Raw genomic sequence first — 70,141 nt, 5'->3', positions numbered from 1 at the left:
TCTTTATATTTGAATAGCTTTCCTTTCGGTTTCTTTTGTTTTATGCTAAATTTGCTAACATAGAATTTGTTTCAATAAATGTAATAGAGACGGTAATTTCAGTAGGGCCTACTTTTTTTTTTTTTTTGGTACAAAGGGGCTTTATTAAGCCGGGGGATGGGGATATTAATATGCCTCAGCAAAGTCGAACCCACGACCTCTTCACTAAGAGGTGTTGGTTTCAACCACTAGAACAGCTCTGCGTTGGCTCAGTAGGGCCTACTTTGAGAAGAAATCATAGGAGCTTTATTTTATTTCTAGGCGTTTCTCTTCCAATTAAATGGAGCCTTTACAATTCTTCCTGAATTAGGATGTGGCTCAAACGATTTTCTTTAGGTGTCCATTCTACGGAATGGTTTCTCTTGCAACTTTTGAGTTTTCTCCTTCAACTTTGTCAAAATCACGATCTGAAACCAGTACCTGAAAAGTAGAAATGTGAAGGGAGAAGGATGGGAAAAAAGAATCGTACCATGATCGAGAAGAGAACTGCTTTTTTACCATGGTCCATGGGCTATGTAACCATTATTTATAATGCTAGATGGTTAGCCAACAGCAATAGACTCATACTAGGACTCCTACTTAAGAGTACTAATCTAAATATTAACAAGGAAAGAAACATAAGCCTTTAACGATAGGGACAGTCCTCCTGTTGGGATCAACAATTAATCCTGGTAGAAATAGAGTACGGAAGGGCATTTGACAACCACAGCCTTGCAGTACATATATGCAACTCAACAACCTTCTACTTTGGTGTATGATTTATGCAAGAGCCCGATCCTACGGGTGATGGATCTGGCCTGTCTTCAGAAGATGCATCAGGTTTCTTCAAATGTAATGAGTTGGACAACTTTCTCTTCTTTAGTTATCTGTCTTTGTGTTGTTTCTTTATAAACCGGTTCTGTATATCAGTTTTCGAAGGAAAGGACATCAGCATTGATCTGCATTACTGCTATTACCAATTTATTCCATTGTTCTTGTTAATAATGCTTGGGTTAGTTGCTTGGCTAACCCTTTTAACATTTTATATTTCCATACCAATTATTATAACCTGTAAATTTGAGAACAGGCATTATTCTTTGGTTGTGAAGTAACTTGAACTGGCATGGGATTGCCCTTATTGTCTTCAATGGTGTTGCAGGTGGTCATTGTTGGAAAAGTACAGCTGCAAAGCATCTAAACTTCACTTGAAACCTAGAAGATTTAAGATATTCATAGAGGCATTGGTTAGTTGAATGATTGAATCACTACATTCCTTGCATACTTGTCCATAAATCTGATCAATTTTGGGTTTGCTGGATTAACGAATTTCCATTGCTATAAAGGAACACCAACTTTTGAAAGATCGGAAAAAGAATATCAGGAGACGAGCTGTGCAAGGCGAAAACTGTCAACCTGGATCCCCAATGACTGTTCAACTTCAGAGTAAAGCTGCAGGACAGGATACACGCTCAGCTAAAGTTGTTGTTGATAGCCAAAACATTCAAAGAGTTGGATCAGGAAAGGGGTCTTCCACGAAACGCAGTATGAGTACTGGAGTTAACCGGATCAACAACAAATGTGATTCCTTGGGACTGAGAACAGCAAGGCAGCGTAGAAAAACAGGTTACTGTTTTACAAAATTGTATTTTATCACTTTCCTTTTTATTTTTTAAGTATTTTTATTATTAGCTTTCTTGAAGTGCTAGATAGTCTGATGGTCTTCTCAAAACCTTCTTTTCTGCTCAACACATTTTTGAAAATCAACGGTAATCTCTTTCGAGAAAGGGACTTTTCTTCCCAATAAGTAAGCTTTATGTATAAATAAGAAAATAGTTTACAGATAGGGGCATAGGCCAACCTCAGAGGATCCTATTTAACCATGTCTAGATGAAGGCGATGAGGTCCCTGAAACTATCAGGACATGCCATGGAAACATCTGAAAACCAACATCAAATAAAACCAATAAATCTGGATCACACCATATAGTAGATCTCTTATTCCTGTCTGACTGCACCAATGCCTGAATGGCTGAATCAAACTCACTCAGAAGCATTGTAATGTCTGAAACAATATAATCTATGGTGGCCATACAGTCTGCTGGCTGATTTTGTTCTTGTTAGTAAGGGACTGTTTAGTGATTTCTGATCACTATTGCCATGAAAATGGTATTTCCTCCTCCAGGAACTAAAAAAAGGTTGCATGGTATGGAATAATAATAATTGAAGCTGTGGCCTTCTACCTTGGGGAGATACCGTGGACCGCATTGTCCTGCTTGCTTATGAAATGGAAGAGTTGATGTTTCTGAAAATGTATTGAAAATCATAAATGGAGCTAGAACAGGAACAAGACATTACTCTTACGTACGCCGATCCATAAGGTTGCATTCTTTGACAAAAATCATACAAAGTTAGCCTCAGATTCATATTTAGACGAAGTGGAAGCATATTATTAACAAAACAAGTTCATGTAATAATCTAGATATTGACATGCATTTCATACCATACCTTTAGATATCAATGTACTTCATATCATAAACTGAAGGTGATGTGCTTCTAGTACTTGGCATTTTAGGATCTCATATGTGCATCATTACATACTCATACATGATGAAGCATTTACTATAATCATCACAATTATCCAAATCAGTTCTACTTAAAACATTATTTGTTTCATACATAACAGAGTTTTTGTGTATGTGGATACCTCAACCATTCAGTTAATACACATACCCTGTAATTAGATACATAACCATGGCCCCTCACCTAGCTTTATATAATCGACTAACTGGATCTATGTGTATCTTCCGATGGTTTCAGCATCTAAGTGAACACCTGTGGCCTTAGCTTGTCTTTGTCTTCCCTAATCCTTTTCTGCTTCACCTCTACCTTTGAATTTCAATCCTTAAAACCAGCATTTAATTGGTGGATTGGACCTCCTTAGATGTATTCAATTCCTTATCTACATTCAAGTGTTTCTAAACTTAAAATTTTGTTTTTGTACATACATTTGTGTGTTCTGCAACTACCCAGTTCAGTCTGATTTCAGGAGCAAAATTCTCCATTCTTCCTTTCAACAAATTCTTTTGGATCCCAGAATTCTTGGCAACTCCAGCAGCACCTTGGAAATTTTGCTTCTACTTTGTGTTTCTCATCTCAATTGGACTAGTAAACCTTCAATCAATAACAAAAGCAATCAATTACATATTCGTCTCCTTAAATCCTACCCATAAAATCAAGCAATAGTCTGAGTGATGTAAGCAGGCGTACCCCCCCTTTCCTGAACCAGCAAAATGGGCCCAAGCATCAAGCCCATTGGTGCACCAAGTGGGCTGGCCAAACCCTACTAGGAGAGTTTGGTCTTTTTCCCACTTCTTTTGGACACTAAAGTAGTTCAGTAATTTTCTTTATATTTTTGTCAGTCCATATCTACTTTTGTTTTTTTAATTGAGTTAGTATTCAGAGTCTTAGGCTGAGATAGAGTCCCAACTGGAATAAATTTTAAAGTGAGAAACCTTTTGGATAATTAGTTGTTAATTTTGCAAGTTGTTTTCTTGAAGATTCCTTTTTAGTGGTTCTTTATTTATAGAGTTGTAAAGGGGAACCTGAACAATAAAGGATTCGCTGGTGGAGTCCAATTTATTTTCCTTGTTTAAGTCCAAGTCTTTTCTCTCCTAGTGTACGGCTATTTAAAGCCTCCACCTCCTTGTAAAGAACTCAACTTGAAGATTAAAAGAATCCAAGACTTGCAGCAAGGCCACGACCTGGGTTGAGGAATCAAGTGAGTTATTCTGCAGTTTCAGCATGGTTCTTCATCTTTGCAAGCTTACTCGAATTCAGAAGTCAGTCTGCCCCCAACAAATAAGTCCTATCCCAGCCCCTTCCCCCACCCAAATCCCCTTCCTTAACCATTGCAGACTCCTTCCCCTTCATCTGAAACTTGTGGCAGCAAGGCCCCACCCCCTCCCCTTTCTCCTAGCCCTTGCAGTAGCAAGCTCCCTTCTCCCACACCTCTCCCTACCCTTGTGTCAGCACACCCCCACTGTCCTCCCCTCTTCTTTCCCTAACTTGATCTTGTGGCAATAGCAAAATTAAAAAAAAAACCCAAATATTTCAAGAACCCAATCAAGATCAACCGAGAACCTCAAAACAGTCCCATATCTTCATCCATTCATCCCTACACCCTCCCTGGACCCAACCACAGGCTTCCCTTTCCCACACAAGGTGAGTTTGGTTAACCCAAAGTCAATTCTCCCAAAACCTATCCCATATTTTATTTTGTCAAAAACCTAATTTCCAATCCCTTCCTATCTTAATTAACCCAACCCATTTAGATTTTGTTAACCAAACCTTCCCCAAATATTTCCCCGATACCTAATCAACCCAAAAATCTATCCCATCTTAAAGATTGTAGGACCCTAGTTTTCCCTGACCTTTCCCATATTAGTTCTTTGTTTATTGGTTCTAGGTGAGGATCTTGTTGTAATCCTTCAAGGGATTTAATTTCACGTCTCAAAACTCTAGAATTTGGGTTACATCACTGAGTTTGTTCTAATCTCTAGAACTCAATTCTAAATTTGGTTCCAGTTCTTGATCATCTTCTGTTAATTTCTTAAATGCCACTGAAGCACTGTTTTCTTGCACAATTTTTTTCACTAGAATTCAGCACCTCCAAATTCTGACCTCTTACTTACTTTCAACCTTTTGCAGCTGCTTTTCAAGAATTCTACCCTCTCCTTGTTTTCCTCTTCTATGCTCCACCTTTCTTGTTTAGTACTGGTTCTGCCCCCTGATGTTTCCGAAACCTTAATCCAATTTGTCTTACGTTACCTATATTTTAATAGTGGTTACCTTTCCTAATGAATCTATACACCCAAAAGTATTATATCTTCAATTAGTTGTTAAATTTATTTATGAAGTGAATTTTACCCCAATCAAGGGGGAGTGGAATCCTATGGAGGAGAGCATTCCCTCCTAGACAGTGCCCCAAATAGGAAAACATGCCCAATTACATTCTGCAATAAACATTTGCTTTTGCATCCTTCTGAATTAGGTTCTCAAGATCTAGGGGGGACTCTATAGGTCCCACAGCAGCTGAATTTGTCCAGCTGTATCCCAGCTGTGTAATCTGCTGGCTGGTTCTGTTCTCTCCACACATATGAGTTCCTTATCGTGGAGGAAAGCTGCGAGCTGCAAGATCCTTATAGCTTGCACTTTCCAAGGTCCTTGATTAATCCCATTGAGAATATCAATTGCCAATAGAGTCCGATCTAATAGATATATTCATGAATCCTTTTTGGGTAAAGATCTGCAGCCCTCTTATAATAGCAAGCATTTTCATTGAGATCACTGACTATCCTCTCCTTTTCCTGCATAAACTAGAACAAGCCTTCCTGTAGCAAGTCTTGTCACTCCTCCACAGGTGGCAGCCAGTCTTGCTAATGCTTCATCATCAGTAATGGAGTCATGTGGGTAGGTGGCCTAATCCAAGAACAAGCTCTAGGTTACTATGGCCAAGTCCTTATCTAGTTTCACTAGTTTATTTAGAATCGTTTTTTGAGTCTATTTCCTTTGTTATTTTATTTTCCTGGTCAGTTTAGGTTACCTAATAGATTCTGATTGGGTTAAGCCTTTCCTGTTAGCGTAGGAGTCTAATTTTGAGTCTTCTATATGAGGTAATTGAGCAAATATTGGAGACAAAAAGTAATTGCTATGCAAGCTGCCCCTTTTGTTCTCTTTTGGAGATCTGGAGAGTGACTTAGGGCCTGTTTGGTTATATGAATCCAGAGATTTCAAATCTGTGGATTCATGAATGCGAAATTTATACCCGTTTGGTTGTGAAAATCTATGGATTTCATGAAATCTAAAGATTCATCTTTTTACACTAAAAACGTGAATCTGTAGATTTATGGGTATGGGGTGAAATCCAGAGATTTCGCCTCCACTGTAAAAGCGCTAAACGTTTGCGCATTCACAAAAATCACGTTGACCAAATCATTTTTCAGGATGAATCCACATATCTACCAAACAGTAAATTTTATGAATTATGACTCCATAGATTTGAAATCTTCAGATTCATATAACCAAACAGGCCCTTAGTCTTGCTGGGATTTATGTATGTATTCAGTTGACTCCCTGGTGGTGCAAGTCTTGGGAGGTTTGAATGGTGGATTGGTATGTATATCCAATCAACTTCTTGATGATGAGAAGCCCAAGAGGTTCAAATTAAAACTCCTTAACTAGTTTGAGGATCATTTTCTCAAGTTCTGTCTAAATCCAAGACATCCAACCATGGTACTGCCCAAAAATCCCTACACTGCAGTAGGTTTGATCTTTCCATCAATACTCATCTTTTTCTAATCACCTAAGACCATCCAGACCCAATATCTTATCCATCTTCCATATTTGTTGATGAATCTAACCAGTATCTAGCTAACAATACCCCGAAGAAAGCAGTACCAACTGTGGGAACATAGGCTTTGCTAAAGGGAGCTTAAGAAAGGAGTATCTCCTCCACCTATTCGTATTATCCCCCTGTGGCCCTCCTGTTTGCCTATTAGCAAGGTTAAAACTCCCATAGTTGTCAAGGATTCTGTTTGTGATTCTTGACTAACTTCATAACCTTCTCTTTGCAGTTCCGCTCTAGAAAACCAGAGAGCAGAGAGAAAGATCAATCAACTTCTGCACCGGTTTGCAGAACGAGATGGCTTTGATTTGTGCAGCCAGTGCATCTCTTTCTAAGCTCCTTGAACCCCTAGCCAGCTCCATCTCTCCACCTCTGCAACTCTTCGCCGTCCTTTCTCCTCAACCACTGATGACCAAACTGTCCTTTCTATCGAAACTAGTGTCCCCTTCATGGGTCACAAGGTGGAATCTCCCTCTCGCATTGTAGAAACCACTCCAAAGGAGCTGATGGGATTCTTCTCTGACGTGGCTCTTATGTGCTGTACTGAAATTGCCGCCGATTCTCTCTACCAGGCTAAACTTATCCGTGGTTTATATTATCTCTATGACGGTGAAGAAGCCCTTGCTGTTGGGATGGAAGCTGCTATCACTAGAGAGGACGCCATCATTATTCATTAGTGCTTATCATGATCACTGCACTTTCCTTGCCTGTGGTAGGAGTCTTCTTGAGGTCTTCGCTGAATTGAGGGGTTGGACACCAGGTTGCTCCAAAGTGAAGGGTAGGTCGGACACTAGGTTGCTCGAAAGTGAACAGGGAGTTCTTTGTAAATTTGAAAAAATTAAATGAGGTTTTGCAAAATATTTCCTTCACCCCATGGGCACAATGGTAATTTCAAATTCAAAGTTAACAGAAAACTAAGGCTGGGTTTTTTGTAATATTTCAAGTTCAACAGATTGGGCAAACTGAAATATTGGCCACTTAAGTGAGCAAACAAGAGTTTGGGTGCTCACTTAAGTGGGTAATGAAAAAAACTCTTGATCTTTTGTTATTCACAATCTCTAGAAAACCCCTCTTCTGGCCAATATGGCCTTTATAAAGCTGAGATGAAAGTGCACTACCAGAAAAGTTTAGCTAAAAAATAGATCGTGGCTACATTTAAACCATTTCATTCCACACATCTTCTACTACTGTTTTCCCTATTTGGAATATTCTTCTTATCCTTCTAGGTTTTCCTTTTTGGTTTGTCAGTGGTCATTTTACCTTACTGAAATGTCTAATTCCCTCAGATTATACTGTTCAAGTTCCTCTGGTAATATTCCTTTTTCAATATGGTGCGGTATACCAAAATATAAGGTCCAATGTTCAACTTTTTGATGTCTAATAGGGGCTGCTTCATCTGCTGCTTACAAGAAATGGGAAAAGGCTGCAATAGCTGGGGTTTCGCTGGTTGCAGATGCTGCTGAGCATTTGGAGCGGACAACTGACAAAAGGCTCTCTCCTGACCAGGGAACATTGGACGAGTCATTCCCTCCACTAGTGGTTGTTCCCTATGGTATGTTGAAAGTAAGATAAAAATGCAATTAAAATGGCAGTCTGATTAGAAATACCTGAGTCTGTTCTACTTAATCTTGCCAGGACAAAATAATATTGAGCCTGTTGGGAGGAACCTGCCTCCATTGCCTATGCCAGCTTTTTCACAATTTCAGGTTAGAGATACCTGTGGACAAGCATCTGTGAAACTCAAACTCCAGTTGTTTCCAATTGATGAAGGTACTAGAAGAGCCTTGGAAAAGGTAAAATCTAAAGAAATATGAAAATGGTCAATTTAATCTGTAACAAGCTTTTAATGGAAGAATCATAATATAAAACAATGACTAACATGCTTTTCTTCCTTGCCTTCTTTTCTTTTTCTTCTTCTTTCTTTCTTTCTTTCTTTTTTTTCTTTTTTTTTTCCTTTTTGAAATTCACAGGATGGACATAATCCATACCTGGAGCTCACCATTAGTGCACGAAAGAAAATATCGTCGGTTCTTGATCATCTCAATCGCAAGTGGGGAACCTCATGCATAGCTTCAGGGGAGCTGATTCTTTTCCCATACAATGTTCAATTGGAAAACTTGGGGGGTTATCAGAGATGGATGCAGGACACTACTGCTTGTGCAACAGATGTATATGCAAGCTTAGGAAATCCCTCAGTTTTTCGCTTAAGGTTCTTTCTTCTTTCTTACTACTGTGGCACCAAATAAGCAGTAAATAACATGGTTACTGATTTGTGGTTTCTCTTCAAGGTATGGTTGGTTCTCCACTACTGGACTTGATGCTGTGACACTTCAAGCATCTTCAACATCTCTCCATATTCAGGATGTTGGGAGTATAAATGTCTCTGAAATAGAGGAAAGTTTGGATGCAAGATCACAACCTGCACCTCCTAGACATCATCACTCCGAGCAGCTTCCAGTTTGTCCGGAGGACCATGCCTCTACTCAGATGCCTTCGTATACTGATTTGTCTATGGGGATGACCAGTTTTTCTACGGAACCTGAGAACAATCTTCAGCCGTCCTTGGTAAATGCACCATACTCTATAAAGGAAGCTGGAGGTGGAAATATGAGAAGACAATGGGAGGATTTGGTACGTTTCTCTCCCATCAATGGCTATAGCCTGCTTAATATTGGATGTCAGTGGGGGCTTCCTCTATCAAATCCTACTGGGATGTCATATTTTTTGTTTTAATGAGTCATACTGGGTTGTGGTATGTGGTATAGGAGTACAACTACATGCATTTCTCGACAACATCGTTTCTTAGGTTCTTTCAGCTTCATTGTATTCAGGATAATCCCAGAATGGCCAACGGTACCTCATTGTCTGCTGGGGAGTGGGCTGATAGCCTTACCAATGTAAGCATCGGAGAGCTACTCTCAGAGGAGCCCTGTGCCGTGGAGTCCACTTCTACTAACCGACCCCGAGAAGAAGGTTCACAGTATCTTCAGCAGATGCCTTTCAGTTGTGATTCATTTGATGCTGCCATTGCTGCTCATATATCTCGTCACCAAGGCAGGTCTGGCCTACTAATGGACCAGGCGTGCCACTCATCTTCCATCTGGGATTGTGAAGAAACATGTGATGGCTTCTCATTTGGAAAGTTTGCAGCAAATTGTGAAGCTGCAAGCCCCAGTGGAAATGCTTCTTTGGGGGCATGCCAACTTAGGATGAATACTAGTTCAATGAGTTCCAGAGGCGTAGCTGAGGTTTTGCTTCTTCTGGCATTGCCTAGAATTGTGCTCTTTCTTTCTTTCCAGTACAGAAATTGATGCACAAACTGAAACTTTTTCTTTTTCCCTGTAGGAGTTACATGAGGAACAATATGCGGCTGGTCCTGGTTACAAAGGAGAATCGGAGGATAACTTTGAGCCGACTGCACATGACACTGATGCTCCTGCAAACGATTCTGGCCCCGACAACTCAAAGGATGTAAATGCATTGATGGATATATATTGGGTATTAGATTCTTTTCTTGAAACCTGATTCTTAACATTACCTCTTTTTTGGTTGGCGATCCTGAGGATGATCATCTGATCTCTTGTTGCTCTATTTTTGTGTGTGTTTATATTACTAATTGCAGCCAGATTCATTGGGACCATTAGATTTGGATATACCATCATCCAGATACCATGCCCAGGATCCTTTGTTTGCTGATAACGTAAGCCTTAGTGGGTTGAGTCGTTTGATTGCCAGCAGTCTGGATGCATTTCAGAACTGCTCTTTCTTCAACTTGGACAAGAAAGAACTGTCATCAACTGGTGAAGCACATGCAACATCGTCGTTTTCGGATTACAAGATTGGCGGTGAAGTTTAGAATTTACTCGTCTGGAAGCTGTTGATACAAGGTGCTTATGCTGCCCTATATCCAGTAACCAACCTCTTTTCTAGAAAAAAAGGAAAGAAAAAATACACCCAACAAAGTGTGCTGATGCTTGGTGAAACATGACATGTTTTCTTTCTTTTATTTCCCGAGGACTGGCGATTGGAGAAGATTTAGGTTGTCTTCTCCTGAATGAGCTCATGAGGGGTTACACTGGTGAGATCAATCTGAATCTGTATTTAGGTGCAATCAAAAGTCCCTGGTCTAGAATCTGGTGTTTTGTACAAAATGATGTGAAAAAGTTGTAGGCTTATTTTTCTTTTTCCTTCTTGTTTTGTTCTGTTGAAAAAGAAAATCTGTAGAATGGCTGATGAATGCAGGCCCATTCATACATCCAAAAATTGTACATAGACCATGTTTAATTGTGTACGGATGTCAAATCCTTGGTTAATTCATACTTTTTGTTTGTTTTGTATCCTATTCTTCCATCCTTGAGCACTTGTTCTTGGGGTTCTTCCATTAAGTTTCCTAAACCCGTCATGATATCAAGCCAATCCTTAAATCATCAAGTATGAATGTTGCGACGGTTTTCCATAATAGCACTCAAACAGCTAATTTTCAAACTAGACATGGTGGTTGTTTCTGCTTGAAGTTGCAGAAGGGTGAGGGCTCTAGCACCCCCTTGCTGTTTAATTTAATGGGTTTCGATTAGAACCATCCACAGATTCTCGGTGGTCCACCTGTGCTTTGAATGAGTTTTTTCGATTCAGTTGAACATACGCCTCAAGGCTAAGTATTACAACTTTACAAGTGAATAAGTTTTGTCAGTTTGGCATTGTTAGGGATAGCCTTAACAAAACATATGCATTCATCCAATTTATCCTTTTGTGATGGCTTCACTTTGTCCGAAATAAAAAAAATGTGATTTTGGCATAGTGGTGGCAGCTTACTTGTTAGGCACTATTGAGCCTTTATCCTTCTATACCTTCTTGTTCCCTCTCGCATTCCCATCCCCTGTGCGTCCTATGCTTCAATCCTTTTAATTGTTTGGAAGTTTATTGGTAGGAGACCAGGATCAGCCCTTCTATACCAAAAAAATCCGATAGACTGAGAGCCTGGAAGAGGGGTTTGCTGCAAGGTTTAAAGTATCTCACGATACCATATGATACTAGCTGATACGTATCCATATTTTACCCAATCGATACGATACATCTTGATATGTCTCTCTATTGAACTACGCTAAAATACATTAGTCAGAGCGATACAATACTCGATACGTCTCTTAAAATCACCTGATTGATACGATACTCGATACCTATACTTTAAATTGGACTTTGCTGTATTAGAGAAGTAGGTTGAGGTTTAGTAGGATTTTTATTTGCAGCAGCAAGCCTTGCTGCTTGCAGCTAACGGTGGTGATTATGCCACTTTCATAGAAACCAATCCGACGGTGTTGAATAAATTGATAATGATACATGTGTAAATATAATTTTTTTTTTTAAATTAAAGTCCTTGATATTTTATAAAGTCACAAAATAAAACCCCTGTTTTTACTTGATCCTAAAACACCTAGATTTACTAAATAAATTCACAAAATGAACCACCCGATTTTAGTAAAGAAGCTATGGAAGGAAAGAATCTAAAGAAACATGACTTGCTGCCACTTGGGTGGATCTAGATAGGCCAGAACCGAAGAAAAAATCATGGGTTGTAAGGATCTCTCAAAGGGAGAATGAAGATAAAAAGCCCTAAATCTGAAGTGTTTTTTTTTTAAGTTAAAACTTTTAGAAAATCATAGCCTATAAAGGTTCGTTGTTCATCGTACATAAGGAAGATTTTTCATCACTCACTTTAATATGTTGTTTTCATTTTTCAAACGATCAAGAACTGACAGAGTTCCCTTCAACAGATAGAATTGGGGTTTAAAAATGAAAATTTAGAAAACTAAAAGGTTTTAATGGTAATTTAAATTTTTTGTGTTTACACATATATTCTCACATTTTAATTTACAACCATTGGATCAAGGAACGATATGTCGACTGAAGTCGCCGTGTGGGTGGCTAGTGACACCACCGACACGGCGACAATCGCCTAAATGTTGGGCGCTTTTTTGAATTAATGTCGGGCGACCATGGGGTGATTTGAGAGTGGTCTGAAGACCAAAATCCTTGAAATGGGTTTTGACATAGTACTTCGTTCGAAGAGATGCTTCAGTGCCAGCGACGTGGGGGTGAAGGGTGGGTTCCCGTAGGTAGGATGAGACGGTGTAGTTGTTGGAGGAATGAAGAAAAATTCATTGAAATCAACTATCATTTGGTACAGTTTGATTGGATTCCTTTGAGTATGAACGGTTCAGTGCGTAGAGCCCAACAAAGCATAGACACAAGGCAAGGAGAATACTCCATGAACGTGAAGAAAACATACTTGCGAAAATGGTAGTGGGTTTGTAAGTATTCACAGACATCTGAATATCAGTGACCATCGCCACTAGCACAGACGCCAAAACCGGCTCCGTCAACAAGCAAATCCAGCACCAACACCGAAGCCACCACTACCACCTACGCCAGCAACACCACCTCCTGCACCAACTCCACCACACAATCCACCTCCACCACCACGGCACCACCAAACCTCCACCTCCTCTAGCTCCAGCTCCTCCACTAGCACCGACACCGCCGCCCAGACCTCCTCCTGCACCTCCACCAGCACCACCACCATCTCGTTCACCGAGTCTGCCACCAGCTCCTCCTCCCAGGTCCCCGCTGCACCTCCTCCAAGTCCACCGCCACCCCCTCCACCGAAGCAACTTATCCACCCCTCCCTCTCTCGGAATCCTCTCCAGCTCAGAGCCGCCAAGCACCGGCAGATTCCGGCGTGCGACAGGGTCATCTTCACCCCGATGCTTCGAAAAAGTCAACCGTTCGGCAATATATCGCCGATGAAATGTTAAAGTCGTGTCGCCCCCCAGCGACATGGCGATATATCGCCGACACACTGGACCACGCATTGGATCTAAAATTTTACACGTGGCAATTGGCATTATCTTGGCCACTGGCAGCTAATAGCAGCTGCTGCCACAAATAAAAATTCAATCTAGCATGAGTAGAAAGTAGTACCTGGTGTCGTGTGTTCCAAATGAAATAACAAGTAGTGATAAATATAAAGAGAAAATGAGATATAGCTGAATGGTCCCACTTAACACAGATCATGAGTGCAAACCATAACCCATAGATGCAAAAGAGGAGAAGACATGTCCACCGCATCCAATATAAAACTAAGGGGCGCATTACACCAAATATGCCTAACCTAACTATGAGTGGATCATCTCCCCTGAGAGGACTTTAAAACCACAAATACATGGAGGCCACAAGTAAAAGATAATAATAAAAGCGAAAAAGTGAGACCCATTTTCTTGATGTGATATTAAGATACATGTCACATTAAAAGGTTGAGGCAGATTTGCAAATCACATCAAAGGGTGTGAAAAAATAAAAAACAAAAATTGATGTGACCTATAAATGAACATCCTCCCTTTGATATGATATTAAGACAGATGTCACACATTTACAAGAAAATGGATGATCCATTTACGATAAGGAAATGGACTATTAATCCCCCCTTCCCCGAGTAGTGTGGTCGAAAGCGGGAGCTCAGGGGAGATGATCTAGACTCCTAAAATATACAGAGTTAAAATATTATTTAGAACGCGAACAAAACCAAGGAAACAATGCCCAGACAGCTTTTCTTCGGTGATATTATCACATATCCGTTAAAAAGCACCGATGCGAATCGGCTTATACGGCCAATCCGATAGCTTTGTCTATCAAACCGGAATTGGCAAAGTAAAGCCTCGGTGAAGAATCGAATAATTTCTTTGATCTCTGAAACGAACCGAAGCTTCGTGATGACTGAAACCTTGATACCAGCAACTGGTTATTGTAACGGTATTGGTGGTGTCTGTACTCCACGGAAGTGTTCAAAGCGAGAGAAACAAAAACCATTAAATGGCTGAGAAGTTGGCACCCGGGAAGCGTCACAGCTTCATCCATGGAGGTCTACTCTCTCTCGTTCCCTTCGTTTATCCGCCTGTTTATAAAAACTTATCTGGATAATTTATTGAAAAATATCATATCTTCTCTTATCCTAAACAAGGTAATAGGATTTGAGTCTAGGGCTTCAGTTTTTGACATCTTTGTTTCATTTCTCGGTAGTCTTTTTTGTAAGATTTTATTTTGTTTCTGTTTATATTTATAATTCAGGTCAGAAGGTCTTTGAATGGGATCAAACACTTGAGGAGGTTAACATTTATATCACTCTTCCGCCCAGTGTTCCTACAAAACTATTCTACTGTAAAATACAGTCCAAGCATGTTGAAGTTGGAATCAAAGGAAACCCACCTTATCTTAATGTGAGTCGTAAAAATCTGTCCATTTTTGTTATTTTTAATGTTTTCCTGTTTTCCATTGACACAATTCAGGTAATTTTTCATTTATATAATGGTTTTCAGCATGATCTCTTCAGCCCTGTGAAGACTGATTCATCGTTTTGGACTCTAGGTATTTGTTCGTTTTCACTTTAATGTGGTTAAGTTATCAGGCATTTGACGGTCTATGATTTTTTGACAGGTTCCTTTAATCTCAATTCTTTCTCTTTGTTCTCACTTAAATTGTTTATGTGGTTAGAGGATGATACCATGCACTTAACACTGCAGAAGAGAGATAAAGGACAGACCTGGTCTTCTCCCATATTGGGTCAAGGCCAGCTTAATCCTCATGCGGCTGATCTTGAACAGAAGCGCCTTATGCTCCAGAGATTCCAAGAAGAGGTTGGTCCAATACCTTTTGTTTTAATTAACCCAGGGACTATTGGTTGGTCTGCCACAATTGTTCATTCCTCCTTCAGTACTCTAGTTGCACATACACAGGTTTGTAAGATTTCTCTAGTAAAATGGATGGCATGATACTGATATTGAATATTGCATGTATACTTCAGGAAGAGAGTAGTTTCATGTCATTTGGTATCATTATAAAATTTTGTTGAGATTCTTGGTGCTGTAAACAAAACAATATAAGTTACATATTGCTTTGGAAAAACTTGATACGGAAATATTCTGAAGTATACTTGAGGCTTTAAATATTGTTCAAGAATTGTATCTATGTACTAGGTAAAACAACTCCATTTCTAGCATTCTCAGCTTCTTAGGCTTCAAGTGCTTTTCATGATCCAAGCATTGTGGTTAGGTTCTTCCCAAACATGTCATTTCAAAACCTTCAAGATTCTTTTAAAATAGGTTTGACAAGCTTGCAACATGATGCTCTCATGAAACTCTCCAGTATAGATACTGGTATAGGATATGATAAATTTAGAAATAATGAGATTTTATTTTATTTTCATCTAATCAGGTAGTTTGTCTTTTATGAAATGAAATATTGTACCCTTTCTTGTTGACAGTTAAAGATTTTGTGGTTATATTTTAGCTGAGGTTGATGACTGGTCGAAAGAAAGTGGTGACAGATATTGAATAGCTTCATTTATAATTAGTAACAAGATGCAATGGCTATACAAAGCAAGTCAAGGAGACTGTTCACTTGAATGACATCAGTGTAGTCTACTTGCTACAATGATGTTCACAATGATTCACACCACAACCAGTATCAGACAGCCTTGTAGTACACATACAGTTATAGTAGGGTTGGTGATGCAGTTGCAGTACTGAGCTGGTGTATTTTCCTTTGAAATCAACCGAGGTTTGATAAATGTAGGTGATGGACCTTCATTTACTAGGTTTATGTGGTCATGGGCCCAAAAGTTCCGTGCCTAGATCGAATACAAAAATAGGTTAGTTTATTAGACTGATTGGTCTAATTGTGTAAATTCTGCCCAACTTAAGTTATAAGGGCATAATAGTCTTTCTTATGTTTTATTTTCAGTTTTAAGAGTCTAAGTCAATTTAAATCAGTTTCTAAGTCCTAATCTTAGTAGGACTTCTGACGTAAGGCTATAAGTAAGTCCCCCAATCCCCCATTTGATTAGAGTAAAAAATAGATATAAATATTGAATGAAAGCTTCCCTTTGAGCACTTAGTGTGAGGATCCAAGTAGGCTAGGAGTTTTGGTTCTGTCAATAAGTTCGAAGATCCAAGTCCTAGGAAGGTTATAGGTAATATCAAGCCTAGACACCCGCAACTATATCAGAGTTCATCCTTCATTCTCTATCTTCCATCCTTAAGGCTCCATCCAAGCTTTTGGTAGCCTACATTTCATCTCCCTTCTCATGTCACCCCTTTTTCCCCCTTTTTTCTTGAATATTTGGATTTCTCAAGAGACCAAAAATTCAAGGTCAGTTCTATCTTACCATTAGATATGTTCAAATTTAGGTACATCGTCCCCCCAACCCTTGTGACCTTTGATCCTAGTTTGACTCCATTTTGATCATCTGATTTCAAGATATAAATATTTTCTTGAATTTCCGTACTTCCAAAATCCCCCAAAACAAGAGACTTTGTATCTTCTAATTTCACTATCCAAACCCAGCCAAACTTGCGGAATCATGTCCCTATATTATTACCTACATTCTCTCCAAGTTCAACTCATTTTAACAGATTTTTATCACCTCCGGTTCTGACACCCTCATGTTTCCTCCAGTTGACCATTAGATGATGAACACCTGTCTTATTCTAATCCGATGGTTGAAAATTTTAGGACCCTTAACCATTTAATCCCTAAAATATTTTTCTCTCCCCTCCGGGTTCTCTGCCTTTTCCGTCTTCTACTCCGGGGGTTTTCTCTGCCTTTTCCGTCTTCTACTCCTGCAATCCCTGCCGACATACATAGGAAGTGATGTTGTTGAAATGAGTTCGTAGGTAACGGAGTGAGTGAGGTTCCAGTCGTAGGCAGAGATCTGACCGCCGTGAGCGATCCAGACGGAGCCATCGTCGGCAGAGGCTGTGAAAGAGGAAGGGATGCCGTCGGCTGCGGGGCAGAGGGTGGAAACAAGAGAGGTGTCAGAGGCAGGGAGGCGATTGGAGCGGAGAAGGGATAGGATGACGGAGAAGATTTCGGGATCTTGGTCTATGAAGATTGGATCGACGTCTTCGCCACCGTTGTTGTCCCGTGCTGTTAGGGTTGAAAGGAGTGAATCGCCGCCGGCTGCTCGGATCGTTGAAAGCGTTGTCTTGATTGAGCTTAATCCGGTCGTCCTAAACTCCTTCCATTATGATTAGAAAGAAAGAGAAATTGGATTGAAGATGTGCAAATGACTCTGGATATTTTGTTCTCTGTTACATAATAAATTTGACTCAAGATTCAAGAAACATTAGCGCATCACCTCTGCAAAATGTTTCCTTTTCTTCTTTATTAACAAGGTTTTTCCACTGGCAGCCATGAAACCCTTCAAACCCTTCATCCCTTGCATGTTATTGAGGTTCCTCAAGGGCATCTACCGAGTATTGGTTTTTTTTTCCCAAAAAGTTTCTCTTGATCTATATATTATATCTTCGAAACATATTGTCGGAGCCGAAGACGGTGGTGGTGTATTGCTGGAGCCAAAGGAGAGCGGAGACTAGTAAGAGCTGTAAAAGGAGGGAGAAAAGTTAGGGATGAAATGGTTATGTGTTGAAAAAAATATCATCTAATGGCCAACTGAAGGAAACTAGAGGAAGTCAGAACCATAGCGGACAAAAATCCCATTTTAACACCTATAGACCCCAGTGTCCCATCTCAAGGAATTTATCAACCTCTTGTGGGATGGGCTAAATATCCGTGATACCTGAAATATCGTTTAAGAACACATGATCTTTAACCTTAACACTCTATTTTAACCTTTTTCTCCCCTACATCACATAACCAAAATTTCAAGAAACCCTTTCTTGGTTCCATATAAGTTGGTTCTATTAGAAATGATCATGGAAGAAGTGGCTCTCATTAAATTTGGAATGCATCAAGGGAAACTAACTATGGAGAAAGGAGCTCCACAACTTTAATACCTCTGATGAAACAATGTATACATCTCCGAAAAGACAAAAGCAAGAGGCCATTCCAAAGTCTAAATGTAAAATCTAGAACCAAATGCTTTTACACAAGCAAAATTTTGAGGTTTTTTTTTTGTGTGTGTGGGGGGAGGGGGTGGAGCAATGTGGATGTGACCATGATTTTCGGGTTATGGAAGAATTATTTCCCGATAATTAGGGTTACCACAGGATCCTCTCTTTTGTGAATCAGCAAACAAAGGACTAATATGGGAAAGGTCTACGGAAATCTAGGTTTTAACAATCAGTAAGTTGGGATAGATTTTGGATTGGGGTTTTGGGTAAACTAGGGTTTAACAATTCAATATAGAATGATGGATAGGGTGTTGACCAAAAAAAAATGAAAAAAGAATGATGGATTGGGTGCTGACCAAAAAAAATAAAAATGAATGATGGATTGGGAAAAGATTTGGGAATGGTTTGGTTAACAAAATCTAGATGGGTTGGTAAGTTTGTATCTTGGCTATGAAAATGCTAGGGACAAGTTAGGATTTAATAATATCAGTATGGGATGGTTTTGGGATAAATAGGGTTTTAAGAAAATCAATATGGGATGATTTGCGGTACCCAGGCTAACCCTAGGATGATCAAGAAGGCCTGCGGTTACGTTTAGGGAGGGCTAGGGATGAGTTGGGTAAAAGCTGTTGGCTGTTATAAGGTTATTGAGGGCTCTTGGTAGGGTTTCTTGAATTCTTGGATCTTGCATCTCTTCTTGTTCTTTCGTTTCTTTTCTTTTCTTTCTTGTTCTGAAATTTCAGAACTGCCGTACAAGATCCAAGAAGAGAGGAAAAATAGGGTGGAAAAGAGAAAGGGGGCTGATAAGGGTGCTGCAGGGTTTTGGAGGGGGAGGGGATGGTTCTTGGTAATACCGCAGGGTAGGGGAGGGGCTGTGGTTGCTGTACTTGGATTAGGTTATAGAGCTGTTTTAGTTGCTGAATTGCTGCTGGAAGATGGAAGAACATGCTGGAATTTGGGGAAGAAGACATTCAACAACTGCCATGGCCCTCCCAAGAAAACCACCACTTGATTTCCCTCAAGTTTCTGATTTTTCTTATTCAATTCAACTTGCCTTACTATGAGGTAGGGTGGGCTATATATAGCCTTACAATTGAAGGGAAAAGACTTGGACTTAATCTTGGAAACCTATCTTGACTCAACTAGGGATTCCTTTATTGATTAGGATCTCATTTACAACTCAATAAGCAATGACCACAAATGAAAGAAAGCAACTTGCAAAATAATAACTATCCTAAAGGATCTTAATTTAAAATAGTTTCCAATTGGGACTCTCAATACAAACTCAATTAAAGAAACAAAATTAGATATGTGCTCACAAAAATAAAACAAAAATTACTGTAAAAATTGGGAAAATGACCAAAATAGCCCTCGTAGGGTTCGGCCAGCCTATTACGTGTGCCACTTTGGCTGGGGTCTAGGGCCCAAACTGCTGGTTTAGGTAGGGGGAGGGAGCCTGCGTACATCAAATGTTCCTACCCAGCCTTAACCCAGCAATTGTTGCTGATACTATTTTGATGCCCTGACCTTAGGCTACAACTTTAGTTCCCCCTACCATTGCACCAAGGCCCGCGTTTATTCCAAAGTCTGTATGATTCAATGGAAAATTGAATTCAAGATAGTTTATAAGAAAATTTTCATGAATTTTCTTGGGATTCTTTAAAGAAAGAATCACATTAGAATCATATTAATTCAACCTGCATAAGGCTTGTTTTAAAGTTCTAAGGTCGAGTTTGGTCTGTGTAATAGTTTCACATGCTGCGGCAACTTGATTGTGCAGCTGCTGAGGTCTTACAAAGAATGTTGGATGGCTGTTTGAAACTGGTGCTGGAACATCATGTGGCATTTGTAATAATTGGGAAATGTTATCTTGGCAGGGCAATAATCTAAGAGAACAAAGGGGAAAAGGGTGTTCACCCCCCCCCCCCCCCAAAGGGTTGGTATTTGGTAGCATTCAGCCAATTAGCATGATTGGAGTGTTATTTGGTTAGGTTTCTGCTTTTCACTAAGAAGTACACCAGTAGGAATGTAGTGACAGCAAGCTAGTGCAGATGCAACTCCACTTTTTTTTTCTTCTTTTGGATGAACAGATCAATGAACAATATCATTACTAAAACCCCAACAGGGGGAATCCAAGGAATGTACAACAAGAGCAGGAAAAAGGGGGGCTATAACTGACTAGGCAGCAAAAAGGGAAAGCTTAGACCCCAGGTAACAACAATCAACTTGTTCCTTGGGGTAACCAAAACTAGGGGTTGGGAAGCGTTTGAAGCCTAGCTAAGACATCAAAGCAGATGGCTTTGCATTTTAAGTAGAGAGATCTGGAGTTGGAGGTCCATCTCCTAAGGTTCCATTCTCACCATAAGTGGGAGATTGTAGCACCAACACCAACTTGGCAACCAAATCACAAATTATGTGTTGTGAAAGGATCTTAAAAGCCATAATTAGTCTATGGAGAAACCAAAGAAGCGTCTAGTGTGGGGCTAAATGGAGCCGATGGCTTTCCTTCATTAATAGTGGGAGAAGGGGCTAGAGAAGAAAAGGTGGTTAATATCTTTGGAGCTGTTCTAACAAAGGATGTAGTGGGGGTTGACTGAGAGGTGTTAGTGGGTAAGAATGTTTAGGTAGGGAGACAAGGTTTGAAGGCTCTTTAGATTGTGAAGGCATGGTGAGGAAAGTGGTCCTCAAACCAAACCAGAGGGTGCCTAATAGTATGATCATGATGAATGTGGTGTAAAGTTTGGGGGGGGGGGGGGGGGGGGGGAGCCCAAAAGTTATTAAAGATGAATATAGAGAGCAAGGTCAATTTTAGGGTTTAAGTTGTGTACCCTCGGTGAGGGCCTAGAAGATTGTAGAGCACACCCAAAGGATGCCATAGGTTGACCCAAAAGTAGGTGGATCGTCACCGGCTTGGTCGAGATGATTGATCCAAGTGGAGTCATACTTGGTGGAGATCTTCCAAATGAGTTTCAACAAACTGGAAGTGTTTTAATTGTAGATCTGCAGAAAACCAAGGCCACCTTCAGCTTTGGGGAGGCATGTAGAGGACCAACTGATGGGGGTGGAGGAAGCGGGAAGATTAATAACCTTTTGAAAGGAAGGCACATAAAAGGGCTTCTATGGTACAAACTATGGCGTTGGGGATTGGGAAGATACCGCACTAGTAGAGGTAGGAGGACTGATTTGATCATGACAGCCTAGCAGCAAAGGAGAGAAGCTTACGTTTCTAAAGTTGGAATTATTTTGTGACCTTGGCCAAGCATCGGGTGAGAAATTGTGGTTAGTGAGCCTACTAGGAATGAGGGGCAGCCCAAGATAGGTGACAGGGCAGGAGCCTAGAAAGAAGCCCATAAGTTGTGAGAGGGGGGCCTTGGTTGTGGTGGAGACACCAGCTAAGAACAAGAAGGATTTCTCTTAGTTCACTCGAAGGCCAAAGAGAGACTCAAAGAGGGCAATTGGAAGACAGGATGGAGGTGATGGGGGAGTGGAAGGCTTTGGAGAAGATCATGAGATCATCAGCAAGGGCAAGGTGTGTTGGGTTGAGGGCTTTACACTTAGGGATAGGAGTGATGAAATGTTGGTCAGTTTTTGATTGGATGATTCAAATAAGACTTCAAGGGCAAGGTAAAAAAGGAAGAGGGAAAGAGGACATCCTTGATGGATGCCAACACAGGAGGGAAAGAAGCCCATCAGAGAGCCATTAGTGATGACAGAGGAGTAGGGAGATGCAGACTTCGACCTAGTGGATAAAGGAAGGGGGGTGTGATTAGAGACAGGATGTCAAGGATGAATCCCATCTAAGTGAGTCAAAGGCTTTGTGGAGGTCAATTTTCAAAAGGGCGGCAGGGGAGTGCAAAGAGTGGTCACACCCTCGAACAATATCTGAATGGAGGAGGATGTTGTCAATAATGCTTCTACTCGAGATGAAGGTGGATTTGCTTTTCTAACAATGGAGGGATGGCAGTTGAGATATAGTTGGCAAGAATTTTGGCAATAAATTTTGTAGAGGAGATTATAAAGAGAGATAGGCCTAAATCCTAGAGGAAGGAGGCACCAAGCTACTTGGGGATGAGACAAAGGAGGGTTTGGTTGATGGAGGATAGTTGGGAAGGATCGAGGAAGAAGCTATGGACAACATTGATAAGGTCTTCTTCGAAGAAACTCCTGGAGACTGGAAAGAAACCCATACTAAAGTTGTTGGGCCTAAGAGCAGGATTGGGTTTGTGGGAGTTGATGGCAGAGAGGATTTCAGCATTGGTGGGAATGGCTGGTAGGGTATCAAGCAAGGAAGGGGGGGGGGACTTCGTTAATGAGATTTGGGTTGAACGGAATTATTATTATTATTATTATTTTGGGGGGGGGGGGGGGGGAGACCAAAAGGGAGGAAAAGAAGGATACCACCTCCCACTTGATTCTAGCAACATTGGAGATCCAAACTCCATTAGCATAGAGGAGAGACAAGATGGAATTGTAACTATGGAAGCTTTGAGAGATGGTGGAAGGAGGTATTGGAATCTTTGAGCTCTTAATCTTGGATTTCTGATGAAGGAAGCTCTCCTCTTGTGAGTTGAGAGTAGTTAACTCAGATGAGACTTCTTTGCAAGAGCAAGATTTTTTTTTTTTTTTGTTGGGGGGGGGGGGTTCAATTGGAAGGATTGGACATCAGTTGAGGTTGGAGTGGCGAGTGGAGGCCAGGGAGGAGATATTCCCAAAGATGGTAGAAGTCCATACCTTAAGGGCAAGTTTGGAGTTGCAAAGCTTTTTAACGAAGGAAATGAGGGGAAGGGAGTGATAGTGGACCAGCTTCACCCAAGCCTCGTGGACTATGCGGAGGAAGGAAGGGTTTAAGGACCATATGTCGGAGAACTTGAAGGGCTTGGGACCAAAGAAGGATAGAGTTTGAATCTGAAGGTGGCAATGGGAGTGCTCAAAGAGGCTAGGGGAAGGAAGGTAACATGGGAAGAAGGAAGAGGGAGAGTGAAGCTTCATTTATAAGGAACCTATTAACCTTGGAAGGCATAGGAGCATGGCCAGATCTCCGGTTGTGCTAGGTGAGAAGAGGACAGGACTTGTGAAAATTTGTCATACATCTCGAGTGTTGGCATTAAGGGAGTGACCAACCGTCTTTTCATGACTAATTCTAACCGTATTGAAGTCTCCTCTGATACCCTCGGGTTGGAAGATGATTGAGGAGTGGAGAGAGGAGAGATCTTCCCGAGGAGGAGGGTGGGGCGGCAGTTGAAAGTGTAGATAATGGTGAGATAGCAATGGTTAGTAGAAGAAGGGAGAGAAGCATGGAGGTAGAGGATTTGGGAGGAGAAGATGGAGGGAGTGTGGTGGGGCATTCCAGTGCTGAACACGGGAGCAGTACCTCCAGAGAGAGTATGAGCAGATTGAGCACCAGGGGGAAGAAAACTAAGTTCCCTCCATAGGACTTTCCTCTTTTTTCCCCCGCTTTTTTTTTTTGGGGGGGGGGGGGGGGGGAATGAATCTCATCTAGGCAGTCCATAAGGGAGGAGAGGTTTCCATTAAGTTTGGTTGTTGAAGAATTTGACCTGAGAGAGAGGGAGGAGGGGAGGGGGGGGGGAGGACAGGGAGCGGGCCAAGGGGGAATAGGGCAAGGAAGGAGGGCTCAGTTGGGTTGGGGGGGGGGACCGGGGGAGTGGGATAGGGTCTGAGGGGGTGCAAAGGGGTTCAGGTTCAAAGGTTTGAGTGAGGTGGCAGGTGGACAGGTTGAGTTTCAAACCAGTTTGAGCAAGGGGTGGGGGTGGGGGTTCAACCTTATTATTAAGAAGCAAAGGGGAGACAAAAAGGGGAAAAACATTAGTTATGTAAAGGGGTGGGGGTTCAACCTTATTATTAAGAAGCAAAGGGGAGACAAAAAGGGGAAAAACATTAGTTATGTAAAGGGGTGGGGGTTCAACCTTATTATTAAGAAGCAAAGGGGAGACAAAAAGGGGGAAAACATTAGTTATGTATGTTTTAGGTACTTAATCCATTTTTGTTTAAATTCATAAATTTGCTTCTTTGGATAAGCATTTTTTTAATTCAAAGGACTAAGTTAGGCTTAAAATGAAAGTAGGAGAAGTGCTGAGGTAAGGCATGCATTGTGTAGGGTGTCTCGTTCCAAGTATGTCATTGGATAGAGGTGATTGGAGGGTAAGGATCCATGTAACCAAGCTCGGTTTGCATAAGCCTTGAGTTTTTGTGTTCCTTTTCTTTTCCCTTTATTATTAATATTTTGTGTTCGCAATGATCAATATAACTGACCCATTTAGTTGGGATCAGGCTGAGGAGTTATTTTTTTGTAATATATTTGCACACTCAGATGGTTATTGTGCATATGGTTCTGATTTCTGTGAAACGGCATAATTTGTTACATATAATCTTATTTGCTGAATCATTCTAGATCTGTTTGAAAATTTTCACTTTATTTTGCAATCAATTTCTCCTAAATTTGAAAGTAAAAGAACATTTACAGCAGAGAAGTGTTAAATATGGTAAGAAATTCGAAAGTTTCATGACTATATTAGGTAATGATTACGGAAGCCCGTATTTCTTTAAGAATCCAATTTCACTTCCATTCCCCTCCTCGTTTGGGTCAACTTTGTGTTCAAGTGGTTGTGCCTTATAATTTTGGAATCTCGTACTTAAAGCTGCCGCTTCTGCTAACGAAGTTATCTCCTTGCAGAACCCAGGTTTTGACTTCTCTCAGGCACAGTTTACTGGAAACTGCCCTGATCCAAGGACATTCATGGGTGGGATCCACAGTGACTGACGATCTGGATATGCTGCAGCAAACAATCCTTATTAGCTAATTATGATCTTTGCCGTACACTCTTGAATGAGATAGTGTATTATGATTGCGTGTGATTCACTTGTAAATCTCTAGATTCATATCTGTCCGTATTTTTTTTTTTTTTTGGCGAAAGATATCTGTCCGAGTTTACTGTATCCTAATTTTCTGTTCTTATAGTCTAAGTTTCTTAATACAATTAAATAGATGTCTTATGGGAAAACAAGCATCTCTGGCGTACCATGGGAAAATGAGTAGTTGACAGCAGTAATCGGAATGGATAGTTCAAACTTGGGAAGAGATTATGTTTTCAATTGATACATCAGAAATCCTACTCAAAAAACATTGGAATTAAACATAATTGGATTTGTATGATCTTGTGCAACAAAATTGTATAAGAGGTGTTCAATTCTGTTTTCAAGTTCATTCTTTTGCTCCAGGGAATTGTCCTTGTATCTCAACTTTCAGTGCTTCATGGAAGAATGAACTATCCTTGCACTTTATGTGAAATGCTTGAAGCTGGGGTTTGCTGTTTTATATGTTTCTGACCAAAACAATATGGATGTTTTAGATTGTTGTTTCTGTTGGTTTCTTCTGAATCTCAGGTTGCAACAAAGCATGGGAAAGCATTAAGCAAAGAGATCCTGAGTAAAGAGAAAGGGACTATTATGCTGGCTTTCAAAGCAACTTGCTATGCATTTGAGGTATGAGGCTCTTGAGATTGCTCAACAATATAATACATTCAAAGGTTTCTTTGAGTTTCAGGTTAGTATAAGCATATCTGGGTGATGGTCACTGGTCAGATATTTCAATTGCTGTCCTGCATCCGTGCACCATCCTATCTTATTCAGTTCTTGATATCCATTTGATTAAGAAACTGCAGGATTAGTAGATAAGAATGAGTAACAAAAACAATTCTACTGAAAACGAAATAAGAGTAACTTATGGAATTTGTCAAAAATGTACCAAGATGGAGGTAAGAATTACCTGAAAGGCAGTACTGGGGGATGGGAGGTGAAGCTAAGGAAGCATCTTCTCCAACCCAACACAACACAACACAACCCATCCTGTTGCTGCTTTACATCGTTCTCTCCGTTTTAACAAGCCTTCGTATGCTGGGAATCCCTTCTTGCGTGCAGAAACCTGCGCCGGAAGAATTTTTTAATTTTCTTTTAAAACCTAAAACTTTGAATAAAAAACATATTAAAGTTTAGAAATTAAACTTGACTGTTATTTGAAATTAGTTCAGCAAGCGTGTGCGAGGGGTTGTAATGCTCAGTGGATCATAATTGAAGCCTAAAGTCAAGTATTCGACGGTCTCTCAGCCAAAAATTGACGTGATTAAAAAACGGTTACCGCTTCAACGTCAATGTTGTAAACAAGAAATTTTCGTCTCTACCAAAACAAGCAATGTTGTTTTTGTGGCAAAGATTAATTTTTGTGAAATGTGAAAATTGTTTCAAAAAATTTGAATTGTTTGTTAAAAGATGGGAGTGTCGCAGTGTCTCGACAAATTAAAGAAAGTATAGTTTTGGTGAGAATTTTTTTTGGAAAGTCTACTATCGTTGAGGTTGAACACGCATGTGATGAAATGAATCTGGATTCGTTTTGAAGGTTTGCACACAATTGGAAAGATTGTGTTGATTTTAGATTTCATTTATAGGATTGTGTCAAATTTTCTTAAAACTATTTATAGTCTCTTAATATTGGTTGAGAGATATTGAGAGTGGGTAGAGAAAAATTGGCATAGCTTTTTTAATAATGTGAAGCACTAAATCTGTTCCGCCGTGGACATAGCGTTTGGGTGAATTATGTAAATTCTATGTCTTGTGTGCTTGTGTTTTTGTTTTGGTTTTCTAACAACTAATATCAGAGCTTAGTTTTGAGAGTAGATCTAAAAGGAGATTCTAAATTGAGTGAGAACAATGACAGGAGACGGAAAGACAAAGATCAAGAAGTTCAATGAGCAGAACTTCACGTTGTGAAAATTGCAGATGGAGAATCTTTTGTACCACTCCCATTATCTGGAAAGAAACCAGATGGTATGAAGGAAGATAAATGAAAGCTTCTTGATCAAAAGGCATTAGCTATGGTGCAGTTGTACCTCATGTCACAGGTTGCCTTGAACATCACAAAAGAGAACCCAACAGCAGGAGTGATGGAAGAACTAGTTAAATTATATGAAAAATCCTTTGCCTTAAATAAAATTTTTCTTATGAAAAAACTGTTTACTATGATTATGTCAGATTCTGGGTTTTATTCTACTTATTTATACCGTCAAACTCTGTTTTATAAAAATTGCTCGTATGGAAAACAAAAAAGGGTGTGTTTTCATAGAGAAGGAAGAGAAAGAAAATTAGAGAAACTAGAGCTTATTCTTTTTGGAGCTTATTCACTCAAACAAAATATTGAAACATTTCGGTGAAATTTCCCCCAGGTTTCAAGGAGTATGCGGGGTTATTTTAGGCTGTTTTTTGTGTCTAACCTAATTTGAGACCAATAAACACACTTGGATTATTATTTTTTCGTAAAATCTAATCTAAAGGGGTTTGTAGATCAGCCAAGATGTTCAACATATACTTTAGTGATAACAATCCAAGAATATTCTGTGATACATCTTGTAAAAATGAAGTTTTGGAGAAGTGTAGTTACCTCTAAAATGAAAAGCTCTAAGATTCGAGCAAAACTGTGCTTGGTTGATAACATGTACGCTTTTGCCAGAAACAATCACGCAAAACTACTCCTAGACGTCGAAGATCGATGGAAAAAGTGCAAGAATCAAGGTAATGGAAGAGAGAAGCTTTGGCTTGAGAGTTTGAAATTTTGCCCAAATGAGGCAAAACTTTAACTATCAAATGGGTGATATAGCCGAAAAATCGGCGAAAAAATGACGAGATGGTGATATATCGCCCAACGGTTAAAATATCAACCGTTGGGCTAAATATCGTTGACATATTGCATTTCCTGTTTTTGCTAGGAGTTTCGTGTTGCTACTTACCAAAACACCGAAATATTGCCTAAATTTCCTACTACCTAAATTTCTTACTATGATTACACGTGATAAAATCCTATGACTCATTGGGAAATTCACTCCAAGGAAGGAATCAAATACCGCCACTAGGCATCAGCCGCCTGACATGGAAAGACCAATCTCTTGCGGAGTCCGGATGAGCTCCCCCGACGGGTTTCCGACCACACAAAACAGTGGGGCCCACGGTGAAAAACACTTTTTGGAAAAAACAAAAAAAAGTTTAAAATTTCATCCGTGGGGCCCACTGTTTTGTGTGGTCGGGAACCAGTCGGGGAGCACTCTGTGCTACCCCGACGGGGTGAGGATCCGAATTCGCTCTTGCGGCCGCATTACACATGGTGATTGGTTGGGTATCTTAACTAGGGCTACCTCAAAACTTCAGTTGAAGTCCATGAGTCAGCGGGTCAAATTAAAGGTGGACTCAAGCCTTCACGTTGGATAAAATTGTAGACGCTCAAAATTAACAGATAATTGGTAGACTCTTAGGTTCACAATTCAAAACTAACAGGTTAATTACTTCCTTGAACATCAATAAACAGCAATCTCACTGCAGCAACCCTTTTAATGGATGTAACCGCACTACAGCAAAAAGGCCTCCTAGTCTGGTTGACAACCTCCCTGGCAGCAGGGCCTTCCCTCAACTAAACAGAATCCAGTTTCATGTGACTGCAAGCTCCATCTTCACTATTTGAGCATCTGACTCCGTTGTTATATTGATCTGGTTGACATGTCAGTTTTTAAGGTTATGCAGTACACCCGCGACTCAATATGCTCTACAACAAGCCCAGCATTCTCACAACCAGTAAAGAACAGTTGCTCATCTTCTTTTCCAATCCTACGCCTCCAACTCATTAGGAAAGCTGGTTGTGGCAGTGCCAAATCTACCCCTACAAAAAAAGAGTAAATTTCATCAAATGGTTCCAGTACTGACTTCCTCCTACTAATCATGGTAGTTTCATGAAAGGATGCTTAAATACCTGTTTTCTCATCCTTTGGCTTGTAGGACTTGAGGAGGAAGGAGAGTGACTTTATCAAGTTTGGGTATTGTTTCACATCTACAAGAAGCATAGGAAATGGGCACAATTGAACATTTGTATTAAATAGACAAAGCTTAGTATACAGATAATACAGCGTAAAAAAGCAAGATTCAAAACATTGGAGTCAGGTAGGCTCAAGTCTCCATTACCCAACCATACTCCACAAATTACTCCTCAGGGTGCTAGATTTTCACCTAAATTCAAGCCTTCCATTCAAACACAACTTCTCAAATCTTTTTTTGTAAATCTGTAAACATTAATATGAGATCAAACAACAAAACTTACATAGTAATATGTCACTCGCAATAATCAGGTCCCAGTCAGGCTCTAACTTCGGAAAAGCATCTCCCCAAGTATCTAATACAATACAAAAAAGAAATTCTCAAGTTAATGAAAGACCTTGCACAAGGTAATCCTAAAATTGTACATGGCATTGGAGCAATATAAGCTAAAGTAGACCACATTATTCTATCACTGCCCAAAAATCTACCATGCAAAATGTCAGATGGGGCCTAAATCTTGTGGACAGCTCCTTTGCCCCCTAGTCAAGTTTCAGCCCCATTGCAAACTAAAGCATTGAAAATCCAGGTTTATGGGAGAACTATAAGAGTGTACATGCCAATTCATGATCCACAGAAACACAGGAAGTGAATGAACAATCATGAAGGGTACCAGATTGAACTTGAGGCTAGAACTTGAAACATGATAAATGAAAATGCTGCCCTTTCGATATCATCCTGTGATACGGCCAATTACAGGCAAACACCAAGTTATCCATATTTGACTGGCATGAAGTGGCGGGCGGAAGTCATCCACAAACATTATCCAACCAAGTAATCATAAGCATGTGCTATTGCATTGATCACCTTGGTAGAGTATGGGTTGAGAACAGGTGAATGGATGAATTGGTGTAGGAGAAACCTTGGTCGATGAATGTAAAGGGCACAAACATAAATCTGTGTATATAAATACTCTCCAGATCCTGCGGTAGCAGGAACCTCATAACTAGATACCTTATACATCACAGATTACCAGCCCTTCCAGTCTAGGTTCCCTGGGTGTTTTAATGATAAAAGAGAGCCATAAAGTTCCATTTAAGGATGGAGACCCACGTCTGATGTGTGGTAATACAGGTGTTATTCCATTGACCTTGCAGTTATGAGCTATGTTCTCTTCGATTTCTTCATCATCAAAGTCTGAAGTTGTGATGTCAACTCCAAATGACTTTCTTATAAAAATGGCCAAAGCTCCAGTCCCACTACCATCAAAGAAAAGAAAAAGAGTAAGACATTGATGCTAAACAGACCCACAGGAAGGAAATGAAACTCGGACAAATTTAAACAAAATAAAGAAGGGCAATAGGAAGGCAGATGCATTCAATTAATGGAAACATGCCATCATATAATCGATGGTCCTTAACCAGGCAAGAACACAAATAAATAGCTTAAATTATAACTCAGATAGTGCAAGAGTTATAGTATCTCAGCTCATTATTTCCGGGGAAATTGAATACACAAAGTAAAACATGGGTTGAAAACAGATAAGGTGGAGACAATGGCGGGGCTGGAAGGGAGTGCAGCGGAGAGAGCACTGGCGGCGCTGGACTTGCTGTGCACGCTGCTGGAGGGTGCTGCGGAAGTGAGCACACACGCCTTGGCCTTTCCAATGCTGGTGGAGATGGTCGGAAAGGCGGCTGGAAGAGGGAAGGAGTGTGCCATTAGCCTTCTGGCTGTCATATTTGGTGGTGGTGGTGGAAGTGGCAACGAGGGAGCAGCGGTGGCGCAGCCAGAGGAAGTGCGGCAAACAGTGGTGGTGGCGTTGCAGGAAAAGTGTAGCGCCAGAGGGAGGAGGAAGGGGTCCCAGCTCCTTAACAGTGTGTCCTTAGTTGGTCTTTTTACTATAGGCAAGCCAAATGCAAAATGTCATTTTATTTGGATCGAAAATGACTTAGTCAAATCTCAGGTGGTCCAAATGAAAACTACCCTTTATTTGTTTCTATCCAGTCCATTCTCCAACAGTACAGCTACAAAGAATGAATGCTCATATTGGGAATGTCAGCATACACAGTCTACAGTAAAATGATTGCTGCTCATGAGATATCCAGATGGGTCAAATTGAATGAAAGCGTAAACCAGTGAGAAATAGACCTTTTGGACATCCCATTCAGGTCTTGAATAGCAGAAACAGAATGAAAGGAAGGATGGCCAGGCAGAGATAATAGGATTTTAAATACAATGAGAGGACCATTGAGTGCTGGGTCCCAGGTCTATCAAGCCTACATGGTGTGCCTATAAGCCATTTCACAGCCTTAATGCTCAGATTACAGATCATGACATGGCAACTGGAATTACAGAAGAGGTTAACTACAGACAAAAAGAGATATTGACATGACTGGCAGAATGCATGTCTAAAGGAGGGTCAGAACAACAAATCAGAAAGGGGGGAAAAAGAAAAAAAGAAGGGGACAAAAGATCATATGACCATATCAATCACAACTCAGATGAGTAACACATCACCATATATAAGTTATATATACATTTATATTTGAAAGTTCTAGTCTTAATTGTTTTCAGCAGACATACCTTCCCAGTTCAATGATGCGTCGTCCTTTTAGACAAGAAGAATGCTGAAGTATCCATTCTGCAAATGCAAACGTTCCCGGCCAAAGTAAGTTTGCATTTAATTGATGAAATGAAAATTCCCTGATGAGTAAATCCTGAGAACAATCAAAATGTTTTAGATAAGGTACAGGTGAAAACAATATTCCACTGAACCCAGAACGTATACACCTACAGAACTGGAAGACAAAGCAGTAATCTAAACACAATCTGCTTGCAAGAAACTATCCCTGCATAAAGTCTGAGCCTAAGACACTTCAAACCACTCTGAGTCAGAGAAAGGATTTACAAAAGAAGGTGTTCAAAAATCTTGTGCAGATCCAAAATCTGAAATCTCCAAAAAGGTAAAATAAAAAATTTATAGGTCTTGTGAATACAAAGTTGTCTATAAAGACATCCTAAATCAATCCATCACATATCCTAGTGAACCGAAACAAACTCAGTCTGCGAACAACATAATGTGAGCACCATGTCTCCATTCACTTCAGTTACTCTGGCTTAGTAACTATATCCATAGAGACTTAACCATAACTTTTAGGTGTGATCTCTTTCACCTGAAGTAATTTGATTTTCAAATTCTACTTCAATACCAACCATATAAGAAGCTATTAGTTCCATCTACCAAAACTCTATTGCAGCTTTTTACATTAAGTAAAACAAGAAAATCAGTTTCTCATCTTTATAAAAATGACCATGTGCCTCATTTCAATGCATGGAGCCTTCAGCAGAAATGGGTAATGATAGAAACTGAGTTGACGAGTTGAAGCAGTCTCCCTTCACACCGAGAAAATAGATGAGACACATTGCCAACCACACTAGGAGGCTTTTTCTAACTTCTATTGAGTTCATGTTAGAGTCAAATCAGAGTTTACCAATATCTTGGAGTATGAAACATGATACAGATATGAAAATTATAGTTCATTTGAGAACATACTCAGTTTAGGTAAAATGACCACTCTTCATTAATATTACTTAATAAGCAAGAAGTAAGATCACAAGGCATAAAAAATGTTAAAGAAGGCAAATCAGGAACTTGCAATTTAGCAAATGGATTTCTCAGAACCCACCAGTCATGTAAGACTAAAACAACCAGTTTGTCTATAATTTATATCATACTAATGGTGCCCCAAATTTCATTCCTTTCTACTCACACTTCTGATACAATTAACAGGGGAACGAAAGAAAGAGAGAGAAAAAAGGGTGGAGGGGTTTTTGGAAGGTTTTGCAAGAGCTCTATGTTATCCAAGGGAAAGCTGCTCTTCTTGTCTGGGCATTGCCAAAGTATTCTATAGACATTTTGGAACTCACCATTCCAGGAAATCCATGGCTTCTCTCCTCGTAGCTCTGATGCGTCCCTACCGTTTCTTCTTCTGCAAAGAAAACCCAGTAAGAGAGAGAAGAGAGGAGATACACATAGATAGCGAACGAGCGAGCGCGTACCAGAAGTGCTGTCATCGTCGCCTGCGAAGAGTGAAGAGGGAGAGAAGAGAGCTATATCCATGACCTTCCGCACCAACCTTGATTCGGAGAAAAGAAAAATTAACTCGCCAAACATACAGGGAAATTGTTTTCTTTTTTGGTACGTGAGGGGAAAAGACCTTGTTCATTATAAATTTATTTTATTTTAATGACAATAAAAAAAATTTAACTTTGAGATGAGAACCTTATTAGGTCTTGTCAACCATTCATTTACATGTCTATTAATCACATTAAAAAATTGAGATAATATTTAAAAGATAGAAATTTTTTGTTTTAATTTAATCTAAACTTTGGATGTAACTAACAAACGTGTGTCCATCACGAGAGAAATGGACCTAATAAAATTTCGACTGGCCCTCTGACTTGAATGGCATCTTTGTTTTCAGTGGAATTATTTAACCTAATTTCTGACTCCTTAATTATTTTTTTTTCTTTTGAATGGATAGTTTTCAAACTTGTAACCTTTTCATTAAAATGTACAGACACAAAAGAAAGGAAAATACTACAGATAAATGCATGAAAACACAAGGTTTAGTCCAAACCAAGAGAACAAAGTGGATAGCAAGACCAACTGAAATTTTATATATTAGCATCAAATATTGAAAAAGTCACAGTACAATTTGGAACATGTCTTAATATTCATCCTATGAATTTAAGTGATCAATATACACTGCAAAGAAATTTCCTGAAAACTATTGAATCTTCAATTTGAAAACATTAGTCCAAATATCAATTCTTGTGAAACCTGCAAGCCCTAAAGGCTCCATAAATCGAATCCGAAATTAAACCGTGTGATTCAGCTTTTTTTCATTAAATTATATGGATGTAAAGAACAATGGAAGTTGTAAACAAGAATCATACAATAAAACGTATTCTCACGATGAAATACTAATATCATATTCCCATTTTAATTTAGATTGCACCACATAAGTAGCCAAATACTCCCAATTCCCACATTTAGAGGATTGTTTCCAATCAAAAAGTGTTGTTGATTTATTATGAGAGAAAAATATATTATAGGGAAAAAAAATTTGAGACTGATATTTGGACTTATGATTTCAGAAAAATATATTATCCGAAATTATTTTTTTTGATACATTGTGAGTGAATGAAGCCAAACAGTTCTAGGCTTTAGCCTCGCACAGAAAATGTCTGCATAGAGGAATCTAATTTGGAATCGATACCTAATTTATTAATTTTTTTAATATATTATCATGAAAAAAAGAGGAGCTCGATGCTCATCCTTCTCTTTATTTTCTCGCAAAAGGGTTGAAACCATGGGTTTTTATTTATTGCCAACAATGTTTAAAGTATCGGTATTGAATATTGTATCGGTAAGGTGATTTTAAGAAATGTATCGTCCTGTATCGAGTATTGTATCTCTTTGACTAACGTATTTTAGTGTAATTCAATGGAGAGTCGTATCGAGACGTATCGTATCAGCTGGGTAAAATATGGATAGATATCGGCTAGCATCATCTGGTATCATGGGATACTTTAAACCTTGGTTGCCAAGAGATTAACATTCCTTCTATACCAATGTGAAACTTGCTTGCTTATTGCAGATGGCATCTTTAAACTAGAACAATAGGTATCATGAGAAAATGCCAATTTATAGATCAAAGCTTAAAGTTTTTTTGGATCAAAAGATTGAAGTTAAGTTTAAACCCACTTCCCACATTACATGATCTGAGACAACTTGTCCATCCAAACGCCCAAATTGGTACCCGAGGCTTCAGAAGGTAACCCTTTCCAAATAATTATTGGACAACATGCTTTTTTTGGGGTAGAAATTATGGGACTACATACATAAAAACACACACACACAATTGCAAGAGAGAGTACTGAGAAAAATGACAGATCAATAATATTGATAAGATTTACTCCATTGGATGATAAGGTCCATCTAACAGTTTAACCTTTCAGGATTACAACCACAAATAGAGCAGAAATACAGTATCATCTTAAAAACTGCTATTTTTCAACTACACCTCAACTACACCTCAACAGGAACAGAACTACAAAAGGTGATTAATTTCTCCAGGAAACCCACTGAAGTATTCCTATCTTACTGGAACTCCTTATACTCCATATCTGTCCCTCTTTCACAGCAAAAGCTGGGTTATTTTTCTTTCCTTTTTTTTCCTGTGGCTGTTGTATTATAACCCCGCACTACAAGCCAGGTTCTCTCTGTATCTACTTCGATTATGAGCTAGTCAGTTGTATTATGTACAATAGTAGCGCGTCAGGAAGCGCACTACAAATAATGGAGGGGGAAAAGAAAACTCTCCTGGAATCCCAGGGTATTGAATGATGACAATTTTCATAAGCCAAATATACAAATGGTGAGGAAGGGCTTTACAGACAAAGAAGGCTGTAGAACACCAAAGGAATGAAGGCATTGTCAAGCTGTGCTGTGTAGGCTTCCAACAAACCACTCACTGTCACGGCTAGGAGCAGGGAGAACCAATGCTGCATAAGGATGTATCAAGAGCATTTAAGGTTAGGACGCAACAGACAGTAAATAATACAAGTTGTGAGTTGTGACACATTGACAGTAGTTGCCTGGAGTCTGAAACTGTTTCCTAGACAGTCACCATGGATGAGGGCACCAAAGTCATTTTCAAAATTGAAAAATACAACAACAAACAATGGCCGACTAAAAACTGGGTACAATTTGCTTCTCACAAGCAGGTCAAGCACAGCTGTTCACACAAAGAACGTTAACTGGGCCACAATGAGCAAGAAAATGAGTATCCTATTTGTTAGGTAAGGGCAGTTATACGATAACCTAATTAGCAGATGGAAAAAACTAGCCAAATACTTAGATCTTGAATATAGATAGTTAACAATGGAAGTGAGAGAAGAGGAAAACCTCAGAGAGGATATAGCCAGTTGATGCTAACAGTGGAAGAAGAACAGAGCATGATGCCAGGACAGATGTTATACCAGCTGCAGTGCCTTCAACAGTTTTCTCTATCACATGAAAATCCATGCTTTAGTGTGTTTGAAAGCCAAAAGAAAAACCTGTGGTATTGGTTTGCTGATATCTAAGAAATTGGAAACGTATACTCACTGCCAGTTTTGCTCCATCTAAGGACGCCATATTTATGACCAACCATCGATGCCTGCATGCAAAATCAAAAAAACACTTGTTACAGTTCAACAGCAAGATGATACTATATCCATGCATGGATGTTGGCAACTCCTCCCCTGGTGGCAGAAACTACAGTTGCAGATTGTGTGCCAAAGAGACAGGAAAAAGGAAGCAAGGCGAGAAAAATTACAAGCAGAAACAGATACTTAGAATTTTCAGGTCTCTAAATAAGGTCCACCAGCATAGATCTCTAATCAGTTTGCAGTTTCAACAATTAACACAACATTCTTTAGCATTCATTTTCTACCTTTTTAGGTTTCTTACAAGAAACCATCCATTTGCACCTCAACCTAAGGCTATTACATCCTCCCTGTTCAAAAACCTACCACCACCCTAAAAAGAAAAGAAAACCCACCCCAACAACACACCCAAAAGTTAAGAAAGAAACCCCCAAGTAGAAGCACCAGCAAAGCCCCACCAGACAAAGCCATAAGGGATTTTCATTCATTATCAGAATTGCCTCACTGTTCAGTGTTCCCTAAAGAGTGGACTAGTTAGTTGTCCCTTCAAATGATGAAGTTAGAGGCAACTGTCACATGACCATGGGTAAGCATAAACCCAATGAGCAGGAAAGCTAAATCACTGCACTGGTGTTGAGGGTTTTAGGGGTGGCGATATGGAGGCAAAACTAGTGTCAACGGTATAAAATAAAGCACTTACCATTGTATCACCAATACCTAAACTTAAAATTCCAGCGAATGGAGCAAGTGGTCGATCATTGAACCCCGAAGACATCCACTTAGGAAGAGCACAACCCAATAAGAGTGAAAAATGGCTGAGTGGAGAAAACCCATGTCAACATTAGCAGAAAAGGGAACTTTAATTCACTTGGTCCATACAAACACTTCAAATCCCAAGGGGGAAAAAATGGCAGAAGTCATACCTAACAATAAGAATATCTGAATCACGATGGTCTGTAAAGGCATTCATGAACTGATGGACCAGTTGCCACAAAGGCCAAATTTTCCATACCTGTCAACAAGAGTTCAATTATGGAATATATACAAAGAAAAATGCTTATAAATTTTTTTTGCACATCAGAAAGTCCTTATAATACAGCCTTAAGTGAAAAAGATTCTAAATAAATGATTCAGATTTATTGTTTCCAGAAAGCCCTCCAAGCCAATTTCTCCAGGAAGTGGTGACCAGTCGTAATGCTTCCATGGGCTGCAATGAACCAGATTGGATACCCAGATCAAGCACCTCCAGGTCCCATTTTGGTCATGGTTCAGTAGCTCATTATTCTATCATTTATTTATATGGTTATTTCAGGCAAGTTCAGTTATAATGGAGATAGTTTCCCCATTTCAGTTTCCTATCTTTTTTTAGTTTGTTAGTATAATTATTTATATTTTTCTCTTGCAGTTTAATTATTGTAATCCACATAAATACCAGCGAATAAAAATGGAGATTAAATTTTGCTTGAGTTGTAGTCCAATGGAGTCAATGCTCCTCTCTCTTCTCCTAATCTGGCAGTTCTTCCCTTACCACGTTAATATCTTCTGTAATCCTAATTCCTAATGCTGTATTCGCTTTCCTTCTTATATTATTCCCTTACCCAAGATACACTATACTACAGCACCAAACAAAGTATAGCACTTTCAATCCTACAGAAATGAAGGCCTCTCCACTCAAATTACATAGTTGGAAAGCTTCAACTCATTCTTAACATGAAAGATGGAGTAAAAAAAATGAGTAGAGAACCGCAAGTTTGCTTACTCTACTTCCCACTAGTGAGTGGCATCAGCAAGGCCAAAATGGTTATATATTCATGCATATAATCCATTATAAGTTTCCTAGCATTAATAATTTCCCTCATTCATCCAACACGCACGTGAATATCTTTCAGAAGATATTAACCCCATATGCAACACAATATGAATATATATGAGGCCAATTTCTTGTCAACATATCAGCAGACAAATTACAACCAGAAAAACCATCTGAAATGAAAGATATTCACAAAAATGTCAAATGTGTGTGGGAAGTTATTGATGATGAGAAACTTGTAGTGGATTAGATACACAGGTATACCACTATTGGCAAAGAGATTTAGTAGCCTAGCAAGACAAGCTTGCCACTCACTTTTTCTTTTTCATCATTCAATCTGTCATTGAAGTTGAGAATTTGATGCTCAGTCAATTGAGCAAGGACCTTTTCAGTTCAATAAGGCTGAAATTGCAATAAAAACTGTTAGGGGCATTCAATCTGATGCATTTGTAAATCGAGCAAAGGAGGTTTTCTTTCGTGAAGCCACTTATTTGAATTCTTTGCCTTGTTGATTAAGATGATTTCATTGCAAAATACTTATTAAGGCAGCTGAAAAGAGCACCAGAAACATTAAGTATGTGGAGTAGGACGGAATGTAGTAATTACAATCATGAACTTATTTAGAATGGGTTAGAGAAGAACATTATTCCTTGTGTTCATGTCCTAGCTTATAGCTGCAAGTCTAATACTCCTTCCACGTATGATATGGGGCAATGCATGCCGGAGGCACTATTAGGCTAACTGATTCTGGTTCCAATGAGGCTCAGGCTGAAGGGATTTAATTGGGAAGCAACCTTTGGCCTACATGGGTGATGCAGTATCAAACCGGTTCAATTGATTCCGGTCCAACCCCGAAAGGATCTGATCCAGTGGCAGTTTAGTCCACCAAGAATTGGACTTGAGAAAAAATTATATTTCAGTTTTAATCTTCTATTTGTTTTAGTATTCCTACATCAGAGTGTTTTAGACTTTGTTTTAAATTTCATATTTCAACTGGGATTCAGTTTTAATTCCTTTAAATAGCTTGGTATTAGGATTCAATTTCAGGTTGAGTAAAAAATTGAGTTTTAGATTTTGAAAATTCCTTCCCGTCTCTAGTTCCCCCTTCTTCCTCTTCCTATTCTCCTAATTCCCCTTCCTTGAAGCCCACCACTGAAGTCTTATTTAAGGTCTGCATCAATGGGTTATGTTTTTTTTGGATGAATAAATAATTGCATTAAAAGAACCGAAAGAGCGCACTTACAATGAAGTGAAAATAAAGCGATGCTAAAGCAAACAAACAAAGCAACTACAACATAGCCTAAATAAAAGGGCTAGACAGTGACCCAAAGAAGCAATTTTGCGGATTTTTTCTTTTCCTTCTTTCTCTTGGAGGACTTGTGCTCAATCAAGAAGAAGTCGTTTATGTTAACAAGAACATAAACTTGAATGTTGTGAAATTTAAAAATGTAAGAGTAAGACTATAAACAACTTAGCCTTAGCTTATCTCTTAGGGTTCAAGTGAAACTGTATTCACAAGAAGTTATCAATCATCCACTCCAACAACACCCAGGAAAGAGATTATACAACAATGTCTATGCCAGAAACATAAAAAAGCAAGAAAAATGCGGCACCATACAATATTCTTGTAGAATTCATTTGGAAAGAATCTAAAACTGACTTACTCGAATAATTTCTAATGCCAAGAAGACGGCCAAAGCCACACCAAATGCTAGATCAATAAAAGTTGGCTGTAAAATGATCAAGTCAAAACAACAAGAGATCTTAGCGATTTACAAGTCAGAGTGCACTCTGGCACATTTTACGGGTAAAAAACAAAAATATGAAAATGAATTATGTATTACCTGGAAAATAAAAGCTGGGACAAACATCAGCACTGCCACCAGATGGTAGTATTTTCGAAGAAGAATCCTCTCAATTTTGCTGTTCTTAGAGATATGGTAAAACCGGAAAACTGACACAAGTATAACACTCATCCAGTAGAAACATAAAGGAAGTCTTTTAAGTGGCTCTGTAAACACAAAATTGAAAACCCTGCAAAAACCCATGTAAGACAAACGTCATTTACTCAAACTAAATAGTTAAATTTAAGGGATTACAGGATCCAAACACAGAGGAGGCAAAAAGGAAATAGAAAGAAAGAAGTTGATTCTTATCAGCCTCAAGTTACATGCCCATGTTGGAGATCTTAGAAGAAAAAAGATTTATCCTGCCTAATGTGAACCTCCAGGTGAGGGCTTAGAACACCACATCATCACTAACTGCAGTAGACAACCGTTGTTAAGACCAACTAGTAGTTATTTAGGTGTTCGATTCAAGTTCAAGCTTAAGCTCCTTCCAAAATATGGAAGAGCTGTGGAAATATCTCGGAATGATCTCACTTTTACTTAAGGGCATTGGCTTCCGCATAGCTCCTTGCAGAGTCACTGTTTGCACTGTATTATTGGCTCTTCCTCAGGTTTCTCTCACTGCCCATAATACTTTTGATGGTTCTGCCTTCCACACAAAATTGTTTGCGAGCCAACAAAAAAAATTAGGCAGATTTTATGAAACCTAAATGTCAAGAAACAGACTGGGGACATCAATTATAAAAAGAAAATATGCAGGTTAAGGCCACTCCGTGGATAAAAGTGAAACTACCCAGTTTTGTTTGGTGTGCACATATCTCCTTTTCTGAAAGATTATAATCAAACCATCTGATTTTCAGAAACTTCCAATTTCTCTGAAGACTGGCCAGTTTGGTCTGGCATTCCCATAATTAAGTTTAGGTGTCAGGAACCAAAAACACCAAACGTTTAAGAGCACCATCTGAGCCACTTCTGTGGCTTTTTGTACGGAACTTCCAAATTTAGTTTCGTGTTTTCTTCATTTTCTGCAAATTTTGATTACCTTTAAATTATTTTTTCTTAACTGTGACTGACTGCTCAAAAGTCTTTATGTAAAGTGTTTAAAAAAACAGAAAAAGGGCAATGGATTTAACAAGTGCATCTAGCAAACGCCAATCTGCCCGAAGATTCATTGTCCACTTCTACCCTGATGGTCAGCAACATAAGGCTATCCAGTCAATTCTGTCATCAGAAGACCCAACGGGACTTAATACATGATAAGAACCCCCAAATCCAATACAAAAATTAATATCAAAACAAGTAAAATAACAAAGATACTCTGGATTTAATGGTACCAGTCAACCCCACAAGATACAATGCTCCCCCTCAGCCAAAGGCTTCCCAAAACAACTCACATAAAACATTCTAAAACCAGGAAGGTAAAATATCCATAGAGGTTAGGACTACTATTACAACTAGCTAGACCCTTCTGACCTGTAACTGCACCTGTACAAAGCCCACAACATACAGCTAACCCTTGAAATGTATAGGCAATCATAAAAATTAGGCCAAGAGATTCATGCCTGGTCCTGTGGCCCCTGTAACAGCATGGACATGGACACAGGATGGGAGTGTGCATAGGGGCATCGACATGGATGGGATTTTTTTTACTCTATGAGTTCAGGTGGTTACTTTTGTGCACTCAGGAGCATCGGGGCAGAGGATCCATGCAACCAGGCAGCAATATTCTCCCCAAATTTTTGATAAGTTCAAAACCTACATACAATTTCTTCCTAGAAATGGAGCCGGGAAGAACTCAAAGCACTCAAGCAATCAAGAATGTCAACAAGAATTTAAATGACTCACATACCATAATAATGGATGCACATGAAATTTCTGAACATTTTGTATCCAAGCAGGAACAATCACAATCAAGTTGACTGACAGAGAGGCATAGAAAATCAACGATCTCGAAATCCCTTTGGATGTTTGTTCTTCACCTGCACAGGCTTCAGAGTTGACCACACCTGTTAAGCGTGCCCAAATTCGAAGAACAAACTTATAGAACATGGGGAAAATGACAAGGCCAACTATCATTCCCTGCAAAGAAGAGCACAGCCTTACAACTCCAGCTTTGACCTTCATAATCATTGTTTTCTGTTAGAGAACTATACCTGAATGATGGTACTTATCTCACTCCTACTTCCATATTGTGCAGAAGCTAAGCTTGAGGAGGTAGAATATGCATTCATCTGCCAAAGCAAGGTCCACATAAAATAAACCAAGTTCAATGACTAAAGAGTAATATTTACTGCAACCTATAGATTACAAAGCCAGCTGACCTTTACAATGGTATATGCGAAAATATCACCAAGATAGAAGACAAGACCAGAAGTCACCAAAAGCGCCTCGCCTAAGAAGAGAAAAGAGAAATTTTAACACAGCAAATAACAAGAAGAGGCATTCAGTATAAGTACAATAATAAGAAGTGCATCCATCAACAGACAGACCAATAACAAGTTAACGATTTCACAGACATAGCAAATTAGATGTAAAGATGAAAAAGAACTGATTTAAAATCCCCATAAAAAGGTATCCACACAGTTTTGGAAGGAAATTTACAGACTCAGAAAGTTTTTCATGAGCTCGGACAACAAAAATAATCAGAAGATAACAAAAATCTTCTTAAGCAATCAGTACAACCTAAAAAACAAATGTTCCCCCTATCGACATCTGCCTGAGAAGGTCAGCAAACGAACAAGACATCTGAGAGGAAAAGCTGCCAATCTAATGAAACAGTAACCATTAACCAATTACCATGCTGAATCTCAATCCAACTTCAACTTGGAAGGCTTTGCAGAATAAGAGATCAACATGATGGTTGTATGCCTTCAAAAGGACTTTTTAATTGGATTGACTCCTTGAAAATCAAAAAATATTTTAGGAAAGTCAAACAGTTGAAGAAAAAAAATCATTATATAGAACTCAATAAACAAGCAGTGCTGGTGGCAGTGTTTTAATTGAGAGAACTGACTTATGGAGATTGCAGCGACAGATTACAGAAGTGACAAGGAAGTGAAAGTCCTAAATCCTAAAGCACATTATGAAGGAGGTTGTTTGTGAGCTGTGATGCAGACTGGAGGCAGTTTTTGGATGGTCCAGGGAAAACAGAAGCAGCAGCATTATCTAGGAGGTAAAGATGACGAAGACAAATATTGATGTGGCAGTAAAGGTAGCAGCCACATCAATATGACCACATGGAGGAGGTTAATAGTGTCAACAATAGCATGGTGGTGGCTAATAGGAAGTATCAAACATTAAAGGGTGTAGCAGTTGTGCCTTCACAGGAATAGAGTTTCCACTTTCCAGACAAAGTAGGAAAAATGGTGGTAAAAAATGCACACCAACCTTAGTGAGTGAGAGAGAGAGAGAGAGAGAGATGCAGAAAATAAACAAGCTCGAACGGATTTTTTTTATCCCTAAACCTAAAAGCAGGCAGTTTTACTTCTATAGAAAGTTGACAATGTCAGATATCATTTTGATCATTTTCCACCCGCAGAGAGCTCAAGCACTAAACTTAAGATTCCTTTCCAGCTGTAGGTAACTTCAACTTAGATGCAAATATAGCATTAGAGTAAAACTAAAACAAAAACCTGATTTTACAGTTTTCAAGCACATACAAAATTTTAACCCTTCAAGCTAATGCAATGCCAGTACAACTAGATATTATGCATATTATAACACTAATTGTTTTTTTGGTTAGATTAGGCACATTAGAGAAACTATGGGCATGAGTGGATTTTTTTTTAGTTTTCAGACGTTAAAATCCTCCCATTGTTGATTCGTAAGTTATCCTGAAAATCTAAGTATTGAGTTTGACATTTTTCGAGCATGTTGAAGTTTGTATCCAACAACAAAAAATCAGAATTTGTAGTCCTATACTTACCAATTGAAGCACATGATGGAAATGTATGAAGAATATGATGAAGCAATCTCACTGCTGCCAACCCATGGCAAAATACCCACACCAACTTCACTGCCACACTCAATCCTGAAAAAATAAGGTGCAAGCGTGCAGAAATTTAGGCATAATCATTTCCTTATTGAAAGTTATCCAAAGTAATGAAATAGTTATGTATTTACTGCTATAAGAACTTGAAGCAAGAGACAGATAGCACACTATCTAAGTAGTTCTGTGTTTACCGCTATAAGAACTTGAAGCAAGGGACAGAGAGCACAATGTTGAATAAGAGAGAACAAAAATTAAGTTGATCTTGGCCTCTCGAAGACTACAGTAAGGAAAAGAACTATTTTTGGATGAACGCCACATAATTGAGCAAAGGAAAACAAGTATGCCGAGGCAGCTAGAAGAAACAGCCCAATACTGCATCGTGAGATCAGCTACTTCTGTGTAATCAAATAAAATTATTCTCAAACATGGAAAGACAGGATAATCCAAGCTAAGGAAACCAAGAAGAAATTTGCAGAATACAATTGATCGTAATCAAAATACGAAACAGCAACTGGAGCCACTGAAAAAAATATCACTCTTTTTTTTTCCTGGGGGGAGGGAGCAATTAAAAGTGTTCTTCACGAGTGCATTAGTTTATCAATACATTACTTACATTCAGAGCCAATGACGCGGCCAAACAGGCATTTGGCATTAAAAATGGTGAGAAGGTCAAGTCCATAGCATTAAAGTAATATTATTATTTAACTTTCAGAGATATGCCTCAGTCAATGCTTTAACTTTCTCTTGGGTTGTACCTTCAATATCAATATCATGAGCATATAATGCTCTAGAGTGCTGTATCAATCGTGAATGCATGACGGCTGGGAGTGTAACCGCTCCCAGAAGTATTCCTGATGAAGCTCCCGGCCTGAAGGCATAATAAAACAGAATGCAACTAGTCATTTTTTGTGTCCTCCAGCATAATAAAAGAGTTTGAACCAAAAAAAGCATAATAAAAGAGAATGCATCTTTTGACTCTATTGTCCTCGAGAATTACAACTCAACAGTAAACATTAGAATGCTGAGACGACCCAGGACAATTTAGATGCGATACAGAAAGATCAACGCACTAATCCCTTAATACATAGAAACAACCGAAATTGCTCCACAGTTTAATTCGGGAAATCCAAAAGAAAAATGAAGGTAAACTCTATCAATCGCCCAAAAAGAAAAATCCCTCATGGATTCTAGTTACAGAAAGAAAACCCTATTCCTCTCACGAAGGTACCAGGATTGTGGCGAATCGAAAGCAAAATATATATTTCAAAAATAAAAATAAAAAATTTCATAACTTCCATGGGGAATAGCATGAAAACTTCCAGAGAAGATAAAATGTAACAACAAAAAAAAAAAAAAAAAACAAAACAAAAGGAGAGAAAAGGAATCTTACCGAGTTCTGAAGTGGCTCAAGGAGGTAGAATTTTCGGCGGAGATCTCAACAAAAACTCCGGCTAAAGTAAGGAGAGAAAGAGCACAACCTTGGAAAAAGAGGGAGAGAGGAGTATAGAACAGAAGGCAAGATACGAAGAGCAAGACGACTGCTCTCTCGCCATTGATGAGAGATGCAGCCGAGACTGCCATGCCTGACTAGACTAGCTGCAAACCACAACGAAATTCAGCGAAATTCAACAAATCACAGAAATAATTAGCAGCAGAGAAAGTCTATGGTGAAAGGAGCCGACGAAGAAGAGATCATGAGCGATAAGAACTCAAGAATGCGCGCGAAGCCAATTCCACGGTTGTCGCCCGGTTGGCGTCGCCGTTGGAAAATTTGGTAACCAGAACGTCAGAATATTACTTAATTAATTAATCTGAAAAATTCGTGATCCATAACGAATAAACGCAATGAGAGAAACGTGTTTCGTCAATTTTGTCAGAATTTGAAACCGAGAGAGCCCACGGAACGGAAGAAGAAAAAAAAAACATAGAAAGACTTGCTTTGAAGATGATAAACTAGCCGTGTGGGGCCCTGGGGGATTTCACATTTTCAAGTTTCAACTTTCAACCCAGTGCACCATCCGCTGGACCCACTTGGTACATCAGACGGGGCAAATCTTGCGGAGCAGGATAATACCCACCGGCATTTATCCAGATTACATAGTCGGGTCGGACGGAATTGCTCCAATTTCTTCAAAAAGATAATGCCCAAAGGCCATGGGTGATGGGACATCGAAATGTCTAAATGGATATCCCTCACAGGTTGGAACCAAGCCCACCACCTATCATGCTTGATCAGTCCTTAAAAGCAGCCGATTTTGGATGATATGCACACAAGTAGGGGTGTATACAGATCAGATTCGGATCGGATAGTGGTAATACCATATCCGCATTCTATTATATTCGGACGAACTTGAATAATATTCTATCGGTTATCGAACGGATTCAGTCTGATTCGGATGATAGTCAGATAGTTATTTTCTCAGTAGATTCTTCTAAATTGGTATGAATACAAACCGAACACGAGCTTTCGATTATCTATTGACATCTTTAGCACTTTATTTGTGAGAGCTAGATTTGAAATTTAAGAATTTAGCAACTTTTGTAATTATTTTAGTGAAAAATATAGAAAGATATTCATATATCTCAAGTAAAAGATTTATAAAAATGAGAAAATAAATTCAGGTAAATAACTTAATCGGATAATTTTATCATACGGATAACAATCGGTAAGAAAGGGGTACACCATACCCGTATTATATTAGTAATCGGACGGATTCGGATACCCCTAAAAAGATGCGGATGCGAATTTGAAGGTGGATTTCGGTTATCCATTTACACCTCTACACACAAGGTGCTCAGTTAGATTTGAGTAAGAGGAATGTTGTTTTGTTGTGTTTGGTGTATTGTGTTCTTATCATATTTCATTCTTTGAGATTACATTATAAAATGTTCAATGAGATGTTTCAGAGGAATGTTGTTATACGGTATTTGGTACATTGTGTTTTTCTCATAGACAGTTGTATTTGTAACTCTGTGCTTAAATTCGAATGTCGTGCTTGCAACATGTTTATAGGGACATTGTTCGTTTCAACCATTCCCCATCTAGAAAGCATTGTCTCCATTCCAATAAATTGAATGCCATACATGTTTCCTATGTGTTTCAAACTCTCAATACGATTCCTCAGAACAAGAGAGCAAAAGCATGAAGGTTTACCAGAGCAAAAATAAAGAACAAAATAATTTTTGCAACTAAATCCAGCAGATCTAATTTGAAATCCTCCTTCCTGGCCTTTTGGTTCTCTACGTCTAAGATTAACAAGAAAAATGTATAGAAATCAATTGTCACTAAACCCATTAAGATCTCAAAACCTTTGTGCAAAACAAGAAAATAAATAGAAACCATTCTGTCACATAATGTGCTTGTTTCCAAAAAGACTGCGAAAAAGAGGATTGAAGTTAAAAGGCAGATGATTAAGGGAGAGCCATTAAACCTCGAAAGAAGAAAAAAAAATGCAATGAAGTACAGGCGCACAGTAATCCTCCTTTTGCTGCTTGTGTATTTTTACTTCAATGCAGCTTGTTCAAATCTTGATCAGCCCTGGAGACAATTTTTGAGACTGTAAAGCCTGCAACTTCGAAAATATGTGCTCTATGAGGGATCAGTGAATTGTGTATTGTAGTATCCACTTCATCATCATATGTCCAAACACCTAAAACTGCTTCTCCTTTTAAGTCCTACAGCAAACCATCCTAGATCAGCTGCAGCAATATCAACAGAGTTCACATCCCAACTGATTCCAGAGATATGAAGGTCCCTTTTCATCCATTTTCCAAGCTCCTCGACTCTTTTTTCTCCAGAAGGAGGCTGCAGGAATTTTTTTAGTGATGTCTATCCGATTCAACTTCAATGACCATGCTCATAAAAAGTATATACTGTTGTGTAAATACACTTCTGAGCTGGTGACCAAAATGATCATCTTCAAGCATTGTGCTCACATTCTCTGTTTCCCCCATCTGTAGTGGAAGATAAGGAGATGCCCAGACCAGACTGTGAGACAAATAGAATCTACTGATGCTTCTTCAACATCTAGCTAGCCTCATCAATCCAGCAATATGAACTGAATGACCAGCCTGCCAAAATGAAAAAGCAAACACATGAGATGATGAGGCAGAAGCCCATGAATTAATGGATGGGATGGTCGATTGGTAGGGTTGATATTTTCGAATTGCAATTTTGCACTTGCTGGTTGAAATTTCGAATGCAAGCTGAGGTATTATATAAGACAAAATTAGGCAGCATGAAGCACCAATCCAGAATAAAATTCTGCTGATTCAGTCAAGCCTCAATGCCAACAAATTAGTTTCATTAACAGCTCAGATAATGACATTCATGGACTACACCCCTAGTATCCCTACCAACAACAAGAATTCTGCCCAGTTTAGAAGATCAGATCATAGAGGATACTGCAATAACAAAAGGTACTGATTTTTCAGAATCCTGGAGCCAATGATCAGATACCAAGAATAAATCTGGTTTGTTGCTCTCTTTCCTTCTTTCCTCTCCTCTCTTCTCAAGGCATAGACAACAAATCATAAAAATGATAATGATAGACAACAAAGAATAAATCTGGTTTGTTGCCGAACTAATAATGGTCGTGAGTTTTTTAATTCTCATTCAAATGAATTTTTTTCAACCCATGATATTGTTCACCAACATAGTTGTGTTAATACACCTCAACAAAATGGGGTTGTTGAACGCAAACACCGCCACCTTCTTAATGTGGCTCGTGCTCTATCTTTTTAAGCCAGTCTACCTCATAAGTTTTGGGGTCATTGTGTTTTGACAGCCACTTACTTAATTAATCATTTACCCACCCTGCTGCTACATGGTAAGTCACCACTTCAAGTTTTATTTTGCAAGATTCCTTCATATTCCCATCTTCAAACTTTTGGATGCCTTTGTTATAGTCATAATCATTCATCCATTCGTCATAAGTTCGATCCCTGAACATCTCCAGGTGTTTTTATTGGGTATCCATATGCACAAAAAGGGTATAAGATTTATGATTTATAAACACATAAGGTTTTCATTAGTCATGATGTCACATTTGTTGAAGATTCTTTTCCTTTTTCAAAATTGTCATCTTTATTATTGTCTGTTTTACCCATTGCTGCTTCAGATATTGATAGTTTACCCATCTTGTCAGATCTACCCTTATCAACCACACCCTCTCCCCAACCGATGGATGAACCTTCTTCACCCAACTTTCCATCCACCACCATCTCCCGTCCATCTCGGGTTCATCGACCACCACCACATCTTAAAGATTATCATTGTTATGCCATGGATGCCCAAGCTTCTCCTTCCTGCACAGGTACTCTCACTCCTGCTAATTGTTTTTTGTCCTATCATAGATTATCCTCACCCCATTTCAGGTATCTCAAGGCCCTCAATGCTACAATTGAACCTACAAGCTTTCCCAAAGCTATTGTTTCACCTGATTGGAAGGAGGCAATGGATAGTGAAATTGCAGCTCTTGACCTTAACAAGACTTGGTCTCTTGTACCTTTGCCCCCACACAAGAAACCCATATGTTGCAAATGGGTTTACAAAATCAAACGGCATTCAGATGGGTCAATCAAACGTTATAAAGCGTGTTTGGTGGCAAAGGGTTATACTCAAATTGAAGGGGTTGATTTCTATGAGACATTTGCCCCAGTTGCCAAGTTGGTTACTGTCCGAACACTTCTTGCCATTGCTGCTATCAAATGATGGTCCTTGCATCAAATTGGACGTCAACAACGCCTTTCTCTATGGCGATCTTGATGAAGAAGTATATATGACTCTTCCGCCTTGGTTATCATCGAAAGGGGAAATTTTGATTTGTCGCTTGCACAAATCACTATATGGGCTTAAGCAAGCATCCCGTAATTGGTTTTCCAAGCTTTCTAGTGCTCTTATTGATCTTGGATATACACAATCTAAGGCAGATTACTCTCTATTTTCTCTACTTACAGAGTCTTCATCTACCTTTGTGCTTGTTTATGTTGATGATATTTTAATTGTTGGGTCTGACACATCTGTGATTTCCAACTTAAAATCACTTCTTCAGCAACATTTCCGGATTAAAGATCTTAGATCACTTAAATATTTCCTTGGTCTTGAGGTGCCCATTCCAAGAAAGGTATTTTCATTAACCAACGAAAATACACATTGGACATCTTAATTGATGTTGGTTTCACATGTGCTAATCCGACTTAATTTCCAATAGAACAACACTTCAAGTTAACTGCTTCTGATGGTGAACCCTTAGCTGATCCAACACCATACCGTCTGTTATTGGGCCGACTTATTTATCTCACAATTACTCGTCCAGATATTGTTCACACTGTGAATGTTCTTAGTCAATTCATGCATGAGCCTCGTAAACCTCATATGGATGATGCTAATCGTTTACTACGTTACCTCCATGGCACTCCAGGACAAGGGATTCTTTTATCTACTGATAGTGAGTTATCACTCCGTGCTTATTGTGATTTAGATTGGGCAAGTTGCCCTATGACTCGATGATCTACCACTGGACATTGTGTGTTTCTTGGTTCTAGCCATTTATCTTGGAAGTCTAAAAAACAAGCAACTGTGTCCCGCTCATCTGCTGAGGCTGAATATCGTGCCATGGCCGTCACGACTTGTGAACTCATGTGGTTAGTTACATTGCTCCAAGATCTTTGTGTCATAGTCCCTCAACCAATACTTTTATTTTGTAACAATCAAGTTGCTTTATATATTTCTGCGAATCCAGTCTTTCACGAGCGCACCAAGCACATCGAGATTGATTGTCATGTGATTCGCGATCAGCTTCGCCATGGTCTTATCCAACCGACCTCCACCACTAGTATTGCCCAAATTGCTGACATTTTCACCAAGGCCCTTGGAAAAGATTTGTTTCTCAGCCATAGAGGCAAGTTGAAAGTTCTTGACATTCACTCTCCAACTTGAGGGGGAGTATTAGGCATGCTAAGGATGATTTTTCATCCTTTCCCTAATTGTTTCTCATTTGAATTCTTTCTATATTATTCCCTCCTCTCATTTGAATTATTTCCATATTATTTGCTCTTCTCATTTTAATTCTTTCCATTTGAATTCCTTCCATTCATCATTCCTTCAATTCGAATTTTTTTCCATACCATCTCATTTCAATTCGAATTCTTTCTATACATTGTATTTCCATACAAACATTTCCATGTATAATATTTGCTATACAAACATTTCCATGTATTATATTTCCATACAAACATTTCTTTGTATTGTATTTCCATCTTTTATATCTTTCTTTTATTATTCATAATTATCTACCAGCATGGGATGTATGCTGTCTATATATTTGAGGTTCTCTCATATGAAATCATTCAACCATTTTCTACTATTGAGGTTGTGTCTTAATACTTGGAGAATGGTCATTCAGTTCTTTGCCTTGTAGCATACTCCTTGTAGCTCTTTCACGCACCAAATTTCTTTTAGTTGTGTTTCATGTTGTTGTGTTGTTTATCTAGCTTCCAAAGCATGATGCAGTAGTTCTTCCAAGACATTTCGAAATTACCCTATTCCTGTTCTGAGATATTAGATAGTATTATCCCAAAATAGTCCCACACTCTTCATTCTAGTGGCAATTCGAACATGACTGGACAAAACAAGACAATTGGGATTACAAGTTTAGGATATTTCATATTTGGTGCAATAGGCCCAACATCTTGACTTTTCTGCCTAAACCTAAGAAACCTTGGTCTATTAGTCTTATTAATATTTTAGTTGTGGTGGCAGAAGCAACAAAACATGTATTCTATGTTTCAATCTACCATGCCAAGAGAAATATGATAGTATAGCTAAGGTAGCATCTAATAGTAGTCTAGTACGTATGAACCACAAACTCCCATATGTTAATACTTTTAAATTATGTTTTTCCTTTTCATATATATATATATATATATATATATATATATATATATATATATATATATATATATATATATATATATATATATATATATATATATATATCGGATTGTTGCGTGGCTGACACCCAAGTCGAAAAGTATAATTTTATTATTGTCTTTCTTTTTTCTTTTCTTTTTTCCTTTTGATCCTATTCAATTTATAATCATTGATTATGCAACGTAAATAAAAGCTTCTTATAGTATAGCATGGAAACTATTTAAATTATATAGCATTGTTGCACATTTTAGTACTATAAAACAATCACTTTGTTTTGTGACAAGCCTTACTGACCAAGGCTCCGCTTCAAGCAATACAAAATATAAGAAAGTGAAATAGATATTGGGGAAGAAAAGAAATGTTTTGAGATCATAATTAAAAAAACTCTAATTTCTACCTCTAGTAGACATTAATTTCTTCTATAAACCTATTTCACTTCGTTATTGATACGGGAGTTTTCTACCCGACCGTGCAGACCTGAGAGGGGCTTAACATGTCATACAGTCGGGACAGTTACCGACCAATTTGATAAGGCATTACACATGCTAGACTCATATGACAACCACTCTCAATATGGCAGGTCAGCTCAGCAGCCGATTAAGCGGGACCAACGACAAAGAGGCATAATCCCAGAAGAATCAACAACCCTCATCGGGTAAACTTACCAAATCCGTAAAAGATAACACTTACAGTATAAAAGCAAGGACTCGCCCCTCTGGTAAGCATCCAATACATTCTGAACATAATCTTATGTAGCTTTTATACGGGATCTTAGTATGTTCATTGTCTGACTAAGCCATCGGAGGCAGCTGCCCGGTATACAAGCAGGCCCGCGTCTAACCTTTCTTGTAGGACTCATCGTCCCGAGTACAAGAGGAGGTTTAGTCGAGAGCAGCGATATAACTGTGACATATCAGTTATACAAGAGTAAAGCTTAGTTAGATTGCATGCAATGATTGTATGGAAAAAGAAATTTTTTGCATGCATGAAAAATAAATCTAAAGGAAATGAAATCAAATCAAATCAAATCATCACAAGACTGGAGTTTTTATAGCCATTCTCATATGATTATGTATTAGTTATCATCAAAATACCAAATTTTCTTATTAAATTTTATTACTTTAAAGAATGAATTGAAGGCTCCTATTCATGAACAAAATATTGAACAAAATATTGATAAAGGATGTTGAGAAAATCAATCTCTCTCTCGGCACGAACACATCTATCCATTTTATTGTCCTTCATCAGTATACTCTCTTATGTTATTTATAGAGAGAATCCTCTCCGAAAAAATGAAGCAAGCTAAGTATATTAATGTTGTGTTGCTTTATTCCATAAAGACATGATCCATGGTTTTAAGTAAGCGAAAGTAAAGCAAAGAACTTAAATGAATAGCTACCAAGTGAAGAAGGCCAAGCAAAGTAATTCTTGATTTTGATGTTTCAAAAGAAAAAGTAATGAAAGGTTAGGTTCAATTACTTTCTCGAATAATCAATAAATATATATTAATGTAGACCTAATAATGATCAAGAGCCGAGAGTAAAAAGAAGAAATTCACATAATATTATCGAGATCCAATGACTAGGGTTAAAAAAAAATCACATATGCTGAATCTCAAAAGTGTTACATGTTGGGGTCTAAGAACCATCAAATATCAACAAAAATTGTAATAAAAAATAATATCAACAAGAAATTGTAATAAAAAATAATATCAACAAAAATTCCACGCCGTCAGGTTTTTTTGGGTATCGCACGCTGTCAGTGTTTACGTTCTATTAAAATAAAATTTTTTTTTTTGCTTTTTCTTTTGTATATCCTAATCTGAGTCGGAATCGGTATCGGTATGCTTCTATTTGTTTTGTAATAATTTCATAAAGAATGATAAATCATTTAAAAAAATAGAAGGGTTTCTAACTGGCCAATGGGACTACTCCTAAAAGCATAAACAAGTTGGATTTTTCTCACTTTTCTAGGGTATAACGGTCATTTGATTCTGGGAAGCAAAAATTGAAAAAATAATTTCTTTCTTCTAAAGCAAGAAATAATTTTGGACACTATAAATACCGTGTTCGTCTCCTTGTTCCCTATCTTTGTGTTCTTGTTCTGCCTTGCTCTTGTTCTTCATTACTCTCTAGTCTGGGTTTAGCAAATCGTTAATGGCTAACCAAGCTGAATCTTCCGACGCGTAAGTCTTTTCTGTGTAATCTAAGCTCTTTTTGTTATTGTTTGTTGCTTATTTTCCTTTCATTGTTTGATTTATCTACTAGGAATTTGGGCAGTGTGGGTTTTTGTGGTTCTTGAATTATTGGAATTCTTAAGGTGGTTTTTTATCTAATGCAGGAAGGGAACGAAGAGGGATTTCAGTACTGCAATTCTCGAGCGGAAGAAAGCTGCGAACCGACTTATTGTCGATGAGGCGACCAATGACGACAATTCTGTGGTAACAATGCATCCAGAAACAATGGAGAAGCTTCAGGTTTTCCGTGGTGATACCATCCTGATTAAGGTGATTTTAGGTTCCTCTTAAAGTTTTTGACTTTTTCTTTAATGGCTTCTATTTCTATCTTTATGGCGGTTAAGGTTTCAGTTTCAGTGTTAGATGTCTTTTTGATATGGCTAAAGATGGATGATAGTTTCATTTCTTTACCAAGAGTAGCTTTTCGTATTAGGGCTTTTGAAACTGGGGTTTTAGAATACGGATTGGGCTAGTCTTATTTGAATATAATCGAGCTCAGTAAGAGCGAGATGTTGTTTTGGTTTTTGAGTTGGTTACTTAAGATCAATGATCCATAAAAGGCTGTCCTTTTGCAATTCCCTCCACTTAGGTTTTATATGTATGGAGAGTGGTCTTGTAGATTACTAGTCGATTTTTTTCTAATGATAATTTGGTCCATTACTTAAGGTTCTATTTGGTTTTATAGCGACTAGCTGCAGGGTGATTGGATTCGTTTAGTATGAAATGGTGTACACTGCGCAAGGTTCTCGCCACTGCTGAGAGGGTTATAATGCACGTAGCCTTAGCTGTGGTTTTGCAGAGGTCTGTTTCAGAAATGAAACTGGGACCAATGGGTCACATGAGTTGACTGTCAGCGGTGCTCCAACACCCACCTCCCAATAAAAACTTGCATTTGTCGAACTAGTTGGAAGTATAAGCTTATGTTTGTATCAGAGGTTATCTTTACTAATTTTGCTTCTCCCTTGGCTTTGGTTTTGTAGGGGAAGAAAAGGAGGGATACCATTTGCATTGCCCTTGCTGATGATTCATGTGATGAACCAAAGATCAGGATGAATAAAGTTGTCAGATCAAATTTGAGGGTCAGGCTTGGTGATGTTATTTCTGTTCACCAGTGCCCAGATGTCAAATATGGCAAGCGTGTGCACATACTGCCTATGGATGACACAATTGAAGGCGTTACTGGGAATTTATTTGATGCCTATTTGAAACGTAAGTTCCTGAACTTCTTATTTGTCACACATGTTGATTCTGTTTCTTCTTGTCAATAAGTTAATCACTGATTCCTCCCCCTTCCATTTGTGGATGGAATCTTCTGGACCTTGGAGGAGTCCTATGACAATGGATACTAATATACTATCATGCCCTCCTACTTTGTGTTTGTCAACAAAATGTTTGAAGTTTACCAATATTACAGTTAGTATGATTTAGAATCAACATCTTGCTAATATGGTAGAAAGTGAATCTGGTGATAACTTGTGGGTAATTCGCCATGGTAGAGGGACAAGGATAGTTGTTGAGGCATCATCTAGGTGTCCAGGCACTTTAGTGGCACCTAGGTGCCAAGGTGTTGCCTTGATTTCTTTTCCCCCTAGACACCTTGCTCACCTAGGCCCCATGACAAGTATGGGGATAAGTTTCCCCTGGTATTAGATCCTGTATCTATGAGTTCATTTGTATTAATCTATGGGTCATTTAATTTAGTAAAGTGGCATAGACAGGCTGTGACTTATAATGTCATCCTGGGAATCAGTTATCAAATTTTTTTTTTTCAATATGTAACCATTATTTTGACGCATAAACAAGCAACAGTTTTGGGGAAATGTCAAGCTTTAGTTGAGTTTGAGTTCTAGTTAGAAATTGATTATCATGTTAATGAATGGGATATTCTCATTCTTTTTCTTTTCTCCTTTTGTCTTTTGGGTTTCCAAAGAAATTTCATTTGTTTTGAGAGTAGTCAGCTCAATGTTTTGCTAGATTTCTTGGTAAGTTTTTCTTATTCTGATGTTGGAGCTTGAAATTTTGCAGCATATTTCTTGGAAGCATATCGCCCTGTTAGGAAAGGCGACCTCTTCCTTGTTAGGGGTGGAATGAGGAGTGTCGAGTTTAAGGTCATTGAGACTGACCCGGCAGAATACTGTGTTGTTGCTCCTGATACTGAGATATTTTGTGAGGGTGAGCCAGTTAGAAGAGAGGATGAAGAAAGGTTGGATGAAGTGGGTTATGATGATGTTGGTGGTGTGAGGAAACAGATGGCTCAGATACGAGAACTTGTGGAACTTCCTTTAAGGCATCCACAGCTGTTCAAATCTATTGGTGTGAAGCCCCCAAAAGGAATTTTGTTGTATGGTCCTCCAGGTTCTGGGAAGACTTTGATAGCCAGGGCTGTTGCTAATGAGACTGGTGCCTTCTTCTTCTGTATTAATGGACCAGAAATTATGTCTAAATTAGCTGGAGAGAGTGAGAGCAATCTCAGGAAGGCATTTGAGGAAGCTGAGAAGAATGCGCCATCTATCATCTTCATTGATGAAATTGATTCTATAGCACCTAAACGAGAGAAGACACATGGAGAAGTTGAACGGCGTATTGTTTCTCAGCTTCTTACACTGATGGATGGATTGAAATCCCGTGCCCATGTTATTGTTATTGGGGCTACAAACCGACCTAACAGCATTGACCCAGCTTTGAGAAGGTTTGGAAGGTTTGATAGGGAAATTGATATTGGCGTTCCAGATGAAGTTGGACGTCTTGAGGTTCTTCGCATTCATACAAAGAACATGAAATTGGCTGAAGATGTATACTAAGTGCTCACCTCTTTGTTTCAGAACTGTCCTTTTCGGCTATTTTCCTAAATTAGTAGCTAATCATTCGCGTGGTTTACGTGCACAGGTTGACTTGGAAAGAATAGCAAAAGACACTCATGGTTATGTTGGTGCTGATCTTGCGGCTCTTTGCACCGAAGCTGCCCTCCAGTGCATCAGAGAAAAGATGGATGTTATTGACTTGGAAGATGAAACCATTGATGCTGAGATACTGAATTCTATGGCTGTCACAAATGAACACTTCAAGACTGCTCTTGGAACAAGCAATCCCTCTGCGCTTCGTGAGACTGTGAGTATTTCCATGGACCTTTGTCTTGGTGTTTGTCTAATGACATGCTTGTTTCTCTTACTGTTAGTTATTATTGCTAAATGGGCTTCTGATGTGCAGGTGGTGGAAGTGCCTAATGTTAGCTGGAATGACATTGGTGGGCTTGAGAATGTCAAGAGGGAGCTGCAAGAGGTAAAGTGATTCATGGAGAGGATCTCAGCTGTTTCTTGGTTATTATTGTTGGTTGTAAATTGTACTTAGCCCTTGTAATATTTTGCCATGCAGACTGTTCAATATCCTGTGGAGCACCCTGAAAAGTTTGAGAAGTTCGGTATGTCACCCTCAAAAGGTGTCCTTTTCTACGGTCCTCCTGGTTGTGGTAAAACTCTATTAGCCAAGGCGATTGCAAATGAATGCCAGGCTAATTTCATCAGTGTTAAGGGTCCTGAGCTGCTTACCATGTGGTTTGGTGAGAGTGAGGCCAATGTGCGAGAAATCTTTGACAAGGCCCGTCAATCTGCACCTTGTGTCCTTTTCTTTGATGAACTTGATTCAATTGCTACACAGGTTTGTATTGCATTTTGTCCTTTGCTCCCATTATTGCTCTCCTATATTTATTTCTTTGCATTAATACCTCCGTTGCTTGCATGTCATCCACTGATGTTGATCTTTTATATGGCAGAGAGGGAGTAGTGTTGGAGATGCTGGTGGTGCAGCTGATAGGGTTCTGAACCAACTCCTGACTGAAATGGATGGCATGAATGCAAAGAAAACGGTTTTCATTATCGGTGCTACCAACAGGCCTGACATAATTGACCCTGCTTTGCTGAGGCCAGGCCGTCTTGATCAGTTGATTTACATTCCTCTGCCTGATGAGGACTCACGCTATAGTATTTTTAAGGCAAACCTGAGGAAATCACCTGTTTCAAAGGATGTGGACCTGAGGGCTCTTGCAAAGTATACTCATGGCTTTAGTGGGGCTGATATTACAGAGATATGCCAACGTGCTTGCAAATATGCCATCCGAGAAAATATTGAGAAAGTAATATTCATCATCCCAAATCTATTTTGTCTTCGATTATTCTTACGATTACATTCTATAAATCATGATCAATGCTCTTATCCCTTTTGAGATGGTGACCAGTCTAGATCTTCTGAAACTAATGACGAGCTTCTGTTGATTCAGGACATTGAAAGGGAGCGAAGGCGAAAAGAGAATCCTGAGGCAATGGAGGAGGATGTTGAAGATGAAGTAGCTGAGATCAAGCCGGCACACTTCGAGGAAGCAATGAAGTATGCGCGCAGGAGTGTTAGCGATGCTGATATTCGAAAGTACCAGGCATTTGCACAGACATTGCAGCAGTCAAGGGGGTTTGGGAGTGAATTCCGCTTCGCCCAGTCTGGATCAGCTGCCACAGGAGCTGCTGACCCATTTGCAGCATCTGCTGGTGCGGCTGAAGAGGATGATCTCTATGGTTAAAACTACTTTTTTATTATATAGTCTGTCGTATACCGTCTACCGTCTTTATACCTGTATGGTTGTATCCAATAGTTGTTGGATGATCGAGTTAATATATGTTATAATGTTATCAGGCCCAACCCTTTGGGCTGTAGGTAGTAAGTAGTGGGTGGGATACACTTAGTTGTATGCTGTATGCCCTCTTTTAAGAGGATCATATTCCCTGGTTATCATCTATATTGGGAATTATCCATCATCAATAGAGAAAAAACTTTGTGAATTATGCCTTACTGTCTATTATTAGTGCCCATTCATGCTTACTATATTTGCCTTGAGAGATGCAGAATGACCTTGGGTTTCCAGCTCCTAGTCCTTCATGGCCGGAATCTGAATTATTTATTGCAGCAGAAAAAAGCTTTAGATGGTTGTCTGGTCAGTGTTGTTCCAGGTCAAAATTTTCAGCTGATGCTGATGACTCGTGTTTGAGCCACTGGCAGCAGATCTTGGTTATACCAAGTTTTCTACAGGGTCCCTTTCTTTCTGCCTTATGAGTGATCCTGGGTTTTGGGCTTCACTTTTGGTTTCAAATGAAATCTTCTTTTTCCGGAGCTCATTTGCTGGATTTTCACTTAAAAGAGGCAAGTTGCTTGCAAGTTGCAAGAGTTCATGGCTTCATGCTTAGAAAACCCTTTTTTTTTTAGATTGCTGCTGCTTAGAATTTCAAGGCAACTAGCTGGAGAAAGGACTCAAAACATTAAAACGTCACGGGTTTAGATATTAAAGTTGCAGGGAAATTTATTAGATAGTTAGATTTTAAAAAATATTTATTTAATAAGATATTTTAAAAAAATTCCACTCAAATGGATTCTATTTTGAAAATAATTATCAAATTTTAAATTTTGTGATAATTTTTTCGCCCAACTAATGTTCTATCATGAATGATCTAAATTACTCCCAAGTCATTCATTTCAAACGATCTTACTGATAGGAAAATTGAGAACTACAAAAGAGGAAAACTGAGAACTACAAAAGACAAGATGTTATCGCCCCTAGAATTGACAAGAGATCAAAGGAATCCATTTACTCCAAACTTAAAAATTTTGGAAAGATTTTGTTTGGATTTATAGCTTTTCCACCAAAATGGAAGGTGTCACCCAGCTCTGCCCCAGACAGAAACCTCACTTAGCCATGCCCACTTGATCGCTGCTCCAGCTACCACAATTTAGATTGAATTTGAAACTGTATATGCCCAGAGCCATTGAAAAACTCACCGTGAGTAGCACCTGGAAAAGTTCTAAGCAATAGTTTGAATTTTTATGGTCATCCTTCCTCTTACCTCCCGTGATTTCATTTAATATCCTGAGCTCTTCAGAGCTCCATCAAATCCCACCCACCACTCACCTTTTAATACCCAATTCTTTTTCTTTTTTTTTATAATAAATATGGATTTTTTTTTTAAACAGAAGAGACTATAATACATTGATAAGAAATACTTGGTAGGGAAAACTACAAAAATCACAATCTCATGAATAATTATTATAGACACCGAAGGCTCTCACTCCTTCGGTTGGTTGACAAAAAACTATCGCCTTATACCATGAGGTGAATGAAGAGTGATTTTTTTTTGGGGTTAGAGTCAAATTGTCATCTTGTATTTAAATTATATGTAAAAGCTAACCTTTGGATAAAGTCAAAAAAGACGTGTAAAACTACATAGAGTACATAGTTCCAAATTTAATGGATTTCAACCTTAAACCCTGTCAATTTTTTCATGATTACACAAATCCAAGAAATCAGGATTCAAATTAAGCCAAAGAGTTCGGCACACAAACGGACACAACCTTTCTAGTAAGGAAGTCAGCTACAACATTGCACTCCCTTTTAACAAAACAAAAAGAAACATTCTGGAGTAGAGATGCAAGAATCACCACATCCTACACTAAATTTTGAATATCCACTGAAATCAATTCCAGCTTAGTCACGAACCTAACCACGTTCGCAGAATCTGATTCCATTAGTACATTGCCAAATACTTGATTTTCATTTGACCGAACAAAGAATTACAACAAATGACAATAATACGTAACCTCTTCTTTATAAATAAATTCTTAATAATTGATCTTGCTAGAGAAAGAAAAAAATAAAAAATAAAAAAAGGGAAAAATATACGAAATAAAAATGAAGCTGCAGATTGCCTTAAAATAATATGAGAAGAATCTTATTCACGATTAACATTGATGACATATATATATCAAACTTTCCACACAATTTCACATCTTTTCCTTTTACGAAGAGGATTGAAAAACAAATGCATCTACATTTCTTCTTACATTAGTAACCACTAATTAACACAATCATAAACTGAACTCGATCACCACATTACCTTCCATAGTTGTTCTTCATTAATGGATCAAGGTTTTACATCATCCGAATCAGCACATGGCGAAGAACCAGATTTATGGTAGTTGACATAATGACTAGGCGTCGAAGACTGCTGGAAACCTTTGGGTAGGCAGTTCTTGATCTCTCCATCTTGGAAAACATGGTTCTGTCGATTTGGGTTTGGTTCTAAGGTTCTGAAGTTGTGTGTTTCTGAAGCCAAAGCAGGCCTTATTGCGAATGCAAACCTCATTGAAGAAGTCCTGAATGTATCAGAAGGGGATAACAGAAAGAGGTTGATGAGGAAGAGGAGCAGAAATGAGTGGTGGTAAGCATAAGACATTCTTGTTCTTTCAGTTTGTTCAGAGAGAGAGAGGAAAAAGAAGCCGAGTTGTCTTTATAAGGATTTTGGAGTTATCGAAGGGTGAAGAGAAGTATTAAATGGGCTCGTGAGCAACATGAGACAGAAGAGTGTAGGGTGCAGTTGTGTTATGTTCATCGCTGGCAACTGGTAAGAATAGTTGTAACAGTCATGAACTTGTGAATCAAAAGCGCTTTCTTTTCACCTGCACAGGTGAGTCGATGCTCGTGTCTTTCATTAGTTTTCAGTTTTCTGTCTCCCAAGTTCTTTCAAGCCAAAATTCTTGGATTCCAAATGACTCTTGGTTCGACATTGGTTGTCTCTAGACATCGTTTGCTAGAGACACACCTATATATGGGACCAGCTAACCCAATAGAGCCGATCATTTGGCCCAGTTCTGGGAAATTTAAGCTCCTTTACTTGGGTTGTATTACAAGAATGCAGCATTGCATGGTTGATTGAGAATATGAATATTTTAAGATCTCCCAATTATCTTCAATGTCTGTTAAAATTTTGGAGAGGCTTAAGAGATTTGGATTCTTTTCAATAGCTGTTGAAGTCTTGGAGCTATAAGAGTGGAAGAGAATGCTACTGAAGTGGAGATACGTTAGCAAACTCAAATTGTGTATAATTCTGATTTGATTAGATTAATGAAAGGGTCGGTTAGCTTGAGAGTTAAACCTGAACAACTCTATCCAACCTTGCCAAGATTAGTTAATTTGTAACTAAAACTGCCTGTTAAAATGTTGGGTAGAGTTCGGGCCGGGCTTAGGGTGGGTTTGAACTATATCTCTTTAGTGGACTACGGTTTTATTGACACTCCATCCAAAATCTTGTCTCACACTTTTTTTTGGGTAATCTAATAATTTATTGAAGCTCAAAGGGGAAGGCCGAACAAAGCTCTAATAGCCAACCATTGGAGCATAGCCACTCACTTGAGGAAGAAACTCTGAGGGCTTTCTTGGCTAGGAGATTTGCAATGTTGTTACAACTCCTAGAAACAAAACTAGGCCTAAAGCCAAAAAACCTGGAAGACAGATTATGCAAATCTTGTTTAGTCAAGGATTGACCACACCCCTGACTATTCCACACAAGTAGCTTCATTTTTTACTTGTGGGCTGATTTAGGGCCGTCTTCCTCACCCTATTTGTTAACATGTCATTCATTGATGAAATAGAAATTATTGCAGATGTGTTTGTGTCCCTTTCTCTTTGATTTTTAAACACTTTCTAACTTGATTCTTCAATTTTAGAGTATAAGAGACCCCTGACTAAACAATATTTAGTATTATTTCTTGAAACAAAACAACTGACACTGTAATGGAAAAATTATCTACTTCTCTAGGATATGCTGACAATTTCTTTTTGAATTCAATAGGATAGTCTGAAGGTACAACCTTACTTTGGAATGATAATGTTTCTCTTACTTTATTGTCTGCCTCTATTCATTTTGTTGATTTTATGGTTCATGTGCTTTCTTTGGATTTAGAATTTAGAACTACACTAGTATATGGGGATCCAAAAACAAAAGATGGAAAAGAAATTGGTTGGAACTTAGTCAATTAAGTAGAATTGTTACTATACCTCAGGTAGTGCTTGGGGATTTTAATGAATTTTAGAGTAAGGATGAAAATTTTCTTTTTGCTTTTGAGTATGTGGGGGGGCCTGGGGGAGCCACAAAGACAAATGGATCCTTTTAGGGATTCAATTTCAATTTGTGAGCTTCATGAATTAAAATGTACATGGCCAAAATTTTCTTGGTCAAAGAAAAGTAGAGGAAGAATTCTAATTAAAGAAAATCTTAATAGAATATTATGTAATTCCTAGATGGTTAATTTTTGTGGGGGTATTCATGCACATAAAATGATTATGGTTGGGTTTGACCACACCCCCATTGAGGTCACTTTGGCAAAAACTAAGAGGAAACCTGTAAGATTCAACCATGAAACTAAATGAAAAGAATAGAGTGACCTTCAAGAATATCCAATGAAATATTTATAATCTAAGAGCCTAGAATGGCCAACGGCTGAGTTTTGAACAGGAAATATCCAATGAAATATTTGGGTATTTTTATAATCTTTTCAAATCATCACAACCCTCCTCTCCTCATCCAATATTATCTTGTGCTCAACCTTGCATTGCGAGGCATGAAATTAAATGAAATGTTGTGCAAACCCTTTTCCCTAGATGAAATATAGTTTACCCTATTTCAAAGAAAGGGCAGTAAAGCTCTAGGGATAGATGGTCTTCCAACAAGTCTTTCCAAAAAAATTTGGGAGATTATTGGCGAGGATTTAATCTCTGGAATCCAACACTTCTTTAATGGGGTTTATATGCTTCGAAGTCTGAATAAAATTGTTATATTTCTAATTCCAAAAAAGAAAAACCCACAAGAAGTGAACCATTTAAGACCGATCAGTCTATGTATAGTTCCCTATAAAATTATTGCGAAGTGTTTGACAAACAGACTAAAACCCCTCTGAGAATCCCTAGTAAGTGAAACTCATAGTGCATTTGTGTCTGGCAGATCCATCTCGAATAATATCTACATTGCTCATGAGTGTCTTCACTTCATGAAACACTCAAGCTCAAAGCGAGTTATATGGCTTTGAAATTAGATCTTTGCAAGGCATATGATAAAATGGAGTGGAGTTGAGCTTCATCAATGACTCATTGAGAAGTTTAAGCTTTGAGGTCAAATGGGTTAACTGGATAGTTCAATGCATATCCACAATGAAATATCAAATCAAAATCAATGGCAAACTAACACACATGCTCACTCCTTCTAGGGGACTTAGACACTTATGCCCCTTGAGTCCCTACATCTTCATACTTTGCCACGAAGTCTTATCAAGATGATTGTCTCCCTCAACTGGGGATACCAAGGCTCCTTGGTCTCATGGTGGTTAGATTTGCTCTATAAATCAATCATCTGTTCTTTGCAGATGGTTGCATGTTTTTTGCACCTGCAGATGATTGCATGCTTTTTCCACCTGCAAAAATTGAAAAGGTTCACTAAATTTCTGTTTAGCCCAAAAAAAAAAAAAAAAAATCCGGATAATCACCACGAAAACGGGTCCGACAGGTTTCTACCCAGGGCCCTACATGTAAAATAAAAAATTTTAAAAAAATCCCATCACCCAATCCTTATCCGCTGTAATTTGTGGTGGTAAAGCTGTCTGAGACAAAACTGATTGAGGATCCGTACTCTAAAAAAAAATCATCGATGACTCCTATTTTGTTTTCTCAAAAAAAAAAATTTTGAATTCTATCCAATTTATCCGTGTTAAGAGTTTGGGAAGATCGACCTGAATCATGGTGTCGATGAGGGTATTTTGGGAATCCTGCAACGAGGACGGACTCGAATAACAAAACTAACCAAAAGATAAGAAGCCAAACAGGAGGTGCTCCCTGCTTCACTAGCATCATCGCTTCGTCTCCTGTCAAATTCCATTCCAGGTAGGTATTAATAATGATCTCTTTACCTCTCTCGCTCTCTCTCCCCCTCACTCTCAACGTTCACAGCAATTCAAAGATCTCATAGCCGTTACCCCTCATCACTTACTGGTTGGTTTCTTTGTTTGTCAACAATATTAAAATATCTTTGCATTTTTGTCTCTGATTACCATCCAGTGTCTCAATTAGTTTATGAAAGTTTGGAATCTAGATTTGATGCCCACCAACTGTTTGAAATTTTGGGACAGAGGATGGTCGTAGATATTATGTAGTCAATTGTCCATTGTCTTTTCATTTCCAGCCTCTTCTAGAATCATCAAGGTCACACTTTCGGGCTTTATGGTATCCTTTGCTGGACTCATAGGCAAAATTTACTAGAAATCTTATAGTTCGATGAGTTGAATCCTTTGAGTTCCTAGCAGTAACAGACTGAAAGCTGTCATGTTTATTGTCTTCAAAGGATTTGTTCTTGAAATGAAGTGGTCCTAATATCTCTGCACAGAAATACTCTCCCAGCCTTAACCTGGTTTTCCAGGAAGGCTATTTGCAGACTCGAATTAGTGGCCACTTGGTCCCAATGGAGCAAACTTACGGTTGTACTAAGCTCTTCCTTTGTGTGAAACACTTCACAACTTGAGCCCTTCTATGGATCGTTTAACAAATTACAGAAATTGGCTTTTTTTTTTCCGGGTGCTTTGAGTAAGGGAAGAAATAGATAGTCAATAAAGTAAAACTTGATTTAATGTGGAATATATATCTGTTTCTCATTCCAAATTTATCTCTGGATCTATGGCAACACAATTAGGTCATCGTTCTAATAGAATTTTGAATAACAAATTTCCATATTTCTGCACTCAAGCTCAGCCATAAGCATTTCATTGTTGTTTCTGAGTCTCCCCTTCTGTGACTGGGTTTTTGGCTTTCCATTTTTTTTTTTTTTTTTTTTCTTTACTGCTTTTGTGGCACACATTTAAGTTTGATTTGTACATATACTACTATTCTCTTGTCTGCTATTGCAACCTATTGGTTGCAAGTTCAAAACTTGGGAACAACCTCTACTGTGAAGCAGGGGTAAGGCTGTGTACATTTGCACCTGCCAGAGCCTCTAGTAGTGGGAACCTTAGTGCTGTAGGCAGGTCTTTTTTGTAGTGTTAGCCCTCCTCTGATTCAGTCACACTTAACATGGTTTTAGTAAAATTTCCGGCATCTTGTATGCTGGACTAAGGACAATATCTGTCTTTTTAATCACTGGCAACAAGCCATTGAAGTTGTTCTGTGTTGCTGCCTTTACTGCTGACGAGCTTCTTATTGTAGCCTTGAAACCTTCCTCTTTCTTTGATGTAGATGGGTCAGGCATAATCTCTTGGGTTTTCATGGCAAAATAATGTGTATTTTGCAGTAAAGTGAAGGAGTACAAGCTCAAAGTCCATAATGCAAGCGATCCAGAACTTCTCTTCTCCGTTTACAATGAAAACATTAACATTAGAACAACGAAGAAAGAAGTTTAGAGCATCTCCTGCATTACCAGAAAATGCTGTTTCAGTGGTACTTGCAGCTACAGTGGTGGGTGCAGCAGCGACCGTCCTTGTAAGGACAACTAGAGCTCCCAAAACAGATGATGTGCGTACTCCACTGTCTTGTGCTTATTTTATGCTACAAAGATAATCAGAACAAATCTGAAATTTAGGTGGTGGTACAAAAATGCTGGCTCATGGAGTTAGAACCTCTGGCTTTCAGATACCTTACTTTTATAGAAAGAAAAAGTTTTCCCTGGAGGCATGACAGTATTAAGCTTGGGTCCCATAAAATGTGTGATGGAAGGAAATGGTTGGTGCATAACCTTCTAGCATTGGTTTTTTGGGATCCCCAAATGTCTTTAAGCTAATCCAGTGTCTTCTTTGCTAATCACTTAAACCATATGCTAACCTGAAAAGGTTGGCCTGTATCTTGAGTTCTCTGTTGAGTAAGAATGGCACATTTTGGACCAACCATTGGAAGCTTGTACCTAATACGTAGCCCAACTTGACAGATGACCTTAACCATCTTATGTATAGTGCAAAAGAAAGATTCAATTGGATAGTTTTTTACTTTTTTGGTGCCAAAGATCTTCTTGATGAGATCTTGATAAAGTGTAACCATCTGACCTTTTTGCATTTTGAACATGTGAACGAATAAGAAGTCTAGGAGGTCCCCCCCCCCCCGGCGGGTTGGTCCTGCAGCCTATCACAGATTTCTTTCTTGGTGTGTTAATGATTGGACTATTTCTTAATAGGCAGAACCCTATCAAAACTTGTGAAGACTGTGGTGGATCTGGTATCTGTGCAGAATGTAAGGGTGAAGGTTTTGTACTAAAAAAGCTGTCAGAAGAAAGTGCCGAGAAGGCAAGATTGGCTGCAAAGAATATGGCTACTCGATACACAGCTGGGTATACCATGAATTTGAGTATTGCTAAAATGAAACTTATTGCAATTTACTGATAGTATCAATTTGCTTTTTCTTAGGCTTCCGAAGAAATGGAGTTACTGTACAAAGTGCTCTTCAGCTCGATCCTGCAGTACTTGTGGTGGCTCAGGGAAGTTGAGTGGATAATTTGATGGCATTGCTTCTCTGCTTCTTGTAGACTAGCTCAGATTGGAGGTTAACAATTTCATGTACTCTATCATTAGAGGCACAGATAACAAGAGGTTTGAGCTTCATATTTTCTTGCATATTTTAATGTAATTTGAATCCCAATAGGAACATTGTTAGAAGAAAATGTATTACTAATGGTTGGAAATTTTCTCGCATAAAAAGTGAAATTTCACAAGAGAAGGGAAAAACAAAGCAGTTGCTACACATTTATGTGTTACTAATGTGCTAACTTTGTTTGTTTCTCCCCCTCCCTGAAATTTAGCTATTAATTTGGCAATATGCTGTGAGAACTGAAAAAAGAAAAAAGAAAAAGCATACACATTATCTCTAAGATTACTTTCTATACCAGTACATGTGCCTTGATCTATAAAACATTTCAGCTTTTGCAACTTCATATGGATTTTTTAAGTCAAAAGGTTTGTTTTTCTTTTGGGGGGGGGGGTTGACATGGGTGTTTAGTCATTGTATGGTTAGTAATGGTGGGGTTGGGTTGGGGGGGAGGGGTTTGGAGAAGGATACTTTTGGTCAACTGGGAGCAAATATTGGGGAAGCCCGAATCAGTGGAAAACATAGTTAGGAAACTCTCTATTGTAGATAGTTGCGTCTTGCTTTTAATGTCCTTAAGCCATTGATGTCTTCTTCTGTTCTTTTGCTCTTTAAAATGAGATGAAGGATTGACTGGGATCTCATAAACTAGAAAGCAGTATGGTTGTCTTGTGAATCATTTAACAGAATAGTTCTGAAGTAGCAAGAAATAGATTTAGATCTTCAGTTTTTCATGTGAGAAGATACTTTGAGAAGGCAGTATTTGTTGAGAATCTTGAAATGAGGTCTTTTTATCTTATGTAAAAGTTGTCACTCTGTAGAGATTGGTGCAGGATGTAATTTCTTGGGAAGGGACAAGGTCCTGACTACAGATGAATAGACCAAATATTTGGCAACAAATTTTCGATATAATAATCTCAATAGAAGTAGTCCATTAAGGTCAAGTTACTTCCCAAGTAGGAACACTTTGGTATGAAAGTGTTTTCAGGCAATAGTGATCCAACACTCAGGCAATGGGATGATAGGCCAGCTGACCAACAATCGGAGAAAGTGATTCTGAAATTGCCACTGACGCCTTTTCTGAGGTTGGAGATTTCTCAAATGATGGGTATAACAGGATCAACAGTTTTTGTTGAATCAATTGATAGATTTGAGTGGTTTTGGCCTATTATAATTGGCTTTATATGAATTCAGTTGTTTAGTGATGGCGTAAATTGAATCCAGGAAACAATTAGTACCAGCATAGACAAGTCGAGGATAAAGCAATGGTGTGAACCAACCATTTTCTCCCTCTCTTGTTCTTGAATCTCATAATCAACTTTCTATTTTAGTTTTCTGATTCATATATGGAACAATGGTCTCTTCCAAGTCCAAAAGTTGGAATTAAACAATCTATGCTATAAAGGCCAAAATCCTAAAAAAAACAAAAAAAAAAAAAAAAAAAAAAAAAAAAAAAAAGAAAAGAAAAGAAGAGGCCAAAATCCTGAGTTGACATCCTAACTCCTTTTCCAAGAAAAGCATTTCCCAAAATTATATGGGTAAATATCACTTACCTCCCCTCTTAGTTGACCAAACGGCATTTGAACCCCCTCTTAGTTGGATAATATCACTTACCTCTCCTCTTATCTAGCAAAGTTATCAAATGCCTCGTTTTTTCCGTTAAGTTTTAACTTTACCATTCAATATTTTTCTATCCCAAAATTTTCTAAATTAAAAATATATTTTAGTTTTAATTCCAAATTACCCTCAAGTAATGTTGTTATTAAAATCCCAAAATACCCTTAATTACCTTAGTAGTTAAAATATTAAATTCATTTTAATTAATTTTATTCCAAGAACCACAAATACCCCTATGTCTTTTAATTTAGATGCATTTTTTTTATTAGGAGAGAAAAAGAAGAAAGAAAAGGAAACCTAAGAAAGATGTTTAAATTTTTTCTGATTGATTTTTTTTTAAAAGTTCTAATGAAAAAGAAATGTATAAATAAAAAACATATAAGCATTTTGAAATTTTAATAATAAAACTAATTGAAGGTAATTTATGATTTTAACTAACAGTTCTGGTATCCATGAGGAGAATTAAGGATTATTCTTCATAATAAACCGAAAAAGACAAAATCTTATCCCCAAATCCAACAATTTATTCAGTAGTTTCATATAAAACCAACTGAAAATAGAAATAAGGATCGAAAAAAAAAGAGGAGAAAAAGGAAAAAATGTTCACCTTCGAAATTAATGTGAATAAAAAGGAAAATCGATTTTCATTTTGTCCATGTGAAAATTCAATGTCCATTCTATCTACATGAAGGTTACCAATATTCATTGTATTCACATGAAAGTTATTATATAAATATGTTTTACGATATTTAATTTTGGATAGTTCTATGGATAGAGAATGCTGAAAATTATAAGAGATTGGAGGAAACTAACAGGTCAGTAATTCAATTTATGGTCAAGCTTTTGTAGTTTATCCTTGGTATTTGGTTATAATCAGTCTTTTTATACC

General features: G+C 38.5%; 6 protein-coding genes across 15 annotated transcripts in view; 4 read left to right on the top strand and 2 right to left on the bottom strand.

Annotated features, from left to right (window-relative positions):
• Positions 1-10,887, top strand: part of LOC149021897 (TSL-kinase interacting protein 1-like) — a 24,894-nt gene extending 14,007 nt beyond the window's left edge. For 3 of the 4 annotated variants that reach the window (XM_089150069.1, XM_089150068.1, XM_089150070.1), the window contains exons 6-14: positions 1,178-1,262; positions 1,362-1,641; positions 7,805-7,972; positions 8,056-8,213; positions 8,391-8,629; positions 8,709-9,051; positions 9,237-9,668; positions 9,766-9,918; positions 10,043-10,887. In XM_089150069.1, the coding sequence (XP_089006195.1) occupies positions 1,178-1,262; positions 1,362-1,641; positions 7,805-7,972; positions 8,056-8,213; positions 8,391-8,629; positions 8,709-9,051; positions 9,237-9,668; positions 9,766-9,918; positions 10,043-10,276 (2,092 nt within the window). In that variant the 3' untranslated portion in view covers positions 10,277-10,887. The remainder of the gene's footprint in view (positions 1-1,177; positions 1,263-1,361; positions 1,642-7,804; positions 7,973-8,055; positions 8,214-8,390; positions 8,630-8,708; positions 9,052-9,236; positions 9,669-9,765; positions 9,919-10,042) is intronic. The other variant, XM_089150071.1, reaches the window with a different exon arrangement.
• Positions 10,888-13,959: 3,072 nt separating this feature from the next.
• Positions 13,960-25,854, top strand: LOC149021896 (uncharacterized). The gene is made up of 5 exons (XM_089150066.1): positions 13,960-14,335; positions 14,542-14,690; positions 14,790-14,838; positions 14,965-15,107; positions 25,015-25,854. The coding sequence occupies exons 1-5, from the start codon at positions 14,287-14,289 to the stop codon at positions 25,099-25,101; spliced, it is 477 nt and encodes a 158-aa protein (XP_089006192.1). The 5' UTR covers positions 13,960-14,286; the 3' UTR covers positions 25,102-25,854.
• A 2,613-nt stretch (positions 25,855-28,467) lies between these two features.
• Positions 28,468-33,374, bottom strand: LOC149021895 (S-adenosyl-L-methionine-dependent methyltransferases superfamily protein). Its single transcript, XM_089150065.1, has 7 exons — positions 33,246-33,374; positions 33,114-33,175; positions 31,770-31,903; positions 30,300-30,445; positions 29,473-29,544; positions 29,128-29,205; positions 28,468-29,037 (listed from the first exon to the last, which is right to left on the bottom strand). The coding sequence occupies exons 1-7, from the start codon at positions 33,358-33,360 to the stop codon at positions 28,859-28,861; spliced, it is 786 nt and encodes a 261-aa protein (XP_089006191.1). The 5' UTR covers positions 33,361-33,374; the 3' UTR covers positions 28,468-28,858.
• A 1,902-nt stretch (positions 33,375-35,276) lies between these two features.
• Positions 35,277-45,913, bottom strand: LOC149021894 (phosphatidate cytidylyltransferase family protein). Its single transcript, XM_089150064.1, has 14 exons — positions 45,440-45,913; positions 44,805-44,917; positions 44,241-44,444; positions 43,984-44,088; positions 42,380-42,450; positions 42,212-42,289; positions 41,908-42,137; positions 40,056-40,245; positions 39,876-39,941; positions 37,325-37,413; positions 37,102-37,216; positions 36,361-36,412; positions 36,160-36,260; positions 35,277-35,756 (listed from the first exon to the last, which is right to left on the bottom strand). The coding sequence occupies exons 1-14, from the start codon at positions 45,628-45,630 to the stop codon at positions 35,643-35,645; spliced, it is 1,719 nt and encodes a 572-aa protein (XP_089006190.1). The 5' UTR covers positions 45,631-45,913; the 3' UTR covers positions 35,277-35,642.
• An 8,150-nt stretch (positions 45,914-54,063) lies between these two features.
• Positions 54,064-59,047, top strand: ATCDC48B (ATPase, AAA-type, CDC48 protein). Its single transcript, XM_089150063.1, has 9 exons — positions 54,064-54,167; positions 54,323-54,488; positions 55,199-55,427; positions 56,244-57,010; positions 57,105-57,326; positions 57,426-57,497; positions 57,591-57,872; positions 57,988-58,347; positions 58,492-59,047. The coding sequence occupies exons 1-9, from the start codon at positions 54,139-54,141 to the stop codon at positions 58,783-58,785; spliced, it is 2,421 nt and encodes an 806-aa protein (XP_089006189.1). The 5' UTR covers positions 54,064-54,138; the 3' UTR covers positions 58,786-59,047.
• Positions 59,048-64,736: 5,689 nt separating this feature from the next.
• On the top strand, positions 64,737-67,962 carry LOC149021892 (uncharacterized). Of its 7 annotated transcripts, none has more exons than XM_089147215.1 (4): positions 64,737-64,962; positions 66,359-66,579; positions 67,232-67,384; positions 67,461-67,962. In XM_089147215.1, exons 2-4 carry the CDS (start codon positions 66,575-66,577, stop codon positions 67,546-67,548), a joined length of 246 nt encoding a protein of 81 aa, XP_089003341.1. In that variant the 5' UTR covers positions 64,737-64,962; positions 66,359-66,574; the 3' UTR covers positions 67,549-67,962. The 7 variants fall into 7 exon arrangements, with proteins under 7 accessions (XP_089003341.1, XP_089003340.1, XP_089003335.1 ...); XM_089147214.1 differs by having other exon boundaries at positions 64,771-64,962; positions 67,236-67,379; positions 67,461-67,960; XM_089147209.1 differs by having other exon boundaries at positions 64,778-64,962; positions 67,236-67,384; positions 67,461-67,959.
• Positions 67,963-70,141: the final 2,179 nt, after the last annotated feature.

The sequence above is a fragment of the Hakea prostrata genome, chromosome 3 (assembly GCF_041222555.1).
Source record: "Hakea prostrata isolate BN-2017 chromosome 3, UWA_Hpros_2, whole genome shotgun sequence".
Taxonomy (NCBI): domain Eukaryota; kingdom Viridiplantae; phylum Streptophyta; class Magnoliopsida; order Proteales; family Proteaceae; genus Hakea; species Hakea prostrata.
Note: the sequence above shows the minus strand (reverse complement) of the source record. Positions and strands in the feature narration are given on the sequence as shown.

Excerpts from the sequence above, each read along its gene's own strand:
- LOC149021896 (XM_089150066.1), top strand. The coding sequence starts at position 14,287 with ATGGCTGAGAAGTTGGCACCCGGGAAGCGTCACAGCTTCATCCATGGA. Across the intron at positions 14,336-14,541 it reads TCACAGCTTCATCCATGGAG|GTCAGAAGGTCTTTGAATGG; the intron begins GTCTACTCTCTC and ends TTTATAATTCAG. Across the intron at positions 15,108-25,014 it reads TCCAGAGATTCCAAGAAGAG|AACCCAGGTTTTGACTTCTC; the intron begins GTTGGTCCAATA and ends ATCTCCTTGCAG.
- LOC149021895 (XM_089150065.1), bottom strand. The coding sequence starts at position 33,360 with ATGTTTGGCGAGTTAATTTTTCTTTTCTCCGAATCAAGGTTGGTGCGG. Across the intron at positions 33,176-33,245 it reads CGACGATGACAGCACTTCTG|AAGAAGAAACGGTAGGGACG; the intron begins GTACGCGCTCGC and ends TTTTCTTTGCAG. Across the intron at positions 29,038-29,127 it reads GCCAAAGGATGAGAAAACAG|GGGTAGATTTGGCACTGCCA; the intron begins GTATTTAAGCAT and ends CTTTTTTTGTAG.
- LOC149021894 (XM_089150064.1), bottom strand. The coding sequence starts at position 45,630 with ATGGCAGTCTCGGCTGCATCTCTCATCAATGGCGAGAGAGCAGTCGTC. Across the intron at positions 42,290-42,379 it reads TCGCATATACCATTGTAAAG|ATGAATGCATATTCTACCTC; the intron begins GTCAGCTGGCTT and ends TTGCTTTGGCAG. Across the intron at positions 36,261-36,360 it reads TAGATGGAGCAAAACTGGCA|AGAAAACTGTTGAAGGCACT; the intron begins GTGAGTATACGT and ends TTCATGTGATAG.
- ATCDC48B (XM_089150063.1), top strand. The coding sequence starts at position 54,139 with ATGGCTAACCAAGCTGAATCTTCCGACGC. Across the intron at positions 57,873-57,987 it reads TTGATTCAATTGCTACACAG|AGAGGGAGTAGTGTTGGAGA; the intron begins GTTTGTATTGCA and ends TTTATATGGCAG. Across the intron at positions 58,348-58,491 it reads TCCGAGAAAATATTGAGAAA|GACATTGAAAGGGAGCGAAG; the intron begins GTAATATTCATC and ends CTGTTGATTCAG.
- LOC149021892 (XM_089147214.1), top strand. The coding sequence starts at position 66,391 with ATGCAAGCGATCCAGAACTTCTCTTCTCCGTTTACAATGAAAACATTA. Across the intron at positions 66,580-67,235 it reads GAGCTCCCAAAACAGATGAT|AACCCTATCAAAACTTGTGA; the intron begins GTGCGTACTCCA and ends CTTAATAGGCAG. Across the intron at positions 67,380-67,460 it reads ATATGGCTACTCGATACACA|GCTTCCGAAGAAATGGAGTT; the intron begins GCTGGGTATACC and ends GCTTTTTCTTAG.